General features: G+C 43.1%; 1 protein-coding gene across 2 annotated transcripts; it reads left to right on the forward strand.

Annotated features, from left to right (window-relative positions):
* The first annotated feature begins 14,466 nt into the window (after positions 1-14,466).
* Positions 14,467-59,235, forward strand: LOC116864215 (proton-coupled amino acid transporter 1). 2 transcript variants are annotated; one of them, XM_032851604.1, is made up of 11 exons: positions 14,467-14,588; positions 24,427-24,574; positions 31,705-31,795; positions 32,640-32,728; positions 33,182-33,277; positions 35,467-35,551; positions 35,937-36,155; positions 41,460-41,558; positions 44,337-44,503; positions 48,249-48,418; positions 57,240-59,235. In XM_032851604.1, exons 2-11 carry the CDS (start codon positions 24,432-24,434, stop codon positions 57,509-57,511), a joined length of 1,431 nt encoding a protein of 476 aa, XP_032707495.1. In that variant the 5' UTR covers positions 14,467-14,588; positions 24,427-24,431; the 3' UTR covers positions 57,512-59,235. The 2 variants fall into 2 exon arrangements, with proteins under 2 accessions (XP_032707495.1, XP_032707496.1); XM_032851605.1 differs by lacking the exon at positions 24,427-24,574.
* Positions 59,236-60,948: the final 1,713 nt, after the last annotated feature.

Below are 60,948 nucleotides of genomic sequence, written 5' to 3' on the forward strand. Positions count from 1 at the left end.
ACCCACATGATGGTTAATATCCAGTGTATCATGCACCTGTTCAATACCTCCAAAAGCAATAGGATTTATTTTCCGAAGAGCTTGCCCAAGGTCACACAGCTACTATGGGGATAGCAGAGCTGGGAAGGGAGTGAGCACATTTTCTGTGGTCTTACCACAGGTTGTCTGGCAATCTTAGAATTCAACTATCTCAACATTCTTTTCCCTCACATAAAATGCTGGAATTGTTTCTACTTCAGCCAATGCTCAAACACTTCTGCAGACAAACCTCAGGCAGACCAGTGCCTTAAAAGCCAGATGATAATTTATCTTCCTAAAAAAACTTTTGGCACTAACACAAACTTCATATAACTCCTTCTAAGATTCAACCACACTCATTCCTCTAAAAATCCTCTCTCACCTGCAATTTAAGAGATTGATAAAGAGCATGTCTCCTCTGTCCAGTCATTCATTTTGCAAGTCTTTACTGGCTCCTTGTGCCCCGTAATGGGCTTGGGAGGATTCAGAGGTAATTGAGGCTTGGTCACGGTCCTCAGGCTGTGCACTGTCTGGGCAGCCAGTCAGACCCATGCTAGAATTAGCCAGCCTTTTCAGCAAACAATTACCATGTGCCGGGCACTGTGTTAAGGGCTTTGCATGGCTCAACCTACTTGGTCTTTAACAACAATCATCTGAAGTAGAAACTATTGTTATTCCCATATGATGGATCAGAAAATTGAGGCTAAGACAGGTTTAGTCCCAGGTTACATAGCTAGTAAGTGGCAGAGCTGAGATCTGGAGTCTGTTTCATCTGACTCCAGAACCAGTGTTCATTTCCACAATGTTTTACTGACACAGATCAAAGTCCAACCTGAGATTCTTTGATTCTGTTGGCAAAGGATTGGTCTGTCTTCTTCAGTGACCTCACTGGCAATACCAATTCTCCAGAGTATCTTAGAGGCTACTTCTAACACAAGATTTGCCCGCTTTCACCATCTAGAAAGAACACCTTTCTTTTCTGAACCCCTGTGGAACACAGACTTCACTCATGCCCTTCTCTCTGGGATTTCCACTAGGTCTTCCTCCGTGAACTCTGAGAGCCTTAGAGGCAGGGACATACTGGTGTCTTGTGTTCATTGTTGTAACCCCATGATGTCTGGGTCCTCAATAATGTTGAATGAAAGGATCCCTAAAAAGTTAAGCATATAATTAGAAGCATTATCTTCAAGGTACATTATCTGTTGCCCCTAACACAACTTTCCTACATCTCTCTTTGCCTGTCAGAAATGGAGAACGCATGGGGGATTGTGCAATTGAAACTTGGGTTGGGCTTCCCGCTCAGTGGGGAGTCTGTTTGAGATTTCCTCTCTCCCCACTTGCATGCTCTCTCTCTCTCAAATAAATAAATAAATATCAAAAATTAAAAAAGAAACCAGTGGGGGGGGGGAGAAATGGAGAACTCAGATTTAGCTTTTTGAGCTATGGAAAAGAAGGAAAGAATTCCCACAAAAGTCTGAAAGTACAAGATCCTAGACCCAGGAGCTTCCGTTGGGGGAGGAAAGGACACTTACAAGATCCCACTGACCTCCTCCAGACAATAGGAGCCCTGGTGGGAGAGTTGCTGAGCCATGCCTGGGACCCCTAGGGGCATTTCTTGGGCTGCACCATTCATGGACTGGCTGCTGGTGGAAGTGCCCCCAGCCCCAGCAGGTGAAGAACTCACTCGTCAGCTCCAAACGCTGTGTGGGTGTGGGGTTAGGAGTCTCCCTGATTTTGACAGAAGCTTGAGCAAGACCAGCTTTGGCGTATAGGAGCTGAAAGCCCAGCTCTTGGCTGCTTGAGCCTTAGCAGCCTCAGGAACTAAATACAGCTCTGCCCCCTGGCCTGGAGTGGTGCAGGCTCTCTGCTCCTTAGGAGAACGAAAGACCATAGACATGAACGGGCAGAGAAATACGCTGCTCCCCGGCTTGGACAGACAATCCTCACAGCTGCTCTAAGAACCTGTTCTTTTCCTTCTTCCTTCCTGCCACCGATACTGGTTGAGAGCGCATGTGCCTGGAAATTTGCTGGATGCAGAGAACCCATTGGTTCCAGGCAGTGTGGTGCCTGCTTTCCATGACCTTAACTGAACATCATGAATATTTATCAGGGCTTCTCCTAAATAAGTAAAAAATTTCAACTGTAGTCAGGGCTCTGAAAACTTACATGTAATAAAGCAGATACTCTTACAAAGGGGTCAGCAAAGGTTTTCCTGAGAAAGAGGGAAGTCCCCTGCGTGGCAACGTTCTTTTCACCTCTTTGGTCTAATTAAAATGTGGCTCTCCTGAGGTCATCACTTTCTCTGCAGGTCACTGTTTCTAAATAGTTTGCCCTCCCCCCTGCCTTAGACACCCACTGCCCTCATCATACCCTAGATTTTGTCATCTCCAAAGATTGCACCACCTTCAAAATCTCTACTGCGAGCATCCTCTTCTCTGGATGGCTTGGGAACTCCTATTGGTCCATCTTCTGTCCACTAGTTTGCAGACTGTACCAGATCTTTATCCTCAGGGCCTCTAGTCTACCAGTGCTGTTTTGCTTCCTATCTGCTGCTCGTCCCCTTGTATCCTCACTCCCATTTTTACCCAGTGATTGGGAAGTCATTGCTGTCACATCTGCTACACACTCATATCCGTCTTGTCCCTCTCCCTGTGTTGTGTCTAACTTTCAAAGCCACAAAACATCTAACACTATCTAGACACGCCCTTGCCCCTATGTGGAGACCACACCTGAGCATTTGAATGGGGCGAGAGAAAAATACACACATTCCCCAACTGGTCGCATCTTAAATTTATGAACACACACCTCAGGTGGGTCCTAGCACTGCTGGGCAAATCTATAACTTGTCTTATTTGTGTTGCCCTCCCATGCTTCAGGAGGACTATTTCCTAGCTCTCCTCTTGATTCAAACCTCCATGACTCTCAGCTGTTCACACTGCTCATACTTCACTGAGGAAATAGAAACAATCAGAAGAGAACTGCTTTATCCTCTGTCCATTCAATCTATCCACTGGCCTGTGTCTGAATCCATACATAAGGCTTTTCTCCCATGAAAATAGGACAGCCCTCCTCATCTTCTTAAGTCTCTTTACCTTAAACACTGACCTCATGCCCTTTCCTTTCCTTACTCAAGAGATTTGCTCTTGCCATGATCCTTCCCTCTCTTTTGGACCATTAAAATTCCCCTTCCTATTGTGTTGTTCTAATGAACATATAAACATAATAGAGTAATTTTCTCTCATTTCTCTGTTCTCTTTCATAACAAAACTCCTTGAAAAAAATTATCTCTATGCACTCTCTCCAATTTTTCATTTTCCATTCTCCTGAATATCCTGTGGCAGACTTTGATCCTTACTTCACTGAAGTTATTCTTGTCAAGGGTAACAATACCTCCTCTTCCAAAATCCAGTGGCTCAACCTTGGTTCTCTTTTTGTCTTAACAGGAGTAGAAATTTCAGTCCTCTTTATACTTGATTTAAGTAGAAGTAGAAATTTCAGTCCTCTTTACACTTATCCAACTGGTAGATAAACTCTAAGGTGCCACCTCTCTTGATATGGTATTCGTGCTCTTGTATATCCCCTCTTGAGTGTGGGTCTGACCTGTGCTTGCTTCTGACCAATAGAATATGGCAAAGGTGATGGGATGTCACTTTCATGATTACATTACATAATATGATTTTTATCTTACTAGCAGATTCTCTCTAGAGGCCTCAAAGTCTAGCTGGCTTTGGGGAAGTGGCAATGTGAGAAGGCCCACATGGCTAGGTGCTGTTGGCCAGCAAGAAGCTGATGGCCAATGAGAGGTTGGGGCCTTCAGTCCTATAATAGCAAGTTAATTAAATGTGCCAACAACTTGAGTGAACTTGGAGGAAGACTCTTTGCCAGTTGTGCCTCCAGATGAGAACGCAGCCCAGCTAACACCTGCCTACAGCCATGTGATCCCTGTAAGCAGAGGATCCAGTTAAGTCACGCATGAACTCTTGACCCACAGAAACCAGGAGACAATAAATTTATGTTATTTTAAGCCATTTTAAGCTTGTGGTAATTTGCTACACATCAATAGAAAACTAATACAACCACTCGTCTTTTATATACGGTTGTTGCTGTATTTTTTTTCCATAATGGCATCTTATATTGGATTTTTTAAAAGTCTCAGATACAATTTGTTTGCATGTTTAACAGGTACCATTCTGTGCCTTCATATGGCAAATGATAACCACAGAACCCTAGGGTCTAAGTGAGGAGTCATAGGAGAACCTAGAGGTTCTCACACTTGCTACCAAGTGTAACCTTGAACAATAAATTTGTCTCTCTGGGGCTGATTTCCCATGTGTTGAATGAGTGGGTTGCAGCAGACCATCTCAAAGAAACTCTGAAACTCTGAGGTGTGATGATATATCATGATTCTGTGGCTGACCTAGGACCCGCTCAGTCATCTTTGGAAGGAGGAAGACAGCTGAAGCAGGATAAAGGACTCATAGAGCTGGAAAATTTAGGAGAAGAAATTCCTTCCCCTATTCAATGAGAAGCTGAAGCCCAGACTGAAAAGGAATTGCTAGTCAATGCCAGAGCTGGCCTCGGCCTTTTCCTTTGGGCTGCTATGTCAGGGCTTGTTCAGTGGCAACAGGAGGCCCTTCTCTCTTTCTAAGCTCTCCTAGGTCCTTTGTTAGCATTGTGAGGTAAACTCAAGGTCTGCCCGCCCTGCAGATGGGCTTGAGGGTTTGCTCCAGATCTCTTAAAGTGCCTGGGCCCAATCCTGGGAATATTCCTCATCCAACAGTGCTTTCTCCTGCCTTATTCCAGGAGGACTACCAGTTGGCCCTGTCTTGTGCCAAGGAAGCTATTGGCTGAGTAAAAGGTTAGGGGAGTGTCTGTGGGTGAGGTGGAATCTGTAAGCAGGTAAGTGGTGGGGGGCTACAGCTTTGGAGAACCTGAGCCCAGTTAAGTTCTTGGAGGCTTATCCCAACACAATCTTTTTATTTATTTTTTATTTTTTTTAAAGATTTTATTTATTTATTTGACAGACAGAGATCACTAGTAGGTAGAGAGGCAGGTGGGGCGGGGAGGGAAGCAGGCTCCCTGCTGAGCAGAGAGCCTGATGTGGGGCTCTATCCCAGGACCCTGGGATCATGACCTGGCTGAAGGCAGAGGTTTTAACCCACTGAGCCACCCAGGTGGCCCCCAACACAATCTTCTTAAAAAAATTAATACTTAAAATAATGCCCAGGGTTAAACTATTATTTTTTTAACCAAAGGATTTATAATAAAAAAGTAGAGTCTCCTTATCTAACCTTCTCCATGCAGAGTCCCTCTTTCTGGGGTTAAACTTCTTTAAATCAGTTTTTCTATTCCAGTTCTTTAGTTCTTCCATCTCTTCATACAATAGACTTTAATGATATTTTTCAACTTATCAGTATGATGTTAGATGAAAATTTATACCTGCTTTAGTTATTACTTACCTTTGTAACTTAAAATCACATAACCATAAATATGAATTTATTGTAAATTATAAATATTTGTATCCATTTCCTTTTGCTGTTGCAACAAATTACCACAAACACAATGGATTAAAAAAACACAAACTTATTCTCATACAGTTCTGGAGGTCAGAGGTCCTAAAATCAAGATGTTGGCAAGGTATTCTTTCTGGAGGCTATAGGAAGAAGAATTGGCTACCTTGTTTTCCCAGCTTCTAGAAGCCTCCCATGTTCCTTGCATGTAGTTCCTTCCTCTGTCTCCAAAGCCAGTAGAATAGCATCTTCTCTATTCTCTGATCTCCCTGCCTCCCTCCTTTAAGAACACTTGTAATTACATTAGATCCACCCAGACAATCCAGGATAATCTCCTCACCTCCAGATCCTTAATTTAATCCCATCTGCAAAGTCCTTTTTGCTATACAAGGCAATATATCCTCAGGTTGTGGAGATTAGGATGTGAACATGTCTGGGGGCCGTTATTCTGCCTCCTCCACCATACATCCCAGTTTCCCTGGAACAGTCCCACTAAATACCTATCGTCCTGATGCAAATATTAATAATAGTAAAAGCCTCTTTCATTCTCAAAAGTGTCTCCATTTCAATGATATGAACACCCTACTTAACCAGGGTTTCCCAACCTTTTTTATATTATAACACACATAGAAAATGATAGCATTTTACAGATCCTCAGGATAAAAGAACAAGCCTGCTTATGGCTAGAGGTAACTCTCAGGAGCTCCAGCAGCCTTAAGACCTGCCTGGCTGCTTCAAGGGGCAAGAGGATCCATATCTCAGCACCCCTATAACCAATTTATGGTACCCATTGGCCAGTGCACACCATTGGGAAAGTCTTCCTTACACTAAACAGTATGTTTAAAGTTTGTTCTTGTGATGCCCTCCTGTGTGAGCAGCATTTGGTTCCAATGAGTATAGCTGGGTCTCATGCACATGATTGATGCTCCCGCTGATTAATTCAGGTTGTCAGACTGATGTACCCCTTGCCATCTTTTCACGTATGCCTCCCAGTTCTGTGCCTGCAGAATCTGCTGTCCCTCAGATGCTCTCCCAGGCGTCAGAGTGTTGGCATTGGTGGCACGGCAGTCCTCCTGGGGTCACAGGAGAGGCTTTTGAAGAGCTCACACAAATCTTCTCTGGGACTCCAGAGTGTGTAAGACTCTTAGCTTTGTGGCATATTTTTCTTCTTTAAACATACTTTGTTAACCATAAACATATTAGGGGCAAACATCTTATCATCATTACTGCTTTTCAGATCATTGAAAACACACACACACACACACACACACCAGCTTGGCCAAGAGGCACATTACAGTGTGTCAATCAGACACCAGCACTTTTCATATGTACTTGAGCTGATTGTTTTCTTAGCAGGGTCCTTGCTTTAATTGCTGCTTTTTATTTCCACTCTGTTCCTCATTTACTTTACAGGATGCACTCTCCATAGTCCTCAGCATGTCATGTCATGATGGTGTTTGGCCTTTGTTATAGGAATTTTGTCTCTTCAAACATCCATACCAAATTAAGGATTTAAAAATTAATTTTCAGCATTTGTGCCACTTAATACATCCTTGAATTGTACTGGCTTACAGAATATTTTAAATTATACTGATGATGAATGGTTATACCACAGCTAATAATTATCCACATCACCCACAGAGGTTCCTTGTGACCAGTGGCATTTCTCTGGATTCTCACAGAAGTGGGTGGGGACTTCTGTGTCCCAACCAACGTGGCCACTGTGTGGAAGTAATAGTGTAACACAATTCACAGCTTCCTTCGGAGCATCAGTCTGGCTATTATGAGATTCTTTGTGAAATGTTAGATTTGGGTGGGATTCTACTGTTGTAAATTCTGGGTACAAAGTGGAACTTTACTATTATTTTTATATCCAGCCATCTTAAATTCATGTCATTCAGATAGGTATACAGACTGTGTTGTGTGTATATACACCCTGTTTTATTTTTCTTAACAAAATGTGATCATTTTCTGTTACGTTGTTACTCTTGTGTGAGGTGGGGGCTAAGGGCTTGGAGGCTGGAGTGGAGAGACCTATGACGTGTGGGTGACTTGGGTGCACATTTCCTCCTCTCTGGAGCTCAGTTTCTCCACCAAAGGATCCCTAGCGGCCTGCCCTTGCCACTGTCTTCCTGGTCTAGGAGGAGGCAGCTCCATTCTTCCTGTGGCTCAGGCCAAAGTATTTGTCTCCCCTCTCTCATACTTCATTTCCTATCTATCAACACTGGACATTTCTAATCTGCCATAAAAATATATTCAGAAACTGACCACTTCTCACCACCTTCACTGTGGTTATTCTTGTCAAATCATCGCATTCTTATTCTGGATTACAGCAACTGCCTCCTGACTGGTCTACCCTTTTTGCCCTTGCCCATATCAACCCAATAGACAGAGCATCCTTCTAAACCCAAGTCAGATCACAGCATTCCTCTGCTCATACTCCTCTAATATCTTACCATCTCATTCAGAGTAAGAGCCAAAGTCCTTAAAATGACTCACAGAGTTCTACAGAGTTTGCACCCAGTTGTTCTTGCTCTGATCTAATTTACTTCTTTTCCCACAGCAGACTCTGCTATGGCCACACTGACCTCCTTGTATTTACTTAATTCCAGTACAGTTAATGTACACTGAGTATAGTATTAATCTTGGGGGTATAGCATAGCGATTCAACACTTTCAGACATGAGTCAGTGCACATCATGGTAAGTGTATTCTTAATTCCCTTCACCTATTTCACACATCACCACACCTACCATCCCTCTGGTAATTATCAGTTTGTTCTCTATAGTTAGGAATCTGTTTCCTGGTTTGTCTCTCTTTTTTTTCTTTGTTCATTTGTTTTGTTTCTTAAATTGCACATATGAGTGAAATCATCATATGGTATCTTTCTCTGGCTTATTTCACTTCGCATTATATCCTCTAGATCCATCCATGTTGCCACAAATGGCAAGATATCATTCCTTTTCGTGGTTGAGTAATTATATATATATATATAGATAGATAGATATAGATATATCTATCTATCTATATATATATATCTCACACCTTCTTTATCCATTTATCTATCAATGGACACTTGGGCTGCTACCACAGTTTGGCTATGGAAATTATGTTGTAACAAACATAGGGCTGCACATGTCTTTTCAAATTAGTGTTTTTGTATTCTTTGTGTAAATACCCAGTAGTGGAATTACTGGATCATACAGTAATTCTTTTTTTTTTTTTAAGATTTTATTTATTTATTTGAGAGAGATCACAAGTAGGCAGAGAAGCAGGCAGGGGGTGGGGGGTAAGCAGGCTCCTCATCAAGCAGAGACCCCAATGTGGGGCTCGATCCCAGGACCCCAGGACCATGACCCGAGCCGAAGGCAGAGGCTTACCCCACTGAGCCACCCAGGTACCCCGATCATACGGTAATTCTATTTTTAATTTTTGAGAAGACTTTCCACAATAGATGCATAGTTTGCAGTCCCACCAACAGCACACGAGGGTTCCGCTTTCTCCACCTCCTCACCAATAGTTGTTTCTTGTGTTTTTGGTTTTAGCCATTCTGACCAGTATGAGGTGATATCTCATTTGTTGTTTTGACTTGCATCTCCCTGATGATAAGTGATGTTGAACATCTTTTCATGTGTCTGGGTCTATCTGTATGTCTTCTTTAGAGATTTGTCTGTTCATGCTTTCTGCCCATTTTTAAATTGGATTTTTTAAGAAGAATTGAGTTAAGTTCTTCAGATATTTCAGATACTAGCCCATTATTGAACATATTTGCAATTATCTTCCCCCATTCAATAGGTTGTCTTTTAGTTTTTTTTTTAAGATTTTATTTATTTATTTGACAGACAGAGATCACAAGCAGGCAGAGAGGCAGGCAGAGAGAGAGGGGGAAGCAGGCTCCCTGCTGAGCAGAGAGCCCAATGCAGGGCTTGATCCCAGGACCCTGACTGAGATCATGACCCCAGCCGATGGCAGAGGCTTTAACCCACTGAGCCACCCAGACACCCCGGTTGTCTTTTAGTTTGATTGTTTCCTTTGTTGTGCAGAAATTTTTCCTTTTGATGTAGTCCCAACAGTGTATTTTTGGTTTTTTTCTCTCACCTCAGCAGACATAACTAGAAAAATATTGCTACAGCAGATGTCAGAAATTACTGCCTGTGTTCTCTTCTAGGATTTTTATGGTTTCAGGTCTCACATTTAGGTCTTTAATCCAGTTTGCGTTTATTTTTGTGTATGGCATAAGAAAGTGGTCTAGTTTCATTCTTTTGCTTGTAGCTGTCCAGTTTTCCCAGCACCATTGTTGAAGACTCTCTTTTCCCCATTGGATATTCTTGCCTCCTTTGTCATAGATTAGTTGACCATATAATCTTGGGTTTATTTCTGGGCTCTTTATCCTGCCCCATCAGTCTATGCACCTAATTTTGTGCCAGTGCCAACTGTCTTGATTACTTGAAGACTGGGATTGTGATACCTCCAGTCTTGTTCTTCCTTTTTAAGATCATTCTGGCTATTTGAGGTCTTTGTGATTCCATACAAATTTTAAGATTTTAATATTTTTTGTTCTAGTTCTGTGAAAAATATTGCCGGTATTTTAATAGGAACAAATAACGGCATTTGTTCTTCCAATCCATGAGCATGGAATGGTTTTCTGTTTCTTTGTGTCATCTTTAATTTCTTTCACCAATGTTTTATAGTTTTCAGAGTACCTTGGTACCTGTAATAAACGTAACCTCCTTAGTTACATTTATTCCTAGGTATTTTATTCTTTTTAGTGCAATCATAAATGGGATTATTTTCTTAATTTCTCTTTTTGCTACTTCATTATTAATGTGTAGAAATGCAACAGATCTCTGTCTATTGATTTTGTGTCCTGTGACCTTACTGAATTCATTTATCAGTTCTAGTAGTTTTTTGGTGGAGTCTTTAGGGTTTTCTATATATACTATCATGCACATTGACCTCCTTTTAATTTTTCAAATAAGCTAGGGACATTCCCTCCTGGGGCTTTAGCCCATGTTATTGCCTCTGCCCAGAACGCTTTTCTCAAAAAAAAAATGCACTGGGCTGGTTTTCTCACCTACTTTAGGACTTTGTTTAGATACCGCCTCTCAGTGGTATCTTCCCTGACTATTTAAAGAGACTGCAATCCCTTTTCTCTGCCTCCAGACTCCTTCTCCCACATTCCTGATTTTTCTCCATAGCAGGTACACCTGCTGACACGATATGTATATTATTTGTTTGTGTTGTCTATCCCCCCTCACTAAAATGTAAGCTTCACAGGGCCAGGATTTTTGTCTATTTTGTCCACTGTTCTATTTCCAGTGCCCAGCACATAGATAATAAGTATTTATCAATGAAAAAAACAAATTTCCTTATTCCTATCTTCTTACTTTTCCATTTGATTCTTTATTTTTTATTACATTTTTAACTTCCAAGAGCTGCTTTTCCCCCTCAGAGTATTTTTTAAAAGCAATGTTTTTGTTGCCGTTCTTATGTCATGATTGCAACATCTTATCTCTCTGAGGGTATTTGTTTGTGCACTTGTTTTTTGCACAGTCTCTTCCAAAATGCATCATGGGTTTGCGCATTGGATTACTGTTTCATTTTAGAGTCTTGGATCTTGGATGTCTGATAATCTCCTTAACATTTTTTAAAAGATTTTATTTATTTATTTGACAGACAGAGATCACAAGGAGGCAGAGAGGCAGGCAGAGAGAGAAGGGGAAGCAGGTTCCCTGCTGAGCAGAGAGCCCAGTGCAGGGCTCAGTCCCAGGACCCTGGGATCATGACCTGAGCCAAAGGCAGAGGCTTTAACCCACTGAGCCACCCAGGCACCACCTCGTTAACATTTAAAAATTAACCTTAAGGAGTTCGGTTTATCTACAAACAAGTTAACATATCTAATTAGCGAGGTAATGGCTTTTGACAAATGTAAAAACCCTCACCAGCTTCCCAATCAATATATAGAATATTAGCAAAATTCCAGAAAGTTTTCTCTGTCCCCTTAAATCCCCAACCCACACATCCCAAGCAGTCATTGTTCAGCTTTCTGTCAATGGACTCAATTTTGCTCATTCTATAAATTTTTACAAATCAAATCATATATTATGCAGTTTTTTGTGTCTGGTTTCTTCCATTTGCCATAATGAGATTCATCCACATTTTTGCATATATCAATGGTTCCTTTCTACTCTATATGACATGGTTTGTCTATCAATTCACCATTGATAAGTATGTGGATTGTGACTAATTTAGCTTTATTGAACTGTCTGCTGTGAAATTACAATTCCGTGTGGACCACAGCTTGAACAAAGGTGAGGCAAGCCAAGAAGCCTAGGTCACAAAATTTAGGAGGCACTCACGCTTGGGTTCAGGTAAGTGCCAACCCTGTACCTGTACAACCCTGAAAGTGAGTGTCTCCTTAAATTTCCCACTTGAGGCACTTTGCTTGCCTCACCCTAGTCCAGGCCTTGCTGTGGATAAACATTTTGATTTTTCTTGGGTAGATAACTAGGAGTGGAATTGCTGGATCACAGGAGAGTTATCTGTTTAACTTCATAAAAAAGGTAACTATCAAACAGTTTTACAAAGTGGTTGCATCATTGTACACTCCCATCAACAACTGATGAGACTTGAGTTGCTCTACAGCCTCACCAACAAGTATATTTGCAGTCTTCTGTTCTGTTGCCACAGACCAATTGCTTCTTGTAAATGTGGCTCATCCCCGTGACTCTTGTTGTCATACTCATCTTCTTGGCTTCCCTAATCCAACCCAGATTCAGAAGAGCTTTTGCTGAACTCTTTCCGTGCCCATGGTTGCAAACAAAAGAAATAACAGCTATACAGCTCTAAGTGAGCTCTCTTCATCTTCAGGCAGCGTGTTTTCACTGATGCATTTCTGAAATCTGCCCCCACTGGGTCCATTTACTTCTCTTTAAGTTTCTTTCCCATTGTCCTTCATAGCTTCTATCTGATCTCAGCTACTTTTGTTAGCTTTTACATGTATTTTGATACCTGTGGATTCTATCTTCTACCTTTGCTGAAAATAGTTTTCAAAGTTTTTCCTTTTTGCTTTTGCATTGTTTTCTAAAAGAGTCAAAGTACTTATAAATGTATCCATATTGAGCAGGAAATCCTTATTTGTATTTCTGAGTAAACTGTGGAAGCAGAGGTGGATTTATATAGTTGGAAGGAGATGTAATTTTGTTAATTTCTAATTAGGACTGCATAATGATAGGGTTGATAGAATCTTAACAGTATCTGAAAATGATGCGACCTATTTTTCAAGGGCCTCTCTAGTGAGAGTGTGGTGGCCAGGTACAAGAAAGAATCCTTATTTGTCAATGCACCCCAGGAGCAAACTGGGGAAGGCAAATTCCCACTTCCATCAGTAATTCCAACAGGGAGTTCTGTGGTTCTCATGAGATCTGCCTTTCTTGACTAAGACATTAGAAAGAGCCATAGAATCAATGAAATTTAAGGCCTGGAGGTGACATGGACTCAGAAGCATTCCAAGCACAGTTCCTGGCACTGAGCAATGAACTGGTGGGTTATGATAGGGATGGAATGAACTCACTGCCCTTCTTATTTTAAACTGAGCATGAATCTGCATTCTTTCCTCTTTCTCTGGTGAAATGAACCAACAGGTATATTTTTAAAAACATATGCATCGGTTATAGAACATATAAAGATTTTAAATGGATATATATATAATGTGTGCTTATGAAGTAATTTAGACAGTATAGACACTGAAGAGCAAAAGTCTTAAGCAAAACAGTAAGTACTGCTATTTACGATTCTATATTTTAACACCACAAATCTCTCTACAAATAATTCTATAAATACATAATACAGAATATGGAGAATAATACTCACATGCTGGTAACTGTGCAATTCTTTGGAGAAGAGAGTGAATTTGGAAGAAGGGAATTTTTCACTGTTTATATATTTATATATTGTCTAACATTTCTAAGAATATATTCATGTATTATATAATTTTTACTGACTGTCTTAGCTTCATGGAGGTATAACTGACATACAATAAATTGCACATATTTTAAATTTTTTATTTCTTTTTAAACTGCACATACTGAATGTGTATAATTTGATAATTTAAATCTATATTCACTTGTGAAACCATCACCACTATCAAGGTAGTGAAAATATTTGTCACCTGGCAAGTTTCCTTATGACGTTTCATAATCTCTCCTCTCCTGACCTCCCCACCTACTCCCAGGCAACCACTGATGTGTTTTCTGTCACTGACGATTATTTAAAATCTTCTAAAATAGGAAATAAATGGAATATGTTTTCTGACTTTTTTTTACTCAGCACAATTATTTTAAGACTTATTCATTTTGTAGCCGTATCAGTAGTTTATTCTTTTTTGTGTGTGAATAATTACATAATTTTTATTTTATTTATTTTTTAGTTACATAATTTTTGAAGGGAGAATTCAGGGCGAAGGAGGCAAGAGAAAGCCAGATAATACATACGCCTCAAACATCCTGAAATGTTGCCATCCGTTTTAAAATGTTACTTAAGTGTTTAAATATATTGAAAAGATTATGTTGCCTTACCTCACACAGTCCCATTTCCGGGAGCAACCACAAATGGGTTTGTGTAAGCTTTGAAAAACCTGACTACGTGATTTTTTTAAAAAAGCAACATATGCTCCCCGCGACGTGGTAAGGAAAACGCCGCGTGTGTAGACAGGAGCCCAGGGCTCAGGGGACAGAGCTCAAGGGACTCGCCGGCCGCGCTCCGAGCTCAGCGCCCCGCCCAGTTGTCCCAGGCCCCAGGCCCCCTGAGCACCGCCCTGCCTGCAGTGACAACAACTGGTCGCCAGGTGGTGCTGCGGCGCCGGGTTCCGGAGCTTCGTGACAGAAGAGGAGCTACCGCGAGGGGGGACACGTGACCCGGGACTCAGGCTGGGGCTCCGGCGTCACGTGACGCGGCCCGGAAGCCGCGAGCCCCGGCAGCTAAGGGGGATGGCAGGGGCTCCGCGCTGAGGCGAGGACAGGTGGGCTGCGCCGAAGCGGGAGCCGGAGTCGGAGCTCGAGCGGTGAGTCTTCTGGCTGACCGGCCGGGGCTGCCGGCGAGTCACTGTCTCAGGCGGGACCCACGTCGCCTTCCTCTGGGGCGCAGCAGATCCTCGGGGTCAGGCATTGACCGACTTGGGCTGCGGGTCCGAGTCTCCCCGGCTTCCCACCCTCAGCCGCGGTAAGATGCGGGCACCCCTCCCGGGATGAGGCGAGCACTGTCTGGCGGCACTGTCTCCCTTGACCTCCCCTTGCCGTTTGACAGGTGGGGAAACTGAGGTACCGAGCTGGGAAGGGTCACCCAGACGACCAGCCAGGGCTTCTTCCACGCTTCCCAAAGGGGCCCCGTCGCCTCGGGCGAGTCACCCGCCCTCTGTGAGAGCCCTGCTTGGGGGACTTGCGATGGTGGGTCTTCGGGCCACAGAGCACCAGAACTGGGACCCCTCCCCCCGCCGGTGCAGCCCCCTTCTAGGACAGTTGGGGAAATCGAGGCTCGGGGCTTGCCTAAGGTCACGCAGTGAGTTAGTGGCAGCCCTGCGACTAGAATCCAAGTCTCCCCAAGCTCCAGCAGCTGCTTGCTTTTCAGCACACCGCCTCCTGCGGACAACTTGATGTGTGAAACGGCACCCTCTCCCGTCCTCCTCTTCTGGAGCTCCCTTTTTTAGCTCTGCATTCTCCATCCCCCGGATTGGCTTGGGTCTGGGTGTGGTTCCCTGTTTCATTGTTCACGATTTTTTCTGCAGCCTCATCACTCTGTAGGTGTTGCTTCCAACATCCTGCTATTTTGTGTAAATGGTGCCGAAATACAAAATAAGCTCCTGGGTGGGTAGGTGGCTCCCAGCAGGGGTTGTGGAGAACCCTGGGGTTAACCCGAAGAATGTAAAGCCCTGGGCTTTAGTTTTTCTGTAGCTTGCTTGTCTCATTTGGAGAATGTTGGTTATTTGGATGCAACCATCGGAGGCTTGCTGAAATGAGATAGCGGCATGGCATAACAGAAAGAACCAAGACTGGGGAATTGGGAGATGCTGTTCTAACTCTTGACACTTGCTTTGCAACCTTGGATGACTCCCATCCTGGAATACAGTGATGGAGTTGAATCCCTGAGGACCTCTTCTGCTCTGACTGCTCTGACATTCTGTACCTTTAGCTCTGTTTGTCTTCTAATCCGAGCGGGGTTTCCCCTGTGTACATTACTGTTGCCTTGTGACAAGGGTTAATCCAGTTGTCCAGGAAGAGTCTCCCTACTCCACTCATTTCTAGGTTACCATGAAATCCCCCTCTTTCTTCTTATCTCTGTATTAAGTCCAATCTAAATGTTGACAGCTGAGAATGATTTCGACTGTCTTTAATCACTTTAAACATGATCAAGGCCTTCTTTGACTCTTGTCGAGAGCCTTGTCCACAGTAATTAACTTGTACATTGAGAGTATGTTTTCTTTAAAGATGTGGAGGAAGTAAAGAGGACACAAAGGACGGTCTTTTCCTCGGAGTTTGAGACTGTGGGGTGGAGGCTGTGTGAAGAAGAGGCTGCTGTCATGCTGGTATTAAGCCTCTCTTCCTTTGTTTTCTGATTGTGCCATTTATAATGGCCCGCTATTGAGTCCTTATTTTCCCTTTAGACCATGTAGCTTTTTATTCAGCCTCATCTCTCTGCAGCTGGAGTGCTCAGAACTGGCTTTGTCTATTTTAAAGGCAGATTCCATTTCTTCTGCAATATTCCAGAGACTGCAATGAAGACCAGTCGATGCAAGTGCCAAAAGGGAAGTGGTTTTGGGTGAACTTAAGAACTTTAAAAGAATAAGAGCTCTTCCGTGTTGCAGCACAGAGCATAGAGTTCCCTGTCCCTGGAGATAATTGTCACTAGGCAATTACTTCTGGGAATGCTATAGATGATGTTATTGTGTTGGGTAGAGCTTTGGACTAGGTAAAATTTGAGGTTTTCTTCTAACTCAGGGGTACTGTGAAATTCTGGGAGGGACTTTTTAGCATGAAGAATGTGAAGTAGAGTGGGTGTCCACTTCTGTGACTGCCTTACTTTCCCCCTTGCCTCAGACAACTACTTTCTCTTGCGTTAAGTACTCTTGTTTTTTAATTTAATTTTATTTTTTTAATTTCTCTTCCCCTCCCCAGGGAGTGTCTGAATTCTTTAAATGCTTGCTTTCTCTTCCAAGGTCAGATGCTGAAGAGTCCTTGTGCTGTTAATGATACATTTCTTCTTTCCACCCTGACCTGAAAGCAGGGTTCTAGAACTAGGCTGAGTGAATGGACTTTGGTTTCTGCTTTGGCTGGCCTAGCTCTGATAACCCCTTTCAGAAGTGTGTGACTGACCGACCACTAACACCTAGGCTTGCTTTTCTCTTTGCCCACAGAGGAAACTCACGCTGAGTCCTTTTACCTCAACCCAAGCCTTGCAGGAATCCTGAGCCTCTCTCCTTAAGCAGGGCCTTACTGGATCTAAGCAAACAAAGCTAGCTCTGTTTTATGGATGTGGGGTCCCATGGATGAGACATTCTTAATGTGCCAAAATAGGAACCACATGATGTTGCATTTGGTGCCATCTTTTCTTTGATCTCCCAAACATTTCTCTTGGAAGCCTTGACACCCAGGACCAGCTCTCAATGACCTTCTCTAGTAGGAAATACTCCTTTGTGCTTCCCTATTCCGTGAAGTCAGGAATCTGTGTTACTGCGATGCTCATGGCACATAAATCACCATTTCCAAGACGAGTTGGCTCAGCTCTCCAGAGTGATGAAAAGAACTGCAGAACTGCCAGTTTGCACAGTGAACTCTCTGACCTCCTGCTCTTAAAATTCTGTATAGTGATAGTTGCATCTAGCTCTGAACTCATGTACTTTTTATTATGCAGAATTCCCCCTGCATGCCTAATCTTGCCCCTGTTTTGTTCCAAAGGAGATTGCAAGGAGGATAGATAATTTATGGTGTGATAGAAACATGGACTGAATGTGGTATGTTGTATTCTAATCCCATGTCTTTAACTGGCTGGGGCCTTGGTTTTCTCACCTTTGAATGAGAAGCAGGGGCGTTAGGTCTTCTGTAAGTCATGCCTGGTCCTAACATTTAGTGGTTATTATGTTTGTGTGTAAAAAGTGAGCGTGTTTGTCTCAGCAGCCCCTCCTGTGCAGAGCCTGCTGAGGTCAGCAGCTGCTTTGCGGCTGCCCTCTCACCAGAATCTTTTAGGCAGGAATCAAATTATGGAATGTACTTCTGTGGTAGGTGAAATGGAGTTTCATCTGATTCCCTTTAAAAACAAATCACGTGGAAGTTAGAAATTTTCATTTTCCTCCGTGTAGACCCCACATAGCAACACAGTCTGTTTCCTTGTTTGTGATTTTGGAATTCCAGCAGTATAGAAGAGAAAAATGCATCTAAAGAATTTGCTGATACTTAGCGTTCCAAAGTCTAACCCAGTGTAATTGTTTCAGAGAAATGGGTAGCACTTGTAGTCTGCAAATATCACCAATCCGTGAACTCTGTTAGGAAGTGAGGCCTGCAGTGTGCCTATCATAAGATCATATATATTTTTCTAGTGACTAGTATAAATCCACCTGTAATCAAGATCATTTAGGAAGATGGTTAAAAATAAAAATACTCAGGTTGAATCAGATTGGGCCGAGAAATCTGTTTGGATTTTTTAAAGCCGTTTTATTGAGATATAATTCACATGGCATGGCATACAGTTCAACCCTTTAAAGTGTACAATTCAGAGGCTTTTTAGTATATTCACAGAATTGTGCAACTGTCACCACAATCAATTCTGGAGACTTTCAACCTCCCCAAAAGAAACTGTTCCTTAGGTGTCACCTGCTAATTCCTCTTAACTCCATAGCCCAAGCCTTAGGCAACTAGTACTCTGTTTTCTGCTCTAGACTTTCATATGAACAAAAGCATACAGTATATGGTGCTCTGTGACTGACTTTTTTCAATTAGAATAATGTTTTCAAGGTTCACCCATGTAGTCACATGTATCAATATTTAATTTCTTTTTATTGCTAAATAATATTATATCAATGTACCACATTTCATTTATCCATTCATCAGGTTTGTTTCCACATTTTGGCGCTTAGGGATAATGCTTCTGTGAACATTTGTGTACCAGGTTTTTGTGAGGACATACGTTTTCATTTTAGGACATACCTGGGAGTAGAATTGCTGGGTCATATGGTAACTATGTTTTGAGTAATCGCAAGACTGTTGTCCAAAGTGGCTGCACCATTTTACATTCCCACCAACTGTGTTAGAGGGTTCTCATTTCTCCACAGCTTCACCAAAATTTATTTTTTTTTAATTTTTTTTAAAGATTTTATTTATTTATTTGACAGAGAGAGGGAGATCACAAGTAGACAGAGAGGCAGGCAGAGAGAGAGGGGGAGGAAGCAGGCTCCTGCAGAGCAGAGAGCCCAATGTGGGGCTCGATCCCAGGACCCTGAGACCATGACCTGAGCTGAAGGCAGAGGCTTAACCCACTGAGCCACCCAGGCGCCCACCAAAATTTATTATTATCTGTCTTTGATTTTAGCCATCTTGGTGGGTATGAAGTGGTCTTTGGTTCACATTTACCTGATGGCCAGTGATATTGAATATCTTTTCATGTGGTTATTGGCCATTCTCACATCTTTGGCAATAGGACTCTCAGGGTGCTTTGCCTATTTTTTAATTGGATTGACTTTTTATTATTGAGTTATAATAGTTCTTTATATTTTCTAGATATAAGTCTCTTATCAGAAATATGATTTGCAGAAATTTTCTCCCATTATGTGGGTTGCTTTTCACTTTCTTGATGGTGTTGTTTGAGACACAAACATTTTTAATTTCAATAATGTCTAATTTACCTGGGTTTTTTTTCCCTTTTTTTTTTTTTTTTTTGCTTGTGCTTTTGTTGTCATATCTAATTATCTAATCTGAGGTCATGAAGATTTATGCTTATGTTTTCTTCTAAGAGTTCTATGGTTTAACTCCTGTGTTTAGGTCTTTGATCTGTTACGAGTTAATTTTTGCCTATGGTGTGAGGTAGAGTTCTAATTTCATTCTTTGAATGTGAATATCCAGTAGTCCCAGCATGATTTGTTGAAAAGATGATTCTTTTCCCATTGAATTATCTTGGCATCCTTGTCAAAAATCAGTTGACCATAGATGTGAGTGTTTATTTTTGGACTCTCAATTCTATTCCATTTATCTATATATCTATCTTTATGCCAGTCCATATTGTCTTGGTTACTGTAGCTTTGTGCTAAGTTTTGAAATTGGGAAGTCCTCCAACTTTGTTCTTCTTTTCCAAAATTGTTTTGGCTAATCTGAGCCTCTTGAATTTCCACATGAATTTTAGAATCTGACAGTTTCTTGCCAGTTTCTGAAAAGGCAACTGGGATTTTGATAGGCATTCAGCTGAAACTATAGGTCAGTTTGGAGAATATTGCCATCTTAACATTCAGTCTTCTAATCCATGAACATTGGGGTGTTTTTTCGGCTTTTAATTTCTTTCAACAATATATCGTAGTTTTCATGTACAAGTCTTACACATTCTTGGCTTAAATTTATTCCTAAGAATTTTATTCTTTTTGATGGTATTGTAAAGAGACAGTTTCTCAATTTAATTTTCAGATTTTTCATTGGAAACGCATAGAAACACAACTGGTTTTTGTATTTTGACTTTGTATCTTACAACTCTGCTGAATTTACTAATTCTCCTAGCTTTAGTAGATAATTTTTTATGTGTTTACAAGTCACCCTTAAAAGTATTGTTTAGTTTTTGGCGATGAAGCTAAGTAACACTTTAGTACTGCCTCTCCCTCCCTCTATTCCTTTTTCCTCCTCTGACCTTCCCATATGCCCCAAAAGATAGATAGATAGATAGACAGATAGATAGATATGGATTCTCTTTCCTTTGTTGGAATGGAAACGAATCAGTAAGCTCTTAGATGGTAATTTGTTGAGAAAGTTTTATGTATTTTCAAAAGTGAGTAAATATGAGGCTGATAAGTGGATGTAAGATGCTCAGTTTTTATTTTGCTGAAAATTAAAGAAATGTAAAATTAAACAAGTACAAGGAGCCACCCGTATGTTTAAAAGAACACAAATTAAATTGAGAAAAACCAACATTGGCAGAGTTATGAAGAGAGAGTCATGTCCATATATTGTTAGTGACGCTGTAGGTTAGTTCAACCATTTGTATGTTAGGAACCATAAAAATGAACTTATTCACCTAGTTCTATGCCAAAGATATGTCTCAAAAATTAAAAACTATTTGTATGAATTCTTATTAGCTGTGCTATAATAGATTTTAACAAAGAAAGAATAAGCCTCAAATCCAACGATTAGGAGCTAGTGAAGCAAACTATTATATCAATATAATGATGGACCATTATGTTGCAACTAAACATTATTAGTGTGTGTACTGTACAGATTCAAGGAAGAGTAGATATGAAATAAGTGGGAAAACCCTTAAAATAATGAGAATATTGATAACAAAAAGTAGGTTAGGTAAGAAATTTAAAAAATTGTTAAGATTATACAAATAGCTGATATTTCAGTACAATTATGGTTGAATGTATACTTGAAGAAAAAAATATTTTTCCACCAAACAAAAAGTTTCTTACTTTGTAGTGGTTCACCCTTTTGGGTCTAAATACATTAGGAAATTTTTAACTTTGTGTTGATGGGCCACACATAACATATAAACTTTTTCTCTTTGTCCTTAAGAACCTGAAGGACAAGCTTGTCCTGAATTTTCACATATCATGCCCCTCATGTTAACAGTTTGCAGGTGCTATTAAAATCTCCCACAGGGCAGGAATCACAATTGCACAAGAGATTTGGAAACCAGGTTTCATCAAAGGGAGTCCAGGGCAAGGTGGTGTGGCCTTGGAGGCCAACACTCAGTGGGGACAGCTAGAGAGCAAGGGAAGGCACCCTTGGTTGCAGAAAGAGCCCCAGAAGGAACTCCAGGAGGGACTACACCCACCCTCTATTGTGCTTAGATCCCTACTTCACAGCTCTGAGAAAGGCCTTCTGCTTGCACTTTCCTAGGGATGGGGAACACGTTGTCTCCCAGAGCCGTCTGTTCCATTAGATAACTCCTTTTGATAAAGATTTTTCCTTATGTCTAGCCAAAAACCTGCCTCCCTCTGCTTTCCATCTACTGATCCTATTTCTGACTCATCTGTGCCATCTCACAGGACAAGTCTTATCCATAGGACAGCTTTTTTTTTTTCTTTTCAGTGTTTCAGAATTCATTGTTTATGCGCCACACCCAGTGCTCCATGCAATACGTGCCCTCCATAATACCCACCACCAGGGTCCCCCAACCTCCCATCCCCCCCCCAAAATCCTCAGTTTGTTTCTCAGAGTCCACAGTCTCTCATGGTTCGTCTCCCCCTCCGATTTCCCCCAACTATCCTCTCCATCTCCCCATGTCCTCCATGTTATTCCTTATGCTCCACAAGTAAGTAAAACCATATGATAATTGACTTTCTCTGCTTGACTTATTTCACTCAGCATAATCTCTTCCAGTCCCACCCATGTTGATACAAAAGTTGGGTATTCATGCTTTCTGATGGAGGCATAATACTCCTAGTATATATGGACTGTGTCTTCTTTATCCATTTGTCCGTTGAAGGGCATCTTGATTTTTTCCACAGTTTGGTGACTGTGGCCATTGCTGCTATGAACATTGTGGTACAAATGGCCTTTCTTTTCACTATATCTGTATCTTTGGGGTAAATACCCAATAGTGCAATTGCACGGTCATAGGGAAGCTCTATTTTTAATTTCTTAAGGAATCTCCACACTGTTTTCCAAAGTGGCTGCACCAACTTGCATTCCCACCAACAGTGCATAGGACAGCTTTTTATTTTATTTTATTTTTAAAAGATTTTATTTATTATTTGACAGAGAGAGATCACAAGTAGGCAGAGAGGCAGGCAGAGAGAGAGAGGGAAGCAGGCTCTCCACTGAGCAAAGAGCCCGATGTAGGGCTTGATCCCAGGACCCTGAGATCATGACCTGAGCTCAAGGCAGAGGCTTTAACCCACTGAGCCATCCAGGCGGCCCATAGGACAGCTTTTAAAAGCATTTTTTATACCTGCCAAGTTGCCAGCTCTCCAGGTTGGACCTTCTCAATGCTTCTTGTCATCTCTCCTCAGGCTGGTGCTGAGCCCTGGCTATGCCACAGTTTATTTTTCCCTTAATAGTATGCTGCCTGGAACAGAATATAATGCCCAGCAAAACAAATGGTGCTGTCATTTACCTGCCCTTCTCATCCTCGTGCAACCTAGAATTAGCTGATTTGGCATCTGTTATTAAATCATTGACTTCTGTCGAGCTTATCATCCGCTAAAACTCATAAGTACTGTTATTTTTTTCTTTTTAACATCCATACGGTTGCCAAGCCACATCTGCCACATCCTGCAATTGTTTCTCATACTTTGGATCTATAGATTTTAGCTTCTGTTTGAGCAGTTTCTTAGCAATAGGCAACTTCAGTTTTTATACACAACATAAAGAAGATTCTTTACAGTATTTGGAATGGAGGCAACTTCAGTTTTTATACACAACATAAAGAAGATTCTTTACAGTATTTGGAATAAACTGAGCATCTGGGCCAAGTAAGCGATAGAGTTGTTTCTTGGTTGTTGGGGAGGGGTGGGGAAATTTGTCAGTCCCTGTGTCCTGTCCTTTCTCCCTCAGTAATATGCAGGATTCACCTGGAAGGCTGTATTCCTCAGACACTTTGGTATGTTAGAAAAGACTAGCAATTGGCTGTTGTTTGCATAGATGATTACATTAGTTGATTCCTGGAATATATAGCACTAAAGAGATGCTGAGGGGTCTTTTAGTTCATTGCCCTGTACCCCTTGCTGCACATTTGGGGTAAATAAAGAGAATTGTTGCATGCTACTAAGGGAACTGGTGATGCAGTCAGCCTCAGAACCCAGGCCTTCTGACATACATACATAGATATTGACATATTGGCTTTGCTTGGATAGCAGCTTTCAACTGCTCCTATTAAGATACATTATAGATATTCCTCCCACCCCCCACCCAGCCCTCTTATGAGTTTAACTGCCCCAGAGGTAGATGACTTCTTCGAATCCTTCCAGAATGCAAGTAAATGATGCCCTCTTAGATATTTAGCAAAGTCACTCTGAGCTGCTTGCAAGGTAAGAGTCCTGGGGTCAGGGGAGGAGGGTTACTGGTGACCTCCAAATAATACAGGATGGGCCAGAGGTCATGGTGGAGAGAGAGAGGAAGTCATCTGTGGCTCCGGAACCTGGTGGGGAATCTGAGCAGAATTGGATGATTTGGAGGGGATTTTTTTCAATGCAGCAAGGTTCTTTTTCTAATGCATGCAGGAGAAAAATAAGATGCAGCCAGGACTATTCAGGTTCTCATCCTCTGAGAGCTTGACTCCTGGGGAAGGTGAACATGGATACAATATATCTGTTGTTCAGTGTTCAAAGAAATCAGCTGGAAGGAGGGGATAGTTACTCCCAACCAAAGGAAACAGAGAAGGCTTCCTGGAAGCACCTGTCTGCATCTTCCCCCACCCATCCCACGCAATGCCTCACCTTTGCTCTATCCAGGTGTGTGGTGGCAAATTTAGAAATTTATGAGTGGGGCACTGAGAAGGTTGGGAGACAAAAGCCAAGTGAGCTCAGCCCGCCCATGTGTACTTTGCACTTTTCCCATTTCCCTTGGTATCAGGCACTGTCACTGAGCTTAATTCATAGTGCAGCTGTCACTGAGCTGCTGTGACAATGGCTGCTTCTGCCTCAGAGCCCACCGCAGGCTTGGAGCTAAAGGCCCCAGCTGCTGGAGGTCTTAGCAGTGACCCTGTCCCCCCAGCTACCATGTCCACGCAGAGACTTCGGAACGAGGACTACCATGACTACAGCTCCACGGACGTGAGCCCAGAGGAGAGCCCATCCGAAGGCCTAAACAATTTCTCTTCCCAGGGCTCCTACCAGCGATTTGGGGAAAGCAACAGCACAACGTAAGTAGGTGTTTCCTCTTCTGTCCTGGGTGTGATTCATGTTTTTACATTCTGTGTTGGTAACAGAGTCTCCCTTGGAGGTATTCTTGCTCCCCCATTTTATCTATTCCCCATTTTACAGATGGAAGGAAGATATAAAGAGATTGGGTGAGTAACAGCTCTAAGATTTGAGTTCCTTGCTGACCACTCTTTCCATCTGCATCTGTTTTATATTCTTTGCTCCTTTCAGCTGTGTTGGTCCCAGAAGGCTGGTGCTGAACTTAAGAGAAACTTCTAGAGAGACCATTCTCTTAATTCAGAACCATGGGTCATCTGTGCTAGAACCTCAAATACTTCTAGGCTCAATTGGAAGCTTCATTTGCAGAGTCTCGCCCAAACTTCTGCCCCATCACCAAACAGTCAGTTCATTTGGCTGAAGAAATGGTAAGAGGGAGGAAGGAATAATTTCTCCTGCCCTTAAAAACTTTGAGGTTGAGGAGCGCCTGGGTGGCTCAGTCAATTAAGCCTTGAGCTCTTGATTTTGGCTCCAGGTTAAGATCTCAGGGTTGTGAGATCGAGTCTCACATTGGGCTCCACACTGGTCGTGGAGCCTGCTTATGATTCTCTCTTTTCCTCTCCCTCTCCCCTCCCCACTCTCTCTCTTTCCTCCCTATCTCTTAAAAAAAAAAAAAATCAAGGGGTTGAGAAAAAGAGGTCTGCCTAGCATTGTTTAGGCTTATTAGCTCTTGCGAATCTTTCTTATCTCTAGAAACTGAATTCCATCCATGACTCATCTGGGTGGAGTTTGGCCCTCTCTGGGCCTTAGTTTCCCCAAATGTAAGAGAAAATTGAGGACCCCACTGTGAAGCTGCGCTGACTGCTTATTCACCCACTTGAATGAGAAGATTCAGAGGAGGGTTTTCTACCCCACTGAGTTCTCTAACTCAATCCTGAATCAACAGACCCCTGATATTTTCTCTAGATCCCAACATTCCACCTTTTTTGGCTCTTCTGTTTATTCCTCAAGCTTAGCTATTATCCTTTCTGTGTTCCTTTGTGGGATGGATGTGACTTATCAAGGGAATCCTTTATGTACTAGACTTAAAATGCTATCTGGTGTGACTGCCCAAGCCAACTATCAAAGATTCTCTTGGAGGTCATTACTGGTGAAGCTCACTCTGGCTACAGTGTCTCCTGGAGCAGGGCATTTTCTCTTGTAAACAGGGATAGACTGAGAGGATGTGGTCTGTCCGCATTAGCACTAGCTGATTTCTGCTCCTAAAGATACAGTCTCTATAGCTTATTTCTCATGTGGCATGCATTTGTGGATTCCCCCATTTGCTTGCAGTGTTGGCTGATGGGAAAGGTTGCATAGAAAACAACTGGAAGCAGTGAGGACCATCTTTTCCCTGTTTTCTTAACCTGTCCACTCAGTTGGCTTCCTCCAAGCAGGAGGAGCTCCAGATGCAGCCAGTAGCATGTGAGAGCTTCCCTTCAGAAGTCATACTCTTTGTGAAATGCTTCTTCCAAGTTTCTCTCTCTATAGTTTTCCTTCCAGTATTTGCTCCTTCTTGTTCTCACCCATCAGCTTGTCTGTGCAATGCTTGCCATATAGTGTATAGATTTTCATTTTTAAAGGGACTTCTCCAAAGTTCAGAACCAACCACTAGCAACTTCAGGATGGTAGTTCACAGGTTTTGTGTGTATTGAAAGTAATGTGTGCCTGTTAACTATCCTGATTACCTTTTTTTTTCACAATGGGTTATGACTAGTGGTCAACCTAAAATTATTTCTCCTTGCTTGTTAGAAATTGAGAAAATCAGGAGATACCTTCCTTGGGCTTGTATTGGCATGTTTTCCTGGGTATGATTTGTTGTGAGGGCCCATCCTGCCCTGATACTGTGATATATGGAAAGGAAAGCCCATTTGTAAATGACGTTAGGTATCGCAAGTGACCTAGGGAAAGTACTCCCTTGGACATGGAGAGTTGGCTGAGTGCTTGCCTGGGGCCCAGATCCACGTAAGCATTTATGTGTAGGAAATGTGCCAGGTATGCTTAAGATGTAAGCTGATTCAGGTGACGTGTTAGCTCTCGCAAATCTCTGATACGGCAGAGTGTTAGAGACAAGTTTTTGAGCTGGATTCCTTGTCTCCCGTGCCTTGCCCCACCCTGTTATCTAGTTTGCCAAGGAGCAGAGAACGCAGAACAAAGTACAAGGAACAAAATACAAGGAATAAAGTACATGCATGCATCTAACTGGCTCTTCTGAAGGTTAGGGGTTCAGTGGAAATCCCTAACCAGGGGTGCAAATAGGATGCCCAGACACTTCCATACTGGTATGTTTGTGAGGTTATTTCCCAACACTTGATGTTGTCAACTATCGACTGCTTTGACAACAGCCTTATTTTATTCTATTGGGAAGTTCTTCTTCTTGTTGCCATATCGGTCACATTATAGCAGCTGTTGGTTGAGCTTTGGTTCTTTTTACCCAGGCTGGCAGGCTGAGAAACCAGTTGACCAAAACTGCTTCCTCTAGATTATCTAGGGCAGCCATTTGCAAAGTGCGGTCTGCAGACCCTGTGGGGGACCATTTCAAGAAGTCTGTGAAATTGAAACTGTTTTCACAATAACACTGAGATGTTATTTATCTTTTCACTGTGTTAACGTTTACATGGATGGTTCAGCAGCAGTGGTGGGTAAAATTGCTGATACATTAGCATAAACCAGGGCCATGCCACCAACTTCTGCTAGTCATCGTATTTTCTTGCTGCCACACACATACAAAGAATAAGCCATTGTCACTTATGCAGGTCCTTGATGAAGTGGTCAAATTACTCATTTTATTATTTAACCCTTCAGTACAGGGTTTTAAATAATCTGCCTGGCCAAATAGGAAGTAGACATGAAATACTTCTACTGGGTACCAAATATGATACTAGTCTCAAGGACAAGACCTTGAGTGATTATTAGAATTGTAAACTGAACTAGCTGCTTTTTGTTTTGTTTCTTTTCTTTCACAGAACACTGTTTTTGCTAGGAAGAACTAATGAACTGTAGATTATTCAGACCTGAGTGTTTGACAGTACTGAATACTTCATTTCTTGAAAATGAAAAGAATGAGACCATCACCTCAAGAAAAATAACCAGTGATATTTGTTGCCCACAATAAAATTTGAGCTTTCAAGCAAAACTATAAAAAAAAAAAAACTAATATCCAACACTGAACTTGACAGCTTCCCTCTACTTAGAGACTTCTGATAAGATCGGTGATATTAATAAATGTGATTTTTTTCAGATAGTGTATAATGAAATGTGCCAGCATTTGAAAGATTGGTATCTTCCAAATGCCCAGTGATACTAGAAAATTGTGCATGAGTTTAAGATCCATTTGAAGGGCAAGATCACCAGTAGTGGTTTTTTTTAAACTTTATTTTATTTTTTCAGTGTTCCAAGATCCATTGTTTATGCATCACACCCAGTGCTCCATGCAATACGTGCCCTCCTTCATACCCATCACCAGGCTCACCCAACCGCCCAACCCCCTCCCCTCCAAAACCCTCAGTTTGTTTCTCAGAGTCCACAGTTTCTCGTGGTTCATCTCCCCCTCTGAGTTCCCCCAACTCCCTTCTCTCCTTCTCCATGTCCTCCATGTTATTCCTTATGTTCCACAAGTAAGTGAAACCATATGATAATTGACTCTCTCTGACTGACTTATTTCACTCACCAGTAGGTTTTAATGTGATAGGATATCAAAAAGTTAAGAATCCTCATTATAACTAACTTCCTAAGAAATAACAACCATGTGTCGAATTTCGGGGTAGTATCAAAGGAAAATTACCACAATTGTCTAAAGAGACTATTAAAACACATTCCAACTGCATGTCTGTATGAGGACAGATTTTCTTTATGTACTTCAACCAAAACAACATAACAACAGATTGAGTGGAGAAGTAGATAATCCAGCTGTCAAACAAGACATTGAAGAGTTTTGCAGAAAAAGTAAATGAGTGCCATTTTTTATTTTGGAAAATAGAATTACTTTTCATTAAAAATTTGTTATTCTAAAAAATAATAACAGTTTAAGGGGTGCCTGGGTGGCTCAGTCAGTTAAGTGTCTGCCTTTGGCTTGGTTTGTGATTGCAGGGTCCTGGAATTAAGCCTTGCGTCAGACTGCCTGATCAGCCTTGAGCCTGCTTCTTCCTCTCCCTCTGCCTCTGCCCCTACCCACCTTGTGCTCTTTTGCTTGCTCTCTTACTCTTACAAATAAATGGATAAAAATCTTCAAAAAAAATGATAACAGTTTAGAAAAATCTGTTATTTATATTTATGGATCGATAAACCATTGGCCACACTAATCCAAAAGAAAAGAGAGAAAGCCCAAATTAATAAAGTTATGAATGAAAAGGGAGAGATCACAACTAACACCAAAGAAGTGGAAACAATCATCAGAAGTTATTATCAACAGTTATATGCCAATAAGCTAAGCAACCTAGATGAAATGGATGCATTCCTGGAAAACTATAAACTCCCAAAATTGAACCAGGAAGAAATCGACAACCTAAATAGACGATATCTAGTAACGAAATTGAAGCAGTGATCAAAAACCTCCCAAAAAACAAGAGCCCAGGACCTGACGGATTCCCTGGGGAATTCCACCAAACTTTCAAAGAAGAAATAACACCTATTCTCCTGAAGCTGTTTCAAAAAATTGAAGCAGAAGGAAAATTTCCAGACTCTTTCTATGAAGCCAGCATTACCCTGATCCCCAAACCAGGCAAAGACCCTACCAAAAAGGAGAATTTCAGACCAATATCACTGATGAATATGGATGCTAAGATTCTCAACAAGATCCTAGCAAACAGGATCCAACAGCACATTAAAAAGATTATGTGGTTTTAAAATTTTAATTAAGTAATACTTTTTTGATTTCTCAACTTTTACTTGTAGTATATATCACCAGACATAACTCATAAAAGGAAAAGCTGTTTGATATCCTCAATAATTTATAAGTGTATAAAGGGCTCCTGAGGAAAAAAAAAAAAAGTGTAAAAACTACTGATTTAGAACTTAAACAGAACTACAGAGATTTTCAGGGTTCATTCCTTATATCCCCTGAAGTTAAGACTTTGCAGTCCATGGAGTTAATTTTGTGATACTCTGTGGCTTGGGGTGATCTAAGCTTGGGGCCATTGATGGAAAAGAATAATGTTGGCCAGTTGCCTATAATCCTGGGGTTTTTGAGCTGAAGAGACGTTGGCAAGTATGCTGTCCTATCCAGTCCCCTCACTCTACAGCTTAGACAAAGTTCCAGCTGAGGGAAGGGAATTGTCATATGGAGTTAACTGTCAGAGCCAGGACTAAAAGGGGACCTGATCCCCTACAAAACCCGGCTCAGAGACATTTTAGGGAGGCCTCTGGTAAGCAGGTGAGTTTTGCTACAATGCTTACCTTTGCCTGGAGTGGATTAAACATTTGCTAAGATAGACATTTGTGTGGCTCATCGTTCTGCCTGTAATCTCTTGGTCAGTGGCTGCTGATAATGAAGGAGTCACCTCACCCTTCTACCCTTGCTGTCCTTAAGCTGTTTCCTCAGGAGAGTCCAGGAGAGCACTCAGCCTGTTCTCATTCAGATTCAAAGGCATTTTCTTGATCTTTCCTGAAAAACTTTGGGACAGTAGGAAGGTCAAGAAGTTTTCTTCCTGGAGGTAGGAGAAAGGTTACTAAAAGTAAAATTCCATTTCAGAGAGTATAGATAGGTCATATTTATTATGGTCTTTATTAGTTAACACATGTTATTTGTTTTCAGTTTCTACTGAATTGCAGATGTGAAGAAATACATGGAAGCATCATTTAGGAGGGATTTAGGGTGTTTGTGCAAAAAAATTTCCAGACAGTGCCAGTGACCAAATCTTGAGTGAGTCTGTGATTGAGGGCAAAGTGATGGTGTATTTGACCTGTTTTTTATCCTGGAGGCAACAGGATAGAAAGTCCAGCACAGGGGAGCACTTCTCTGGGGTCAGTCCTTTGAGCAGTTCCCATTCTCTACAGATTGCTCACCATCACCCCACCCAGGTGGCCACAAAACAACATACTCCTTTGCATTGGTGCCCTGAGTCTCTCTCTGGGCTTGTATTCCCAGACCTTTCTTCCTCATGGGCACACTGGCAAGCTCTGCCTGTCCTACTGGGCTCGGCTCGGGTCTCCCCTCTGTGAACCCTCAACTGCCTCCCCTCCCTGAGCACTGTTCCTGGGCACTTCTCAAGAAGTCAGCTTTCTGTCTGGGTGGTTATTAATGTATCTGCCTTATTTTCCTCGAGACATTATTGATTTCTAGAGACCAAGGTCCATATCTGATTCTTACTTATTTCTACCACTATATTAACACGATATTTTACCTATAACAGGTAGTATTTGCTGAGTGAAAAAATGAATGAGGATACATGAGAGGCTTAATAATTACAGCTTGAGGTAGACAGTATGTATAACAGGTGAGGGGAAAATCTGTCCTCAAGGCAGAAGGATAAATGAGGTGGCATTTGAAGAGGGCTTCTCCAGTCCTAGGACTGTGGCAATACAAAGTACACCAGGGCCTTGCCAATTATGGTATCATATTCCTTTTGATCTGTTTACTTTGCATAACATTTTCTGTTATGGGTTCTGGGCTCATATTTTTTATTTCCCTCATCCCTCTCTTACACCAGTGTCTGTCCTTCACACTTATGCTTGTCATCCTCTGTTGCAGTGTTGAATCTGAGTCTTTACAATGCACAGCTCTGGTGAAATGTAGGCCAGGGCTGCTAGGAAAGGATACAGTGCCTACAGAGAGCCCTGGTGTCCCTCTGGTCTAATCTCCAAGAGAGCTGATGTTCTTGGAGATGCCACAGAGAACAGAACTTACAGCACAAAGGCCAGGAGAGGACTCGGGGGTCAGACTGTCTGGGTTTGAATCCTGGCTAAACTCTTCACTAGGTGTGTGGCCTTGAGCAAGTATCTTCCTCATCCATAAAATAAAGTTAATACAGATCTCATAGGGTTGTTGTGGAAATTGAATGAGAAAATGCATGAAAGCACTTAGCACGTGCTACATGATTAATAAGTGTTAGCTATCATTAATATTAACATGCCCTCGTCTACTTTCTTCCCACTTCAGATGGTTCCAGACTTTGATCCACCTGTTAAAAGGCAACATTGGCACTGGACTCCTGGGACTGCCTCTGGCCATAAAAAATGCTGGCATCTTGGTAAGAGTCTGTATTGGCGAAGGGAAGTATCATGACAAATTTTAGGAGGTGGTGTGTGTTTTTTTAAATCTTTCATTTAAGGCATTTTAAAATGGAAACCTTTTTAATCCAGCTGAAGAGAGCAAAATTCAGGTGTTCATTCACTTAAACATATTTATTAAATATTTATTGAATATGCTTCTGTGTGTTAGATGTCATTTTAGGCTCTGAATATTATTGGTGAATAAAAAAGAGAAAGATTCTCGCCCTCATGGAGCTTTCTCTGTGGTGAGGAGGATGTACTTAAAATGTCTCAGAGTTTCTATCAATAATATTAACTAATGAATTAGTAATAGAAGTTTGTTAGTTTTCTACATATTCCTTCCACACCCCACCCCTAGGAGGCTAACTCTGAGAATTTTACTTTTTCTTTTATGATTCATCCCCTATAGACTATAATCTAAAGCCATTTGGTTTCTCTTAGAGCTGGAGATAGCTCAGAGATGTGGAGGCATTGCTCTAATGAGAACTTGCCTCGTCCCTCCATCCCTCACCTGTCTCTTCTTCCCAGACCACGGGAGCCTTCTGTTTGGCTGATTTATAGCTGTCTTGGAACAGCCTTATCTTGTGCCATTCTTCTCCATGAGGTTAACTCTTTCACAGGCAGGCTAAGGTTCCAATGGTGCCCTTCTTGCCAAGCTAATCTCCATGATCACATTTCTCTCTCTAATGTGGTGCCAGAAGTTCTGTCACTGGAGGGTACCTTAGTAGTGTTTTGATCATTTCCAAATCCAGCCTCCACTGGGCTCGCTCCTAATTCTACCTGCTCGCCTCTCTCTTTCTTATCCACAACACCGGTCTCCAGATGGGTCCCCTCAGCCTGCTGGTGATAGGCCTCGTAGCTGTGCACTGCATGGGTATCCTGGTGAAATGTGCTCACCACTTCTGCCGCAGGTAAGAGCCCCCTGAGCTGCCCAGTTGCCCTTTTGGGTTCTGTTACCATCACTGAAAGAGAGGACTAACCCAGACCACTATAAATTGTTTTGTGCTAGCCGAAGGTGGCTGCTAGTTATGGCAGCATTCCCTTTCCCTGGTTATTTCTGTGTTCTTTTTCAGTTTGTTGTCATCTGTCGTATTTACTTATGTCCAGTGGACAGAGAGCACATTCTCCTTCCGTGCACTGTGTAGTATTTACCTCACTGAAATGATTCTACCAGATGGTTGTTAATTATAAGAAACTAACTGGCCTGTTGACTTCACATTTTCTGGTCCTTGAAAGCATTAGATATAGGACTCAGTGGTTCTCCGGGTGACAGGTGGGGTACTGGCCCAGGTCTCGATGATCTACCTTTTTCTGTCGCTTATTGTCAAACCTACACATTCTGCCCTTCCTCTCCCCAACCCCAGACTGAACAAGCCTTTTGTGGACTATGGGGATACAGTGATGTACGGACTGGAATCCAGCCCCAGCTCCTGGCTCCGGAACCATGCACACTGGGGAAGGTAACCAGTTTTCTCTTTTGTTGCTGCTGTGAACTCCCAGAGCGGAGGCCTCCAGACAGGGAGGTGAGATGTGGCAGATAGCGTGAGCAGTGGAAAGAGTATTGGGCCTGTGGGTTTAGCTTCTAGCTCAGATCTGCCAGCAGTCATCTGGTGACCTTGGCTCTGTGACCCCTATCTTCTCTGATCTCAGTTTCCTCATTGGTAAACTGGCCATTCCAGCTTGGCAGTCCATGACCAGTGATTATTTTTTAATTTACTCATTTGTTCAGTAAAGATATTTAAGCACTGTCTTATAAGTGTTGCAGAACAATTCTAGGTATTGGGCAAATTATGTGGTCCTGGCCCTCTAGGGTCTTGTAGTCTCTGTAAGGAGAAGGATATGTGGGAAGCTTGAGGACAAGAGATCAAGAATAGTCTAGAGCAGTGGAGGGAGTATCATGAGCTATAAGTGTATCCTGGGAGCTCAGATAGGGAGGAGATTTAAGGACTGTTGCCTGTCCCAGATGAGAAGTGCTCAGGATGGGTGCTTTAAGGGCAGGACACTGGGCAGGAGAAGGAAGGTTTCAAGGAAGAGATGAGCTGAGCTAGAACCAATGATTTATTGGGGAAAGACATATTTCAAGAGGTGGGGGAGGGGTTTGGAAATTTCTCCTTATGGCAACTTTTTGTATGCCTAGAGGGAAATATTCTAATTTTTGATTCCTGTTTGAAGAAATGATATGTGTATAGATAGAGAATTGATATCATCAGGGGCCAAATCCTTTTCTTTTAAAATGTATTTATTTATTTGAGAGAGAGGTAGAAAGAGAGTGCACTTGTGTGCATGAGGGTGGGCAGAGGGAGAGAAAGGATCTCAAGGAGACTCCCTGCTGAGCACAGAGCCCATTGCAGGGCTCCATCTTACTACCCTGAGATCATGACATGAGCCGAAATCAAGAGTCAGATGCTAACCGACTGAGCCACCCAGATACCCCTCTATTCTTTTTAAATTGAACTACATGAAAGCTCTGTTCTCTAGGAAAACTCCTTCTTGTGGTCATTGGGAGGCTTTTATAGTTCACACTATAAACCTGTGATGCAGGTTTACTTTGCGATTCTTTTAGCAGGATCATTCCCTGGGACTGGGAGAAGCCATAGTGCCAAGTGGCCACCATTGGTTGGCTGGTCGGTTGTTGACTGTTTCTTCCCTCCCTCCCTCCTTTCCATCATTTTTCTCTTTTCTCCTATCTTCCCCTCTGTTTTTCTCTCTTTCTCCCCAACTCTCACCTCTCTTTCCCCCTCATTCTTCCTTCCTTCCTTATTCCCTTACTTCCTTTCTTTAATGAAGTTAATTTGTGTTCGTGGTAAAAAAAATTTTTTTTGAGCAAGATAGGCATTCATAAAGTGAAAAATGAAAGTATAGGCTGGTCATAGTTAAATGGGTATACTTCTGGAATTTTCTGTATGTATACAAACATACACATGTTCTTAACGTCTTTTTACACAAATTTTTGCATACTATTTGGAAATTTTTTTTCTATTAAAGGCCCTAGACATATCTGTATCAGCACATATAGGTTTAATATATTATTTTTCCCTGCTGTGTACTACTACTCCATTTAAGAAGGGTCTGTCATTTAATCATTTTCCTTTTGATGACCCTTCAGGTTGTCACCAGCTGTTGTTGTAACAGTGCTTCCACCAGCGGTCTGTTCTGGTACATCTCTTCCTGTGTACTTATGTGACAGTAGGTTGGTTCTTGGATCCAAGTTATAAAAAGAGATCATGAAGGGGTCTACTTCCTAGGCTTTATGCTGAGGGCTCCTGTAGCTTTAGAACAAACAGTGTGAAGTGGCATAGGCCTGCCGTGGGGAGGGAGAAGTCAAGTGACTGGTCTGTGGTCCTGGTGTATGTGCTCCACTCTGGCCATTCTGATCTCAGGATTCCCTGACCCCATGCAGCATTCTACACAACACACAGCAAAGGGACCTCAGTCACCACACAGATAGGACCTTCTTCACCTTCCTCCAGAGCTCCAGACTGGTGGCAGCTAGCACAATTTCTCCTTTTATCAGGGCACACTCATCCTTCTCACCTGGTGGGAAGTGTCTGTGATGACCTGGGAAAAAGCACTGTTCAAACACCTGTCTCTCTGGGGATCTTGCTTTTAATCTTCCTGATCTTTGTATTCTTCCCTTCCCCATCTGCAGGCACATTGTGGACTTCTTCCTGATCGTCACGCAGCTGGGATTCTGCTGTGTCTACTTTGTCTTTCTGGCTGACAACTTTAAACAGGTAGGGCTCTGGTTTAAAGAAAAAACAAAGTGACAAGAGATGAGTGGCGTTTTAGTTTAGGATTCTTCGTAAGCCAGTTTTGGTCAACAAAAGAATTAAGATTTTTAACATTTTACATGGAATAGCGTCTTTTGTTTAATTTCATCTAAAGACCTAGGGCACTGAGAAACTTCAGGATACCTTGTCTGTCCTCCTGTCTTTAGGTAAGATATGATCAGCTGAGACAGTTGGGTTGCTGATGACAACTGTGAAGATCTTGGAAGATGGTTCTGTAGGGCCTTGTTCACATACGAAGCCTTCAATTAGGAGCCTCTTTGGGTGGGAGGTCCACTGGCCTTTGCCATTTGAGAGGCCTTTTCTGATGCTTTTCTCTCCCTCAATTTAGGTGATAGAAGCAGCCAATGGGACCACCAACAACTGCCATAACAATGAGACAGTAATTCTGACGCCCACCATGGACTCGCGACTCTACATGCTCACCTTCTTGCCCTTCTTGGTGCTGCTGGTTTTTGTCAGGAACCTCCGAGCCCTGTCCATCTTCTCTCTGTTGGCCAATATCACCATGCTGGTTAGCCTGGTTATGCTCTACCAGTTCATTGTCCAGGTAAGAGAGCCAAGGCTCTCCCTCTGCCTATTATATGATCAAAGAAGCAAACAATACAAGTAAATGGAACATAAATAAGGATATGTTACTTATGTATGGTATATTTAGATTAGGGGTTCTCAACTTTGGCACTAGTGACATTTTGGGTGAGATAATTTTTTGTCACGGAGGGGGCTATGCTGTGCAACACGGGATGTTTAGCAGCATTCCTGGTTTCTACCTACTAGGTGTCAGTAGCAGCTGTGCCCCAACTTATGACAAACAAAAATGTCCCCAGACACTGAAAAATGTGCTGGGGCGGTGGGGACAGTGGTATGTGTGTGTGTGCAAAATCATCCCCATTGAGATCACTGGCTTAGACTTTTTTCCAAATGACATGAATTAATGTCATGTCAATGTTAATACATGAACCATTGTATAATGGGAAAATAGAAAAATACTAAGGTGAAAGCAAAAATCGACATTTCTAACTTAATATTTAGATAAAATAATTGCTTACCACTCCTGTTATTTATTTATTCATCAAAATTATAAATCCAGTGATTATCTGCTCCCCCTTACATAGCCCATGTGGGCAGGTGTGTAGGTAGTACAAGAGAGGACATCTGTATGTTGATGGGTAGAAGACCAGGCTGAGAAAAATGTGCCCTCAAACACTGTGTCTCTTTATGGATGAGACAGTGCATTTTGCCAAGACTGGAGAAAAGGAAAAGAGTGAGAGCCAGTGAATAAAAGCATAACTTTAAAAAAGGTATTGCAAGTTGGTGCAGCCACTTTGGAGAACAGTGTGGAGATTCCTTAAGAAATTAAAAATAGAGCTTCCCTATGACCCTGCCATTGCACTACTGGGTATTTACTCCAAAGATACAGATGTAGTGAGGGGCGCCTGGGTGGCTCAGTGGGTTGGGGCCTCTGCCTTCGGCTCAGGTCATGATCCCAGGGTCCTGGGATCGAGCCCCGCATCGGGCTCTCTGCTCAGCGGGGAGCCTGCTTCCTCCTCTCTCTGCCTGCCTCTCTGCCTACTTGTGATCTCTGTCTGTCAAATAAATAAATAAAATCTTTAAAAAAAAAAAGATACAGATGTAGTGAAAAGAAGGGCCATCTGTACCCCAATGTTTATAGCAGCAATGGCCATGGTCACCAAACTGTGGAAAGAACCAAGATGCCCTTCAACGGACGAATGGATAAGGAAGATGTGGTCCATATACACTATGGAGTATTATGCCTCCATCAAAAAGGATGAATACCCAACTTTTGTAGCAACATGGATGGGACTGGAAAGGATCATGCTGAGTGAAATAAGTCAAGCAGAGAGAGTCAATTATCATATGGTTTCACTGATTTGTGGAGCATAACAAATAGCATGGAGGATAAGGGGAGTTAGAGAGGAGAAGGGAGTTGAGGGAAATTGGAGGGGGAGGTGAACCATGAGAGACTATGGACTCTGAAAAACAATCTGAGGGTTTTGAAGGGGCAGGGGGTGGGAGGTTGGGGGAACCAGATGGTGGGTATTGGAGAGGGCACGGATTGCATGGAGCACTGGGTGTGGTGCAAAAACAATGAATACTGTTATGCTGAAAATAAATTAAAAAAAATTAAAAAAAAAAAGGTATTGATATTTAATTCCCTAAAGAACTCATCAGTACAGGGGCGCCTGGGTGGCTCAGTGGGTTAAGCCTCTGCCTTCAGCTCAGGTCATGATCTCAGGGTCCTGGGATCAAGCCCCGCATCAGGCTCTCTGCTCAGCAGGGAGCCTGCTTCCTCCTCTCTCTCTGCCTGCCTTTCTGCCTACTTGTGATCTCTGTCTGTCAAATAAATAAATAAAATCTTAAAAAAAAAAAAAAAGAGCTCATCATTACATATTCATTAAAATGCAGGCGATACAAGTGTTGAAAACCACATGTCTACCCTAGAGTCTTTTTCTCTCAGGGACTCACTCTGTGTGATTGGTCTGTCTCTGTCTAGGTCTTATGGATGTATCTACACACTATATTAGTATGTAAAGAAATAATGTAAAGAAATATATAAAACAAAAGCATGTCTTGTTTTGTTTTTAACATAGTTTTAAAAATTATTAGATATAGTATTCATCTGCCTGCCTTTTTTTTCCTTGACAGTGTCTCAGGGAGCTTTTCATGATAATACACATAGTTTTACCTCATTCTTTTTCATTGCTACATGGTATTTCAGAGAATAGATGTGCCATAGTTTATTGAACCGGTCCCCAGTCACTGGACTGTCGGGTCATTTATAATTTTTAGTGTTATTTTAGTTTTATGACAGTGAGCATTCTTAGGCCTTCCTTTTTGTAGACATGTATAAATACTTCTCCAAGGTATTTGTTCAGAGGTGTAACTGCTACAGAATGTGCCCTTTTGAATTTTTATATTGCTGTGTTGCTTTTTCCAAAAGCTATTTACCAATTTCATATAGACTTCTTTCCATAGTGCATAAGTAGCCAACCCTAGATGTATCAATCTTTTTAATTTCGGTCAGTCTGACAGGTGAATATTGACTCATTTTCACACGGTCTGCTTAACAGTAACCCGATCACTCACTGATACGGTTTCTAGGAAAACAGTGAGTGTAAAACAGCACTTCCTGCACTGAGGATATGATATAATGAATTTAGATTAACACTGTACTCAGTGTGCATTTACTGGTTTTCCCTGTATTAGGAAGTCAGATGGGTGGCAGATAACTGAGTTTTCTGTGGAACTGGTTTTTAAAAACAAAATGAACTGCTGTCTATGACCTGTTTTTTTAATGGGAATAGAAGGAGGGCCCTTGAACGCATGATTGACCATTTCCAGAGGGTTTCCTTCTCTACCTCTGGCAAATTAAGTTTAAATAAGAAAGGGTAAATAAATGCATGATTTAACTTTGTAATTAGAGATCTCAATCAGTGCCTGGGACACACCTCAGTGTACATTAAAGTGAGCAAGCCTGGCTCACACAGACGCACACACATGCTGTGTTTAGTTTGAAAGCACTGCAGGTCGTTGGACTGCGGTGGTTGCCGTGAGCAGAGAGCTGGGGTGGGAATGTGGGTTCCAACAGTGTCTCAGTCCCAGAGGAAGGCAGTGTCTGTTCAGAGCATTGTCTGGGTGTCGTGCAACCGGCACGAGCAGATGAGGCAGCCCTGCTGATTTCTTGAGATCCATTATGAGCCGGCCTCTGGGCTCAGCCAGGAGCTGTGTGTGAGATCACACGGTGCTCTCTGCTCTGGGGGCACCTGGGGAAGATGGTAGTTTGGCTGTGCATTGAGCAGCTTCTTTTTGATGTGCTGTGTAGGTGTGCAGGTGTGTAGTTATGTAAGATGCTCCCTTTGGGTCACTTTTGTTGCTGATGCTGTTGTTACTGCTGTCTTGTCTTGGCATCTTTTCCCACTGTCCATTATTTCTGAATTTTTCCCCAGTCCTGAGCATGTGTGTGACTGGTGCTCTTGCTCTTGCTCACGCCAGCCCAGGAAGCTGACTGAGGCCTTCCACCTGTGCAGGTTTCCCCATATCCTCATCCCTAGGACTGACAGGTGGCACCCAGAGGGGGCTCCCCATAAATATATTTATCACTGCATTTCCTTAATTCTGAGATGCAGTTTTTTCACAGTTATAATGTTTCCAAAATAGAAGTATATCTTACAACCCTTATGCACATTAACAGCATTTTCTCAAAAAGCTATTATCACTGAAATTGATACTATCATAGAACTGAGGGGACAATATGTTGATAGCAAGCTGATTTTAATGTGTTTCTTTGCACATTAAACTTTTTTCACTTAATGGGTTGGGCTTTAAATCAGTAGCATTCATTAAGTACATAGAATTGTAAATTCCTTCTGCTGGCCTCAGTCACACCAGCATCCCCAGACATGGATTCTGAAATTCCCTCTCTGATACCTCAGCTAGATCTGATGTATAAACACCCACTAACCAACAGATTGCTCCTGTTTCCAAGAACTTAAGTTGACCTGTGATTCAGGAATAATTACAGGGCAATTGCACTCTTTGTCTCATTGTAGAGCAAAACTGTTTCTTAGTCTGTCTTCAGTCCAGATATTGAAATACTTCTTATAAAGAGAGCTTTATTAGCAGGGGCTCAGGGGGGAAAAAAAGGATTTTTTAAATTATTTCTATTTTAGGGAGACTATAGTATACTTGCTTTGAAAACTTTCAAGGAGAAGCCTATTACAGAGATTATTATTAGATCTTTTGTCCACTGATCTCATTCTATTATACTGTTAGAGCGTGCCCCATGTTTATCTAAATGCCTCTATAGTTAAGTCAATTTTAAAATGTTGTAAAGGCAGTTTTCAAATCAGTTCTTATTTTAGCATGAGCAGTGTATGCACATGGTTGAAAAAGTCACTTTCTGAAAGGACAGAAGCTTCTGTCCCATGCTGAGTCCTGTTCCTTTGATGCTACTCATTACTGGGGGCTATTGTTCAGTGCGAGCTAGGGAGGATTCCGTGTGCGCACCTCTTTGCTTGTGAATCTTTACATTATACCTGCAGTTAACAATTGCCTGTTTTTATTTGCCTCTATTTTTAAATGCTTTTTTTTTTTTTTTGCTATTTTGTCCTTAAATGTTCCAGTACTCCTATTATGTGTTTATTAATAAAATTTTTCAAGTGTCCAAACTCATTCACAAGAATTAAGAGAAGGAAGGAAGGAAAGAAGGAAAGAAAGCAGAGAAAAAAAGGAAAAGAGCCCTTTTAAAAATCTTCCACCTTTCCTTCCAGCTTTATCTGTGCAGAGTGTTTATGTAGTTGTATTATAGTACATATGTACATTTAAAAGCTAATGTTCTAGTATTTCATAAGCAGTCTTTCATTTGATTCTTAGTTATCTCAATTTTTACTTTTAAAATAGTGCATAATATTCTGTGGTATGGTTGCTATGCAGTAAGCTAACTTATTTCACTTGTTTGGGAATATTTAGGTTGTTTTTAATTACTATTAAATAACTAGGCTCTAATTTTTTTCTATTTTGATTTTTTTTTCCTCCTCAGATTAAATTTCTGGGAATTGAATTACCTAATGAAAGAATGTAACTTATTTTGTGCGAGCTGAAACATTTGAGTTTTTTAATAGTACACTGGGCTGTAGTCTTTCTCCAAAGCGGGTAGGGTTTTCTCAACCTAAAGGGAAAAAAATACAAAAGCTAAATGTCCCCCAAATCATCTCTCAGATGTCAGACTTTCTCCTTTCACAGGATCTTGGATTTAGGAAAAGGTGTGACCTCTCTGATGTTGGAGTTCAAATCTCGAATCTGTGTATAACCTTCACTTTGTTTTCTCTTTCAGAATATCCCAGACCCCAGCCGCCTTCCCTTGGTGGCGCCCTGGAAAACCTACCCTCTGTTCTTTGGCACAGCCATTTTTGCATTTGAGGGCATTGGGATGGTAAGAGTTGCACTGTGATGACCTGTTGCCGTTGGTGTCCTTGAGGTCTGCTTGACAGAAGGCTGAGGAAATGTTATTAGAAATTATCTTCTGAAACTTATTGGCCAGTTAAACCAGCCGTTCAGGGATTCCACAGGAATTCCCTAGCTGTAACTTTTGAAAATAAATTGTATGTGATTTAAGAACTTTCACATTCAAACCCCCTGTGTTGCACAGCCATCCCTGTGTGTGTAGTAAGCAGTAATACATGGCAATTGGGAATGCAGGGTCTAGAGTCAGACTGACTTGGGGTGAGTCCTGGCTCTGCCAAGGAGTAGCTGTGTGACCTTTATAAGGATGTAACTTCTCTGAGCCTTCATTGTTTGCTTCTGAAAAGTGAACTTAATGATTAGTAGTTGTTAGGATTAAATAAGACATGTATGAAGTGCTTCACGTAGTCCCGGACATGTAGTGAGCATTCAGTGATTTTTATTTCTATTAGTAATACTGTTGATTTTGGGGTACCTGGGTGACTCGGTGGGTTAAAGCCTCTGCCTTTGGCTCAGGTCATGATCCCAGGGTCCTGGGATCGAGCCCTGCACTGGGCTCTCTGCTCAACAGGGAGCCTGCTTCCATCTCTCTCTCTTTGCCTGCCTCTCTGCCTACTTGTGATCTCTGCCTATCAAATAAATAAAATCTTTAAAAAAATACCATTGATTTTATTATTAAATCAGTAAACACACAAATTATCTCTCTGTCCTGGAACATTGATGTGCCGTATTTTTTTGCATGTAGATAAATAACCTTAGCCTTTACTCCTGGCTTAGCTTCCCCCATCATTGCTGTGATTTCACCCAATGCTTCTCCTTAAGGAGAGGAATCTGCCACTCAGTTGTACCTAATTTGATTTTCATTTATATTTTTCATAGTAAAGGTCCAGAAGTCTTCTTTGAAGAAAATTATTGGTTCTGCTGGCCAAGAGCTTAGGAAAAGGGAAGATAATTTTCCTTTCATAGAATCTTTTTATCCTCTTTCAATTTCTCTATCACTTTGTATACTTTTAAGAAAACCTAGAAGCTGAACACATTTTTTTTTATCAAAATACTAAGAAATTGCCCTGGTGGTATTGATGGAATGGGTTAAGTCTCTAACATCATAGGGGAAGCTTTCTAAGTGATGAGTGTGTAAGTTGTTGTCCTGAGTTTTAACACATTTCCCTTTGCCCTTTCTTGGGGGTTTTTAGTGCCCAGGAAGAATGTCTCCCCTTGATTCACAAACACAAATGTTTCCCTGCTGCGGGGGTTGAGGCCTGAAATGGCCCATATTGCAGCAGTGAAAAAGAAGCCCCACATACGTGGGACTGGAAAGAAGAGATTGAGTCAAGTTTGGGAAGCTGCCCAGAGACTCTGGGTTCTTAAGGAGTATTGTACTGAAGAGATCAGTTTTCCCTAACAGTGAAGCACAGAAGTTGTTCTTTGCATCATTTCATCAGCCAAGGCTTAGAAATGGAGTCATTCTATAATCATCACTACCTGTTACTTCAAGATTTCTCTCTGTTTTCTATTTTTATAAGGGAGAAAACACTGCTGTTTTGACTCTTAGTTTGGACTTGAGGGCTGTTATGTGTGTCTGGTGAAGGGCTCCTTCTCGCTGTCTGTTCATTGTGCTCTCTCTGTGTTTGTGCCACTGGCCCAGGCCTGGCAGACGTGGAGATGGGCCGCCTTCCCTCTGGCTCTCTAGACTCTCCATGAAATGTAATGGAAGGAAAGTGAACTGTTTCTAATTGGATGTGGATTAACCGCAGCTTGAGACTCCTGAGCTGGGGAGGGGGTGCGGTGCTGAGGCCCGGTTGGAAGTGCAGAGCCGTGGCCTGGAGCTCCAGCACCAGCCCTACAGCAGGCCTGCGGCATTTGCCGGGGTGCGTCTGGCACAGACCCACTCTGCCTCATGGCCGCAGGTGTTCGAGGAAAAGGAGTGTCACGACAAGATCAAAAATGTTTTGTGAGGCAGCTAGACATTGCCCTGTGTTGCTTTTCCTTGTCAGCCATGCCAGATGCGGTTGATAGCAGGTTGTGAAGCTTGTCAGTCACGCCTTCTGTGTTCCCTGTTTCTAAAGGAACGAGTCTTCAAAGGGTCCTTTGCTTTGCTTTGGAATGTCCTCTGCTGTGAGGGAGAGGGCAGCAAGGTCAGTGGTTTGGAATAGAAATCTGGAAAGTGGATTTTCTTGTACATTTTGCGAGCCCAAGTCTCTACATCCTCTAACTTATGACACCCTCAGTGCCCCCATTTCTCTAACTCAGAGGTTTAACATGTTACTGCTGGCATCTGTCCTTTTGGAGGTATGGAAACAGTCTCTGGGCATTAGAGTGGCAGTTTCCCCTGACCTACGTTTTATATTCTTTGGACTGGTTGGCAGAGCTGTGATCTCAGACAAGGTCTGTTCTCCATTGTGCTGGGTGGGCATGACGCGGCTGCCGTGTGGCTGTGCCAAGGGGCAGAGAGCACCCCCAGTCCATGGGGACCCTGGAGGAGGAGTTCAGAGCACCAGCCTTGGGTAGGAGTCCTGGGGCCCAGTCCTGCCTGCCCTCGCCCTCAGGACTTCCCTCTTCCACACAGGAAGCAGGGTATCTCCTCCAGCTCTGAGGAAATAACTTGCCTTTATTTATGTCTTGTAAAGATAGATGTGCTTTTGGGGAATCTTGAGGATAAAGCATTCTTTTTCTGAGGAGATTATAATTTATTTTGGCCATTAATGTTACTTTTTCCTGTGTTTTCTCTTCTCTCTCACTACTCTCATAGGTTCTGCCCCTTGAAAATAAAATGAAGGATCCCCAGAAATTTCCACTCATCCTGTACGTGGGAATGGCCATCATCACTGCCCTCTACATCAGTCTGGGGTGTCTGGGGTACCTGCAGTTTGGAGCTAATATCCAAGGGAGCATAACCCTCAACCTACCCAATTGCTGGTATGTGGGGGAGGATGGAAGCCTAGGAACACTGGGTGTTTTTGCTTTTGTTTTTTAATTAATGGGTCAGAATGTGGGTTTTCCTCTACTTATACCTTAAATCAGCTCACTGCACTTGAGCCCACTGCTGTCACCCCTACCCCACCCCCAGGCCAGCACCATCCCTCCTTGGCGGCCCACTGACCCTTTTGACCATCCACTATCTCAGTCTCGCTCCTCCAGACCTGTTCTCTCATTACCTGGTTTGAGCCATCTCAGACTCAAGTCAGCTGTGCATCCCCTTGTTGAGAGCCCTGAGGGACTTTCCTTTGCTCCTCTGATAGAGGCGAAACCTTTAAGGTACCTATCAGTCCCATTCTGCCCCTAGCCCTACCTGCACCTCACTCCTACTTGGCCAGAAAGACTTAGTCTAGGAGTCTTTTTTTTTTTTTGAGAAGCTTTTTCTGCTCTCTTACCCACAAATTCCCATCTAGGTCAGATACCCCTTCTCTTCTTGTGGGATCCCATTCAGACCCTAGCCTAAATCTTATTCTGTAGTACTGTAATGGTCTGTTTACCCTAACTGTCATCACCCTACACAGTAAGCTCTGGGAAGGCAGGGCTCCAATGCACCCCAGCATGTGGCACAGTGTCTGGCACATGACTATCACCCAGGGGATGACTTCTGAATGAAAAGGAGGACTAAACATCTGAGCATCTTATGGACAAGGAGATGCTCTCAGGAGGCAACTGGCGTTGAGATGACAGAGGCGGTCTGCCATGTCCAGCTCTGTGGCCTTGGGCACGTCACAGCTGCTTACTGCCTCAGCTCCCACTTCTGGGAACTGGGAATAGTCATTTCTTCCTGCCGGGATTGTCACAAAGACCAAATGCTATGCATGAGAAAGCACTTTGTAATACTCTTCTAGTGCTCTCAGAAGGAGGACACTGCCCTAAGCTTACTTCTTTGTTTAGAGGAGGAATTCCTATGGAGGTGTACACCAAATGGATTGGTTATAGGTGACTGATATGCCCTTCCTCCCTGAAAATCTGAGCCTGGAAGGGCCAAGTATCCCATCAGTTCACCTTAAACATTCCAAATAGGGTGAGAGGAGAGCAAATTGGCTAGGCTCCCAGCTTCTGCTGTGCCTCTGCCATGGCCGTCACTGGCTTGATGTGCAAGTAGAGGCCTGTCACCATGGATGAGGGCTTGTGGGGAGCCCTTCTGTATCTCACTTTTCTTAGCTCTTGGTTACTGTGTTGCAGGGCAACACTGAGACATACTGAAATGCTATCTAAAAAGGTAGCTGTCAGAGCATGTGGGTAGCTTAGCTGAACACCTGCCTTTAGCTCAGGTCATGATCTCAGTGTCCTGGGACTGAGCCCTGTGACAGGTGCCCTGCTCAGCGGGGAGTCTGCTTCTCCCTCTCCTTCTGCCCCTCCCCACCACTCATGTGTTCTCTCTCTCAAATAAATAAATCCTTTAAGAAAAATAAAAAGGTAGCTGTCACAGGGTGTGTCTGAAGCAACAGTTCTCTTGAAGATTAGAATTTCATTGTGGAGGGCCGCCGAGCAGACACCGAGAAGCTTGTTGAGTGCCCTGGGGATCAGAAGGACCTTTCAGGTTGGCCTGATTGACCTGCCTGTGCATGTTTTTAGAGCACCAGTCAGACATTGTGCAAGGACAGGTGGAGAAAATTGAGAAAAACATGTATTCAGCAGTGCCGCTGGTGTTTAGCACAGGACACCCTAACCAGCAGGGGTCTGGGGACAAGATCTGTGGGGTGGCCAGCCAAGTGGTAGCCTTTCAATGGGCTCTTGTTTTCAGAAAGTCTTTCTCTTTCACTCTGATGCCTGCTTTTAAATTTCCAAATGTTCCTGTCCTTTCAAGAGCCAGGTGGTGGCTTGGCATAACTGAAGATAAATGGATCAGCAGGAACAGAAGCAGCCCACATAATCCGAAGCCATAGATAAGCACCTGTCTTCTTTCCTCTGATACTCCGAACCCAGCTACTCTAATCTTTCCACCTCCACTCGAGTGCAATTTATTTAGCCATCCCTGCAGGTGACTATCCTGCTTCCAGACTTCCTGGCACTCCAGAAGGCTTTGGTGTTGTACTGAGTTTAATTATAGAGCCACCAGCTGATTTTTCCAAAGCCTTTTTATTATCTATTCTGGGAGCAAGTAAGACCTTTTGTCCAACTCAGCCTCTCCCAGGGTGTTCTCCTGTTTATAGCATAAGAACATCTTCTAGGTATTAAGTTCAACCACAGACTATACACAATATAATTACCACTTTTAAATAGATTTCTGATGAGGTGGGGGAGGCCTATGTTCTTTGCTTCCTAATGCATGAGGGTCCTGTTTGAAGTGGAGCTTTGGTAAGGGGCAGAGTGGCTTTCCCTTTTAATGATCGTGTCAGATCCATTAGTACTTATGGATCATATTTTTAAAAAATATTTTATTTAGTTATTTGACAGAGACACAGCAAGAGAGGAAACACAAGTAGGGTGAGTGGGAGAGGGAGAAGCAGGCTTCCTGCTAAGCAGGGAGCCTGACACGAGGCTCGATCCCAGGACCCCAGGATCACAACCTGAGCGGAAGGCAGATACTTAACGACTGAGCCACCCAGGTGCCCCCAGACTTGTTTTTCTACTCTGCACAGTCCTAGGCTTGAGATAAGATAGAGATATTGGATGATGACATAATGGTCTCCCCGAGAAGCCGCATGTGAAGCCGCGGTAGGGAGACGGCCACAGTGGAGTGGAAAGATGGGATATATTCCTGCTTTTTGGCTGTGTGGTTACCGTCTGATTCTAGGGAGCACTGAATTGGAGGGGAAGGATATAAAAAACCCTGCTATATTTTAATTGTTTTAATTTTTGAAAATGTATTTGTCCCTGGTAAAGATTCCAGATGTGCAAAGTATATACAGAATATGTTTTTTCCATTTGCCTCCACGGAGTCCCTGGTGTTACAGTTCCCCATTTCAGAGGGAACCATATTACCAGTTTCTTGAATTTCCTTTTGGAGATGTTTAGAGTATGTAAGAATGTCATATGTATGTGTGTGTGTGGGTTTCCCTTCTTTTTTCTTTTTTTGGGGGGACAATTTGTAGCACACAGTAGACACTGTTTCCTCACACATTTTTCACTTAATAGTATATCATGAGCTAGTTCCATATCAGCACCTATAGTTCTGCCTCCTACTTTTTAACATCTAGGTGGGACACTAGGATTTATTGAACTAGTTCCCCACTGGTTAACATTTAAACTGTTTTCAGTTTAAATAATTAAGTAAATAAATATTTACTTAAATAATGCTGCAGTGACATATTCTGAATGTCATTTTTTTGTGCACAAGTGCAAATATGTCTGCAGGATAAATCCCTAGACATGAAATTGGTAGGTCCTGGGGCGCCTGGGTGGCTCAGTGGGTTGAACCTCTGCCCTCGGCTCAGGTCATGATCTCGGTGTCCTGGATCAAGCCCCACATCAGGCTCTCTGCTCAGCGGGGAGCCTGCTTCCCCCCCCCCCGCCTCTCTGCCTACTTTTGATCTCTCTCAGTCAAATAAATAAATAAAATCTTAAAAAATAAAAAAATTTAAAAACTTAAAAAAAAAGAAATTGGTAGGTCCTAAGGACCACATGCATTTTGACTCAGAGAGATATGGCCACTTCGCCGTGAGACCGTTGTGAGACCTCTCGCTGCTAGTGCACGTGGAAGCCGAGCAGGCTTTTGAATGTGTTTTGGCTCTCTTCCCAGGCTGTACCAGTCGGTCAAGCTGCTGTACTCCGTCGGCATCTTCTTCACCTATGCCCTCCAGTTCTACGTCCCGGCTGAGATCATCATCCCCTTCTTCGTGTCCCGCGTGCCCGAGCATTGGGAACTGGTCGTAGACCTGTTCGTGCGCACCATGCTGGTCTGCATGACATGTGAGTAGAAGACAAGACACTTTGTTTGCTTTCCCAAAGGGCACCCAGTGCCCGGGGCTTTCTTGAGCGAGAGCCTGTTGGAATGACACAGTTGTAGTGTGCGAGCAGGAAAGTTGGCCTGCTGTCTGAGGTGCAGAGTTGAGGCCCAGCAAGGTGGTGAAGTGAATTGATTATATATATGTGCTGTAAAGGATGTGGGAGTGAGAAGAGTAGTTTATTTGTAGATACAGCATAAAATACTACGGCGATGGTCATAAGTCATAGCAAAGTTATAAAAGTACTATCCCATGTCCTTGCGAAAAAGTAAGGTAGAAGTCTAAAGAGAGCCATTTCACTCATCTGTATGTGAGTGTGGGTTATTTGATAGCAGGTGCATGTTTATTTGTGTTTTCAAATGATCATTTCCCAGTGTGACAGTCTGTTCCCTTAGATTTCATTTTGAGCCTCCATGATACTGCACTAGACATTTACCTAGTGTGTTTCTTAGAAAATCTGTATGGATTAACCTAGGTATTTGATTTTTTTACATTGTGTTTTATTCCTCCTTCCTGACTACACACCCAGGAGTGTGAGTTAAGAAGCAAGATGTTACTCTATTTGCATTGGTTGAAACCAGTATAAATTTTAAAATAAAAATAATTTTTTTCTTTTCTTTTTTTTTTGGTAGCTTCTGTGATTTGATAGAATAGAGAACCCCTGAATAAATTGGTCTATAATATCTAATTTAAATTTCTAGGAGATTTGCAACTTCTTTCCAGATCGAAGTGCTGGAATCTAGATTTCACTTTCTGACTATGTTTGGCTTTCTATTTTATTTTTAAAAACTGTATCATTTTGTGAGAAGAAATATATTGGTTTATTATATTGAGACTTCCCTGGGAACTTCTTAAATTATCCAGTCCAAGCCTCTATATTTAGAATAAACATAGGTCTCTATGATTTTAAATTGAACCAGAATAGAGTGTTTTAGGGATAAATGATGTGAAAGTTGTCTAGCATTTGATCATAGTCTGGAAAATTAGAAGTGACTTTATGGGTTGGCTGCTAGAAAGAGGAGGGCGGTAGAGGTTGGACATGGGGAATAGACTACTGCCTATTCCAGAATGGACCTCTTCAAGGAAACAGACGAGTGCCTATCCAAGAATGGACTTCTTCCACGAAAAGGACTAATACCTGTCCCAGATGGGCTTCCTCAGGGAGACACACTAGTGCCTGTCCCACGTGGACCTCCTTGAGGGGATAGCGTAGTGCCTATCCTAGAATGGACTTCTTCAAGGGACGGCCTAGTGCCTATCTCAGAAACAACCTCCTCAGGGAATAGACTAGTGCCTATCCTAAAAAGAACTGCTTTAGTGCCTATTCCGGAATGGACTTCCTCAAGGGAACAACTTAGTGCCCATCCCAGAATGAACCTTCTTAAGGGGACAAGCTAGTGCCCATCAGAGAAGGGCCTGCTCAGGGGAAGCAATAGTACCCATCCCAGAATGACTTCTCAGTAGAACTAATATTGCTTATCCCAGAATGGACTTCTTCAAGAGAACAGACTAGTACCTAACATAGAATGGTCTTTCTCCAGAAAATAGCCTAGTGCTATTCCAGGATGGACCTCGTCAGGGAACAGCCTAGTGCCTATCTCAGAATAGACCTCTTCAAGGGGACAGACTGGTGGCTATACCAGCTATAGGAACTGAATAGTGCCTATCCCAGAATGCATCTCCTCAAGGAACAGACTGGTACCCATCCCCAAATGAACTTCCTCAAGGGAACAGACTAATGCCTGTCCTGGAACAGATTTCTTCAAGCTACTGCAATTCTCTTTCTCATTGTACTTCAGGGATGTGGGTGAAGCTGGTGTCCTGGATCTTTTTATGGAAGGAACTTCCTAGAGCTAAGAAACCGAATGCCTTCCCAGGACCTTCTGATTTAATGTTGGGCAGCATTCTATCTAAGGATTTGTTACAGGATGGAGCTGGGTAGGAGCCAGGCAGAGGGTGGACTGCTTGGATTTGCCAACTCCAGCAAGTTGATGGCAGCCAAGAATCTCACTTGTCTTTGCATGCAGCCTCTGTTTGGCAGACCTTCTGGCCCTGTCTAGTCCAGCCTATAGGAAAAGCTTACTCAGCAGCTAATCCAATGCCCAGAATTACCCATAGGGCACTGTTGCCCCCGAGCAACTGAAAAGGAAAGAATGTGATATACCTTGCTTTTCCAGTAATTTGCCTTAATATGTGCTAAGGTACTCTGGACTTTGCTCCTATCTTTTGCCTGTAGCTCATGATGCTTTGACTCAGGTCTATATATTTCTCTGTGAATGAGTCACCTCTAAATGTTGAAGAAACAGTTTTCCTATGTACACAGTGTTTGTAATGACAATCTTCGGTGTTCTGGACTTCAAAGAGTGCTGGAAGAAAGGATGAGGGTAGTTCAGATAATTGGCTTTTTTCAAAGTGATTCCTCTAGAGAAGGTAGGTTTGTCTAGGTAAAATGTGCTCTAACTGCCTAGACACCAACTTCTCCCTGCCCGAATTGCTGGGGCAGTGACACTGGGCCTGATTCCTCTTCTGGCCCCATTTTCTTCTCAAGCCTGGCTTAGCCTCCAGTAACATATGTCTTGCTTCCTGCCAGGTTTCTTTCCACTGTGCCCCATAGGAGCCAGCAGTCTCTGATTCACAGATCTCATGCTTTCCTTAGATGTCTCTTGGTTTTTCCTTCGCTTTTCCTGACTCTGTCTGGGGGTTTCATCTCCCCTAGAGAGTGTGATGCTTAAAGGATACAAGCTGGTTTTGATCTTCAAGCTCACTCAGTTATTTTCTCCTTCTGTGATCTGTTGTGACTTAGCATTGCATGGTCAGCCTATTAAATGATGCAGCCTCTTCATCTGTGAGCACTTGGGCTTCTTTTACCTTCCCTGGAGACTTTGAAGTGATTGTGGGATTAGGAGAGGCATTTCACTATGACTCCAATTTAAATGTTTTTATGTGAGTTTATTTATTTTTTTTTCTGTGCTTTCATATCTTTTCTGCATAAGGTTAATTGGTATATGATTTTAGGACTTTGCTAGAACTGATTGTTTTCAGTTATACCTGTAAATTTTAATAGCAGGTTGTTTTATTGCTATTTATGGTGTTTTCTTGTCCTTTTCCCCAAATTTTCCTCCTCTTCCTCACCCTCCATCTGCCACAGGGAGTAGGGAAATTTGGTCCAGACCCTTTCTTTTTTTCCGTTTGTAACTCACCTTTCTCACCACTCTCCACCATTCCCCAAAGACTGCTGTGTCTACTTTCTGGTGCTTAATTTTAGACTGTTGGAGAGGAGGGCAAGGGGGAATACGTGTGTCAGGGAACGGTGCTCATTTTGTTGTGACTGCATATGAACGGTATTTATTTTCGGCCCATATGTTTGCATTGCACTTAGCAGGTCACCTGTGTGCAGAGTTTGTGTAGGAGGAGAGGCTGGAAGAGGCTGGCTCCAGGGGAAGTTCAGATGTATAGGAAGAGTAGTTTCTTCTGGTTCCATGAAACATTAACCTGTCCTTCAGGGCTTTGTGCTAATTCTCTGTGGCATTTGCCAAGTGAAACATCTTACTTCAGTGAAGTACAAACATTTAAAAAACCTATTGTTGAAGATGTAATAACATAAAACCATATCAATTAAAAAGCTTGTTTGGACTGGAATGCATAGCTGTAGAACATTCCAAACAGCCAGACCCTATCAAGTATGAAGCTTCCAGGTCCACACAGAATAGCTTCTCAGCACTTTTGGCTTCTCACACTTCTTCATCCTGCAGCTTCAGAGACAAAGGGCAACAGTGTTAATGAAGGGTGCACTGTGGGCACCCCATGAACCCTCCCGAGCGAGGCCTCAGGTTCCTCAGCTCTGAGACACGCAGGCTATCTGGTTGCTAAGTCTTCTCTCAAGTCTAAACCGTGATTCTGCACAACTGCTTCGAGCCTGATTTTCAATTTCTACCAAAATATTGCTCAAAAAAGAAAATTAATGTAAAAACATTTCAAGAACATCTAGATCTGGGGTTATTGAGAAAGAAATTCTGAATATCCCACTGACTTAATAAATGATTTTTTTTTTTGCATTTTATCTTCTGTGTTACTCCTCATGGGTGCATGTTGCAATCATAGTATACACAGAACTCTGTCCTTTGCTTTTTATTTTATATTATATCATGAATATGTGTATCATTCATGAGCATTTTCATGACCACATGATATTCTATTCTATTGGTGCATTGTATTCACTAAGCTACTCCTTTAGTGTTGGACATGGAGGTGGTTTTTCTTGCTTTTGTACTTTTTAATTTATATTCCCACTAAGTGAGATTATATATTGTGTTCAAGACTGTTGCTAATTTTTAAGGTAGATTTCTAGACATTTTAGAATAACACAGGTAGGCTTCACCAGCATCAGTCACAATGAAACAGCAGAAAGAGCTTCCGGGCACAGGGCTGTAGGTGTCCAGCGTATTTCTGTAAGTGTATGTTTGTTCTCTTAAGTGGTTTGTCTTCTCTAGTGCATAAGTCAGTTTTTCTGTTGCTGGTCTAAAAGCACAGGCTCCAGAATCCCAATGAGTTCCTTCTCTGAACGTGGTCATTTGCCTCGTGTTACCTCAGCAATTAAAAGATCGTATTTTTAGTGTCTCTTAACCCAAAAGGAAGATGTTTTGTAACACCATTGAGGCCCTCTTGACTAATCACGTGGGCTGAGTTGTCCTCAGTCCCCCGTTGCTGTACATGCCACAGCCAGGCTGCTGAAGAGGGCGGTAACTTGCCACGTGAGAGTGTGCTATCTTTCTCTTTGTGTGGGGTGTTCTTGTGAGAGAACAGGGAGAAAGCAGGGGCAGATATTCCTGGTTGGCTGCTTCCTCAGGTCTCTACCTTCTTTCTCTTTCTAGAGGGCTTTAACTCAGAGTAAAGACATTTAATGCTAGAAGAGGTTTTGATTGCTCCCACATCTTTCCTAAGTACCTGATTCCTGTCTCTGGAAATTAGCTAAAACTCATTTGCCACAATTTGCTTGGGGGCAAAACAGGTACCCCTGCTATTTGAACCCTTGGTGTTACTTGTGCTAATTTGGTTGGCTCCTCTTGTCTTCCTCTTCCCCCAGCATGTTAGTGGGAGCCTCCCAATTCTTGCCTTCTCCCCAGCCCTCCCCCATTATCTTTCTCCAGCGTCAGACTTTATTTGGGGTTCAGTTGTGTTGTCTGGTCCAGCTAGGACAGGAAGTCGGCTTTCCCTTTGTAGCCCTCTGATCCTGGCTTTAAGAGAAGAGAAAAGTTTAGCCGCTTTTAAAAGATATTTTTGTTAAGCAAGCTTATCTTGTATGTCCTTTGTAGCAAAAACAAGGACAAGTTTTTAGATTGCTTTTAAAAGGTCATGATGAAGTGGAACATCTCTAATCTGAGAGAAGATTCTGATCACACAAGCCTCTGTTGCTGTTTCCACTTAATTCTTATCATAGAGTTGAGCACATCTAACCTCACTTAAGTCATATCATGAAGTACCATCTGTCCTTCAGGTTAATGTGAGGGAGGGAGGGGGATGGTGGACCGCCAGGAGGGCCTGGGCGGGTCATCCAACTTCTCTCCTCCTTCAGCTCATTGTTTCTGATAAAGGTCTCCCTTCGCTTTTTGAGTGGGCTAGAGCATTCGTGAAGACCAGGGGCTGGCACTGGAAGAATAACTCACTTCAGTGGCATAAAACCAGGCAGGCTGAAAGCTGTGTTTTTGGCACAACCATGTGTCCTAGGAGAGGAATCCCTTTGCTCTGCTCTGCCACCATTGAGCGGTACATGGTGCTTCCCAGTTGACAGTGAGTTAAGGGACATATCCCAGAATACATTCCTAGGTGACTAAACCAGCATTGTGCAGTTCCTTAACATTTCAGAGCTGGGTGAGACTTTAGTGGCCACCCAGTGTTAGTACAGTCACCTGACCTCATGGGTGACTGAGCTGAGGCTCTGAATCGTGAGCTCACTCATGCTAAGACTGGTGGTTGCATTAGCTCACATATATGAAGCATTCATTGTGCACTTAGTACTCTAAGTTCTTTATGTGAGTGATCTCATGTGACCATCCCTATTTAGCAGTAGGTTAAGTAGCTGGCTGGTTAGTGGTAGAGCTGAGACTGGAGCCCAAGTTCTGAGTCCAAAGCCTACGCTCTTAACTACCTTTCTGTACCAGCCTCTCCTAGGGCTCAGTGCTGATTGCTGCCTTGGTGCTATTGCCACCCCACTACTCACTTGAATTGGTACCATGGGAGCCATCACCGTGAAGCTGACATTAGGCAGACACAGACCCAGATTCCAGAGAGGGCAGGTGTCCTTTTCCGGGTCACACAGCAGACCAACTCTTGAGTGTTTGGTTGTCCATGATGAGAAAGCCATTTTGTCATCAGCTTTCTATATTCTTAACTTTCCTCCAAATTCAACCCTGAAGATCTAAGGGATATCACCAACTCTATTTAGAAAAGGCTAAGGGCTGAAGCAGACTATGTTTAACTTGGAGGGCAAGTTAAAAGCCTCTACTTTTTGTGGACTTTCTGAAGGCTTCAGAACAGTGAAGGTGTAAATGGATACTTGCCATTATGGTCAGATGCTAGAATAAGCATTGCCCCCAGGCTATAAAACTGTGGCAGAGGCAGATCTGAGACTCAGCATCCTTGTATTCCCTTTTGTCGTCAGGTTTCAAAACCCTTGTCTAACTTCCTTTACAAAGCAGAAAGAGGTCAGGGCTGATTGTATACCAATTCCCTGCTGAATGATTGCCATTAATACTCTATGAGTATTAACGGTTAATATTCTGTTAACAGTTAAATACCCTGTGAGTATTAACGCAGCATTTGACTCCTCCCGTTCTTCTGCTCATCAGCCAGCTTCCCTCTTTTCCCTCCTGTGGGTATCATTTTGCATTTTCTTAATCATCAGCTCTGTGATGTGACTGTACCAGGGACTTGATGTCATGGATTCTAGTCTCAGGTCTGTCACTTTCTGTCATGTAACCTCTCTGGGGACAATCATAATGTTGTAAAGTTATGTACCCATGGACCTGAGGCAGAGTCAGCCAATGAGTGGCTGCTTCACAATGCTGTCTACCAGACACTAGATGTTCTGCCATGATGCAAGTGTCCTGGGTCTTTGCTGCCCAGGACTGTAGCCATTAGGCACAGGTGGCTGTTAAGTCCTTGCAAGGTGGCCAGTGTGAGTGAGGAACTGAATTTATTTAAGTTGATATAGCTTCAGAGTAAACGTGAGACAGGAGATGAATCTATCCCTCCCTTGGTAAATCTTGGATCCACATGCCTCTCCTCTTACTGTGGGAAGTGCCGTTCCAGTTTAAAAGCAAGCGCTTCTCATAAAACCTGGCTTCTAAACGCAACCCTGTCCTTTTGTCTGTAGCTCAGCCAAAGAAACAGTGATCAGTGCAGGAATAAAATTGACCTGGGGGTAAGACTGGCTGCCTTTGACTGAGGTGTTCTGGAAAGAAATCTCACCACTGTGGTGCCTTCCTCAAAACGACTTGGCTACATTTGCTTTATGAAATGGAGTTGGAATGGAAGCCCCCACATAAGATGTACCTGATGGGAATCAGTGAGGTCAGGGGTGTCCTCCGGATCCCAGTCTCAATGCTAAGGACCTCCAGTTGAAGCCTGCTGGGAAGACAGTTCATCAAAATATATTTGATTACTAGTGAGCTAATGATGCACTTTTCATGGACAACAATATGTATATTAGCAATGATTATATGAACTATATTAGGAGCCTGTTGTATGCCAGGCCTTGTGTGAAGTGCCTGTGTCAAGTCATTTCATCATCATGATATCTCTGTGACACAGGTGCCATTTGTATCCTCATTTTGCCAACAAGAAAACCAGGGAATAAATAGGGGCTGTAACTCCCCCCATTGTCACTCAGGCAGAGCCAGAATTCAAACACAAGAGCCTAATTCCAGAGCCCATAATCCTCCATAAACCTGTGAAACATTGGCCTTCAGTTCTCCCCCACTCCCCCAGTGGGAAGCTGAGTCAGATGGGAACGGTGGGATCGGTGGGCACTGGAGTAAGTACAGTCAGGGAAGCCTCCTCCCCCTCGTGGGATGGTGGGCAGTCATGCTGGGGTGTGGAAGCTGATGGGATTTCCTAGTGCAGCCAGCCGTTCCTCATCACTTCCACCTCCCTCACAGACCCACCTGCCTAAGTTTCAGGCGTGGGAGCCACTAGCTTCTCCTGGAACAGGCTTGGAGTCATTGTGGGGGACCTGGCTCCTCAGGTCAGCCTGCACACTAAAGTGCTTCTACTTGCCCTGCAGGAGAATGCTCTGTGAAATGGGATTTATCGTGATATCGTTCCAGAAGGATGGCTTTTTCCCCCCTATTCTGTTCCATATCAGTTAAGTGGAGATGTTTGTGTTGGAGGTACTGTCAGTGTTAGGAAAATGACCAATCGCTCCGAAATAGGCCACCTCCCTTTCTGCTCCAGCCTCTCTCCTCTGGTAGGGACCACACAGTCCTGGAACGTAATTTTGTTTCTTTGCTTCAGAAAGATGGAAGTCATGTCCTGTGGCAGGAAAAGCTGAAAGCCAGGAGATCTGGGTTCCAGTCCCCGTTCTGCCACCTTGCAGGGAGAACCAGGTTGTTCCACACCTGTAGGCATTTGTTTTCTCATCTGTGGAATGGGAGATTGGACTGGATAATGTGTGAGTTTCTGCAGAGTTTTCCATTAGAGAAGAAGGACACTTGCTAAATTTGCTCAACAGTGAGGAGGTCTCTTCCAGCTCTGGGCAGTCTTGAACAGGCATTTCCTCTCTCCTGCAGGCATCTTGGCCATCCTCATCCCCCGCCTGGACCTGGTCATCTCTCTGGTGGGGTCCGTGAGCAGCAGTGCGCTGGCCCTCATCATTCCACCCCTCCTGGAGATCACCACCTACTACTCGGAGGGCATGAGCCCCCTCACCATCGCCAAGGACGCCCTGATCAGCATCCTGGGCTTCGTGGGCTTTGTGGTGGGGACATATGAGGCCCTCTATGAGCTGATCCAGCCCAGCAATGCTCCCATCGTCATCAACTCTACCGGTGCCTTTGTATAGCAATTTGGGTGCATTCCCTGCAGCTGCCCACCTCACCCACCCTGTGCGTTCCCCAGCACCTGGCCCTAGAGCCTCAGGTAGGGGCCAGGCTCTGGGGAAAGGCAAGGTTGCTGTCGGGGAGCCCCTCCACCTGACACTTCAGTATCTGGGCCAGGTGGGGCCGAGGGCAGGAGAGAGAGTGGGTAGTGGATATGCAGAGGTCACTCTTAGTGGCCGTGCCATCCCTGTTCATTTGTACTTAATTTAACCCAGAACTTTTCAACTTTTTTCCCTCTTGATGTCTCTTCCCTTACCTGCCCCCCCCTTTTGACCCACCTCACCCAAATTATTCCTGTTGCACAGCTCACTTTATTTAAAAATCTTAGCACCTCCCACCTCATGTTTTCTCCTTCCCAGGCCCAGGCCTGGATTAAATGAGTGGGAACCCCTACTCCTTATAAGGCTGGGCCTATCTCTTTCTCAGACCTCTCCCAAATATTTTACCTCAGTATCCTCCTACCTATTCAAGTCTCCAGGAGGTGTCTGGACCTACCTAGTAGTTTAAAACCAGGCCCCAAAGCTGGAGCTTTTAATCTTTACTCTCTCTGGCTTGTGACCATCGGCAACACCGTGTCCGATTTCCTCACTTGGGTCACAGTGTTATGTTCTTAGTTGCTTTAGCTTCTGGAAGATACCGAGTGCTGCCTAAATTGAAAATATTTATATTTTATTTAAAATCAGCTTTTGTTTGTAGACTCTGTCTCTAGATCTGGGGTTATTGTGACTTGTTCCTTCCTCAGTAAACTTCTGCTAGGCTTCTCCTGCTGAAAAGAAACTTGCTCCAGGAAATGTGTGCTTAGGTCCTCAGCACTCTTGGCTGAGTACCCCAAAGGTTTTAATCAGGATCATCTCAATGTGTACCTCTGTGGGGAGGCGTGCACTCTGCCTCCCACTGACCAGCCTGATTTCATATTGAGGAGATACGAAGGACTCAGGATATGTTTGCCAACGCACAAGGCCAAGGAAAGGATGGCTGAGTGGGATGTGCTTCTGTCCCCAGGAGGCTTCTAAAATGGTCACTTTGTGCATTCAGGCCTGTTTTTCAGCCTCAGTTCCTGACAGGCACAGGGCATGGTAGCATTCAGTTGCCAGCATGTCAGGAAGACACTCACACTTTGCCGTGTTTGAGGAGATGAGGCCAGTGTGCACAGAGAGCATGAAATTAAGTTCAGAGAGTTAAGAAGCAGCTGGTCGGACACTATGTGTGGTGCTTGGTTGTTTACAATCAACAGGGGCAGGGCAGAAGCAGTGCCCCGTCCCGAGCTGCCTCCATGACCTAGACTTCTAAAGGGAACCACTTGGTGTAGGGACTTCGGTCCCCTGTGTTCTAAACACTAATTGTGACCCCGTCCCTCCCCTGCATGCCTCAGGGTTGGCTCACCTCAAGGTCAGCCTTCAGATTTGGGAACAAACTGCAGAGCAAGCAGAGAAAGGTGCATTGCCTTGCTTTTGGCTGCCTCTTCTCCCCTCTTGGTGTGAGAACTATTTCAGGAGGGCATTCATTAGCTCTCTATCCCCTGAGCTGTGTGTGTGTGTGTGTGTCTGTGTGTGTGTGTGTGTGTTCATACACGGAATAGAGATGCACTCTCCTCCACCCCGTCCCCAAGCTCTTGCCTCCTTAGAGATGCATTCATCCTGCAAGTTAGAGAGCAGCACAACTTCATCAAGGGTCTTTTTTTTTTTCTGTGTTTTCACCAAAGCTTGTAAGTGCTGTGACCCTCCTCCTAACCCTGGCCCTAGCTTTTTCTTTCTCTTCTTTTCCAAAGCCACATGGTCATTGTGGTGATTCCCAACCTACTAATAATTTATTAACCTGGGAAACGTGATCACTTGTGACTTGGTCTCCTTTGGAGGATGATACTTTTCACCCACCCTTTCTGTGGTCACCAGCAAGTGCTTATATGACCAAGGCTCTACCTGGAGGTGGCAGCTAACCTGCCCTATAAAGCCTCAGGCCTAGAAGTTACCGAAGTGGGTTCAAGGATTGTCCCCTTCTGTGTGCAAGCCCCAGGCTCCAGCCATCTTTCCACAGCAGTCCTGAGAGCTCTTTACAGTGAGAAGGCGTGTGCCAGGAGAAGGATCAGATGTGTATACTGCCCACAACATCTGTGGTGGAGGCTTCTGTAACTCAGGGAGCTGCTAGAGGCTGTCCTTTCCACAGGGTAGTAAGATTAGACCTGAGGACTGGGAAGCACAAAACTGTGGTCCCCTGACCCCTGGGTCTTTGCAAAATGCAAATTATTGCTTCAGAGTCCCTGGCCTGGGAAATGTGATGTGTAGGAGAGATGGCACTAGCTTTGGGGCTTCTGGAAGCTAATTTGGCATGGCCTTCTCCCAGTTTGTTCTTTTTCCTGAGCTCCTGCTGCTTCAGAAGATCTAGGCAGGGTGGATCCTGTCAGTGGGCCTTTCTGATTGTGCACTTAGGTGTCAAGTAAAAGGTCTGCCAGAAGGTGAAAGTGAGAGGAAGCCCTTTTTCTTCTCAGACCTCTGGGCCTGCTCAGGGAAGCTTACTCTTCTGCCCACGAGGCTTCTTCAGTCAGGGAGCCTGCCCTGGTTTCTCCCCACTGCTCATTAGGAACCAACTGTCCAGCTTCTGCTTGTGTTCTGCTCTGATGCCTTGCGAAAAGGTCCCAGCATAAACAGAAGTCTCATTAAGGAACCACAGAGCAAGGTTCTCTGGAGTGTGAGGCTGCATCTGTGAGACCTAAGGCAAAACGTGGGATTTTTTTGGCCCTATACTGTTAGGCCTATGTCCCTCCCCCAGGCTTCTCGGTGCAGCCTCAGATTTCCATTAGCCCTGAGGTAGCTTCTCCAAGCCCCTTGTTCCTTCCTATAAATGCTGCTGTAAGGAGGTTTCCAACTCTCTGTTGGCAACATATCTCCCCATCCATGTAGGCATTTGCTGGGAAGAGCATGATCTGGCATTTTCTGTTTACTTTTCCTAGAAGTTGTCACCATTTACAAATGTCATTATTTATATTGTGCTGCTGTCCAACCGCTAGGAGTCCTTCAGCTGCGCAGATGCTAGCCAGACATCTGTGAATGTGTGCTGGGTCTTAGCTCAGTACCTGCAGCTCCCGCCCTCCTGCTCTGCCACTCACCTCTCCAGCCAAGTCCATTGGCTGGTGCTCACTACTTACTCTACCCCCATGAAAGCTACAGTTTGCCATGTTTTCAGTTGTCTTAAAGTGATGATCCCAGAAAGGAACATTAGGAAATCTGTGCCCCTTCCCTGTTCTCCTGGCTTTTTTATTCTTCTCAAATGTCTCCCTTCCTAAATTGTAGAATATCATCTCTGTTTGACACTACATAGTCACCTCATGATTTTTGGAAGTGCAAAATCTCACTTTATGTCTGTTTACAGCTCTCTCTGTTCACTCATTACTCATAGCCAAGGG

This window comes from Lontra canadensis, unplaced genomic scaffold, assembly GCF_010015895.1.
Source record: "Lontra canadensis isolate GAN:19392208 unplaced genomic scaffold, GSC_riverotter_1.0 scaffold5, whole genome shotgun sequence".
In the NCBI taxonomy this organism is placed as follows: domain Eukaryota; kingdom Metazoa; phylum Chordata; class Mammalia; order Carnivora; family Mustelidae; genus Lontra; species Lontra canadensis.

Coding starts and splice junctions, on each gene's coding strand:
- LOC116864215 (XM_032851604.1), top strand. CDS start 24,432: ATGTCCACGCAGAGACTTCGGAACGAGGACTACCATGACTACAGCTCC. Junction 35,552..35,936: donor TGGCTGACAACTTTAAACAG/GTAGGGCTCTGG, acceptor CCCTCAATTTAG/GTGATAGAAGCAGCCAATGG. Junction 48,419..57,239: donor CATGCTGGTCTGCATGACAT/GTGAGTAGAAGA, acceptor TCTCTCCTGCAG/GCATCTTGGCCATCCTCATC.